The 69,952-nt window shown below is 37.3% G+C and overlaps 8 protein-coding genes and 1 long non-coding RNA gene across 9 annotated transcripts; 5 read left to right on the top strand and 4 right to left on the bottom strand.

Annotated features, from left to right (window-relative positions):
- The first annotated feature begins 14,354 nt into the window (after positions 1-14,354).
- Positions 14,355-16,474, top strand: LOC113288641 (60S ribosomal protein L18a-2-like). Its single transcript, XM_026537736.1, has 4 exons — positions 14,355-14,484; positions 14,586-14,701; positions 14,792-14,855; positions 15,857-16,474. The coding sequence occupies exons 1-4, from the start codon at positions 14,473-14,475 to the stop codon at positions 16,196-16,198; spliced, it is 534 nt and encodes a 177-aa protein (XP_026393521.1). The 5' UTR covers positions 14,355-14,472; the 3' UTR covers positions 16,199-16,474.
- Positions 16,475-30,267: 13,793 nt separating this feature from the next.
- LOC113288630 (60S ribosomal protein L18a-2) lies at positions 30,268-32,341 on the top strand. Its single transcript, XM_026537726.1, has 4 exons — positions 30,268-30,357; positions 30,463-30,578; positions 30,670-30,733; positions 31,799-32,341. The coding sequence occupies exons 1-4, from the start codon at positions 30,346-30,348 to the stop codon at positions 32,138-32,140; spliced, it is 534 nt and encodes a 177-aa protein (XP_026393511.1). The 5' UTR covers positions 30,268-30,345; the 3' UTR covers positions 32,141-32,341.
- A 205-nt stretch (positions 32,342-32,546) lies between these two features.
- On the top strand, positions 32,547-35,873 carry LOC113288615. Its single transcript, XM_026537709.1, has 7 exons — positions 32,547-33,035; positions 33,258-33,400; positions 33,494-33,765; positions 33,870-34,024; positions 34,323-34,585; positions 34,974-35,036; positions 35,372-35,873. Exons 1-7 carry the CDS (start codon positions 32,774-32,776, stop codon positions 35,627-35,629), a joined length of 1,416 nt encoding a protein of 471 aa, XP_026393494.1. The 5' UTR covers positions 32,547-32,773; the 3' UTR covers positions 35,630-35,873.
- A 47-nt stretch (positions 35,874-35,920) lies between these two features.
- LOC113288625 lies at positions 35,921-36,494 on the bottom strand. The gene is made up of 2 exons (XR_003330674.1): positions 36,357-36,494; positions 35,921-36,260 (listed from the first exon to the last, which is right to left on the bottom strand). It is a non-coding gene; the product is annotated as an uncharacterized LOC113288625 (long non-coding RNA).
- Positions 36,495-49,045: 12,551 nt separating this feature from the next.
- Positions 49,046-50,319, bottom strand: LOC113329627 (dehydrin DHN1-like). The gene is made up of 2 exons (XM_026576485.1): positions 49,636-50,319; positions 49,046-49,522 (listed from the first exon to the last, which is right to left on the bottom strand). The coding sequence occupies exons 1-2, from the start codon at positions 50,173-50,175 to the stop codon at positions 49,277-49,279; spliced, it is 786 nt and encodes a 261-aa protein (XP_026432270.1). The 5' UTR covers positions 50,176-50,319; the 3' UTR covers positions 49,046-49,276.
- A 1,214-nt stretch (positions 50,320-51,533) lies between these two features.
- On the bottom strand, positions 51,534-55,366 carry LOC113288606 (chaperone protein dnaJ 10-like). Its single transcript, XM_026537699.1, has 10 exons — positions 55,005-55,366; positions 54,401-54,502; positions 54,129-54,188; positions 53,726-53,808; positions 53,239-53,392; positions 53,009-53,138; positions 52,475-52,633; positions 52,170-52,342; positions 51,987-52,067; positions 51,534-51,827 (listed from the first exon to the last, which is right to left on the bottom strand). The coding sequence occupies exons 2-10, from the start codon at positions 54,485-54,487 to the stop codon at positions 51,738-51,740; spliced, it is 1,017 nt and encodes a 338-aa protein (XP_026393484.1). The 5' UTR covers positions 54,488-54,502; positions 55,005-55,366; the 3' UTR covers positions 51,534-51,737.
- A 181-nt stretch (positions 55,367-55,547) lies between these two features.
- On the bottom strand, positions 55,548-58,146 carry LOC113288597. Its single transcript, XM_026537689.1, has 5 exons — positions 57,617-58,146; positions 57,391-57,472; positions 56,432-57,274; positions 56,028-56,288; positions 55,548-55,923 (listed from the first exon to the last, which is right to left on the bottom strand). The coding sequence occupies exons 1-5, from the start codon at positions 58,026-58,028 to the stop codon at positions 55,764-55,766; spliced, it is 1,758 nt and encodes a 585-aa protein (XP_026393474.1). The 5' UTR covers positions 58,029-58,146; the 3' UTR covers positions 55,548-55,763.
- Positions 58,147-58,726: 580 nt separating this feature from the next.
- On the top strand, positions 58,727-60,628 carry LOC113329619 (protein ALTERED XYLOGLUCAN 4-like). Its single transcript, XM_026576476.1, has 3 exons — positions 58,727-59,107; positions 59,203-59,492; positions 59,679-60,628. The coding sequence occupies exons 1-3, from the start codon at positions 58,837-58,839 to the stop codon at positions 60,429-60,431; spliced, it is 1,314 nt and encodes a 437-aa protein (XP_026432261.1). The 5' UTR covers positions 58,727-58,836; the 3' UTR covers positions 60,432-60,628.
- Positions 60,629-60,713: 85 nt separating this feature from the next.
- Positions 60,714-64,207, top strand: LOC113321502 (protein ALTERED XYLOGLUCAN 4-like). Its single transcript, XM_026569438.1, has 5 exons — positions 60,714-60,972; positions 61,068-61,360; positions 61,485-62,266; positions 63,680-63,783; positions 63,972-64,207. The coding sequence occupies exons 1-5, from the start codon at positions 60,714-60,716 to the stop codon at positions 64,205-64,207; spliced, it is 1,674 nt and encodes a 557-aa protein (XP_026425223.1).
- The last annotated feature ends 5,745 nt before the right edge of the window (positions 64,208-69,952 follow it).

Raw genomic sequence — 69,952 nt, 5'->3', positions numbered from 1 at the left:
AGTATTGTTGAACCAACAAATGTTAATGTTTGGGAACGGTTCGTAAACCCAAAATTGGACATTTCATTTGTGTGTAACAAGCTAAGTTTTCGATCCAACGGTTGAGAAATATTAGCTTGAATCTAATCAGGTTTTCATCTAACGGTGAATATTGAATGCTTTGTTACCAAGCTAACATTGATTGCAAACCCTGATTTGAAAACTATATAAGGGAGAACTCTAGCAACTGGGAAACCTAATCCCCACACCTTACGTGTGATACTAGTTGCATAGCTAGAGTCGATTCTCCTTTAACCTTTGGTTTCTTCATCTAAACCAGGTTAACGACTTAAAGACTTCATTGGGATTGTGAAGCCAGACCGATACTACTTTTCTTGTAGTTGTGTGATCTGATCTTGCATCTTCTATCTTTACGAGTACGATTGTAATAATTGGCTCGATATTTTATATCTCCGATAGGAAAGATAGAAAAGTAATCACAAACACTTCGTCTCATCGTTTGTGATTCCACAATATCTTTTTTCGCTGCGTCGATTAAGATTATTGTGAGGTGATCAATAATACTAGGCTGTTCTTCGGGAATATAGGACAGGTTTATTGATTGGTTCATGTTCACCTTGATTTATCAAAAGACGGAAGAAAACTCGTAGGTATACTCGTGGGAGATGGATTTATCTATTACCGTAGACTTTTCTGTGTGATACAGATTTGTTTATTAAAGTCTTCGACTTTAGATCGTAGCAACTCTTAGTTGTGGGTGAGATCAGCTAAGGGAATCAAGTACGTAGCATCATGCTGGTATCAGAGGCGCAAGAGCATAATTGTACCTTGGATCAGTGTGAGATTGATTGGAGTTCAACTATAGTCCAGACCGAAGTTAATTTGGAGTAGGCTAGTGTTTGTAGATGATTAATACAGCGTGTGTTCAATCTGGACTAGGTCCCGGGGTTTTTCTGCATTTGCGGTTTCCTCGTTAACAAAATTCTGGTATCTGTGTTATTTCTATTCTGCATTATATTTGTTTATATAATTGAAACATCACAGGTTGTGCGTTTTTCAATCAATTAGAATATCCGACCTTTTGGTTGTTGATTTAAATTGATTGACACTTGGATATTGGTCTTTGGTACCATCCAAGTTATCTCTCTTTGATAAAGACTCACAAATTTCTATTTGTTTGAGTAAAGATCAAATCGAGAGATTGAGATATAAACTCTTTGATATACTTTTATCTAGATTGAGTCTGACTGTCTAGTTGATTCTCTAGAAAGTATATTGGAGTTTGTCCATACAGATTGCTAATCGAATTGTTGGGTGTGGTTGTTGTACCCCCGCTTTTTTCACATGGTAATATCATCCACACTCCTTGTCTCCCATTGAATTATGTGAATAGTCCATGGCCTTTTCTATAGTTGGGGACTGGATATCATCGGGAAGATCAATCCATCATCTTCGAAGCAGCATGAATACATCATCACTGCAACTGAGTATTTTACCAAATGGGTTGAAGCTATTCTTCTCCGAAGCACCACTGGAGTCACGATTGCATCGTTCATCAAAGAATACATAATATGTAGATTCGGTGTTCCTAAACACATTGTCACCGATAACGGAACTCCTTTTGTCAACAAGTACGTGACAGAACTGCTCGAGGAATATGGCATCAAACAAGTTTTCTCCACACCATATTATCCCCAAGGAAATGGACAAGCAGAAAGTACCAACAAAACTTTGATCCGAATTCTCAGCCGAACAATTCATGATAATCCGTGAACGTGGCATGAGAAATTGCCTATGGCTTTATGGGCCTATCGGACCGCATCAAGGAGCTCGATCGGAACTTCACCATACTCTCTCGTCTTTGGAGCCGACGCCATTCTCCCAGCAGAAATCAAAATTCTTTCAGCAAGGATTGCAACAACCAGTGGAGTACAGTGGGATGAAGCCGAAGTGTCCAACTCAAGAATTGACGAACTGGACATGCTTGAGTCGAGGAGGGCTAAGGTAGAAAAATACGTAGAAGCATACAAACAAAGGATCTCCAGAGCTTACAACAAAATGGTAAGACCTCGAACATTCCAAGTAGGAGATTTGGTATTAAAGACAGCAAAACACATTCAACAAGATTTGTCCAAGTTCTCTCCGAAATGGGAATGACCATATGTAGTCATCAAGACAGTATCCAGTGGATATTACAAGATCTTAGCTATTGACGGGGGAGTGTAAGGAAATATAATCAACGGTAAATGGATCAAAGCATATCATGCCTGATCCGTATAAGAAACAATTACATTTTCGTCATTTCAAGCATTTTCAAAATGTAATTTATATTCCTCCAAAGAGCGTGTAAAATGATCCTTTGTTCATTAAACATCTCATAAATGAACAAAATTTCCTTCATGACATGATCAATTATTCTTCTAAAGAAAAGCCTAAACCTATTCGAGAAACAACAATCATAAATGTTCATCTAGAGCACACCGTCCAATAACAGATAATTCTTACTGGACATCATCTTCAGCTTCGTTCGCAAGTTTTCATTTCTTATCCTCAGATCCCCAATTGCTTTATCAACTCTCGCTGATTCCAAAGCGAGTGCTCTCTCTTCCTCCATAATAGAAGTCGACGAGGAGATCATGTGGGCAACAACGGAAACCCTATCAATCTTGATAATTTCGATGTGATGACGAAGCCAGACTACATTGAATTTCAAGAGCTCGCAATTCGAAATCATATCATTCCACCTATAAAGTTCTTTATTCTTGACATCTCGCAAGTTCTTCTTGTCCATCTCGTCAATAATAGGCAACAAGCCAGCAACTGTGGTCAAGAGAGTTGGAAGGAAACCCCTCCATGCTTCTGTGGTGGGAATGTGTCCGTATTTTCTCCAGATTTTGGTATACATAGGCGCATGACACTTAGGCACGATGAAGCCGCCAATAAGTTGATTATCCGGGCAAGTATTTTCCATGGGAATGTCAAATGGAAGCCTAGCAGTTGGGTATTCACGAAGAACCCCAACATCAGCGTCTACAATGTTGATCGAGTCGTCGTCAACATGATCGTCATCAATTGCTGCTACTGCCGGTTGTCTTTTTTCTTCTTCCCGTCCTCTACAACATGAATATCAACCTGAAAATACAACATTCAAGTTCAATAGACACTTGGATAAATATTATTCAAGAAGTTCTCTGTCAAGACTTACAGATGTTCCGACACCTGCACGAGCAGGTTTGAAATGGGAAGGAATCTTTATTGTACGCTTGGGTCTTGAACTATGTGGGTAAGAAGAAGAACATTGGTCGCCTTGGTTCATCTGCAACAAACACTTACTTTAATCAACCATTGACTGCACAAAAGAAAGAAACAGAAAAAAGAATACCACATACCAAATCGGATTTCTTGCCTCTCCACTTTAATGGATACACAGGAGGAGATGAACTGTTGTCTGGCATGTTGGTAAAGGTATGATAATCAAGATATCCTCTGTACGATGAAACTAAGTCAGGAGTGGAGGAAATATTTCCGTAAATGATAAACCCTAAGTCCTGAAGATATATACAAGATACGGTGGACACTTATCTTCTGCGAATAGTCAATTCAGTTGCGAGTTTTACTGAAACCCTAAGTTTCAAACAAGATCAATACTGGAGACGCGGAGGAAAATAACGTATTGGGGACTGACAACGACCAAAGCTGGACATGGTCATAAATCCGCACGGATTTGTGTATGTTACATGTTTTCTCAGCCTATGCGACATATACTAGTATTTTTCGCAGATGGAAATCACCAGGGCGAGCCGAAAAGGATCATGATGGATTTTGGCACATGAACATTGGTTCATCTCATTTAATTCAATCAGGAAGAATCAACATTAATAAAAGGGTTTCTCATTCAAAAAGAAAATCCTAATTCTGAAGTGAAGCTGTTCAAATAATCAAAGAGATATATACTACGAAAACTAAGAAAAAATATTCAAATGTTTAAACAAGATCATGAGCAAGACTAATCGTCATAGGCATCCGATTCGTCATCCTCTGAAGATTCCTCTCCAAACTCTTTCTCAGAGTCACTATCCGAACTAGAGAATTCTTCCTCGACGAGATCGTCATTTATTGCATTCCAGTAGTCTTCTTCGTCACATTCAGCTTGAAGATCAGCCTTAACCTGCCGCTCAATTTCCTTGTGAGGTGGATACGGCCTACTTCTGCGTTCCTCCAGCTCCCAGGGTTCTTCCTCATCTGAGGGATCTGAGTCCGAGGCTACACCATAAGGACGAGATTGGAGTCTCTCCTCGGCCTCTTGTGTTTTCCGCTGAATTCTACGTCTCTTCTCCCGATACTCAGCAATTATCTCCTCTCTGGCCTTCCTCTTCAAGAGTTCATCACGAGCAGCTTTCAGCTCATTGAGGGGCATGTTATTTATTATCTTTTAGCATGATACATATTGGCGCGTTCTTTGGCCAAAGGAATCCTGGAATCCTCATCAGAAGAGCTAGAGGAATAATCACTGCTGGAGGTCACCATTATCTGAAACCAAAAACGCGGAATCATGGATATGCCAATATCAATTTCACAACAAAATGGTAATCCTCAACTCTTACCCGTTTATGATTTCGTTAACAATAGTGATTATGATACAAGAGTTAATACTTCAAAACTCACTCGTTTCTTCAAACCTACAAAGCGAGCAAAACTTTAGTTTTCGACCTGATTTTTTCATAAAATCATAAACATAACTTCTACTGTGTAAACATTTACCTTTGAGTTATGAAAAGTTCACATCAAAACAATCATAAATAATTGTTTACTCCTAAAAATATTTCTCAAAGTCAGGCTTTGATTTTCAAAATATATATTTATATATATATATATACAAAAAGAACGTGATTTACTCACGTAAATCTTAAAAAAAATTGACGTGAGCAAAAACTCACGTGAATAAAATTGTGGATATTCCACGGCTCTGTCAACAAAAAAAATATATATTTTTCCTTCGTACGATCATTCATCTTTGAAACGAAGGTTTATTTCGATTTTGTGAAAAACTCACACCTTTTAAGATAAAGTTTTGGTTTCCATGAAAGCTCATAAACAAAATCTTAGCACTAGACACAGGTCTATATGTAAAAAATCTCTCTTTTGAGGGGTTATTACTAATTTCTTAAACTAACGATCGAACGAACATACGGTTTCTAAAAAACAAGGGTTTTCTACAAAACTCACACACATACATGCACATGTATATAACTTCAGCATGAACAACTCATGAAAGCAGCAAAAAAATTTTTTGACTCGTACCTGGTCGGCGCCGGCCGGTGGCGTCGACAGTCGGCGACGTTGAAGCTCCGGTGAAAAATTTTCTCCCTGATGGCGTGAAGGTGATGAAGAGATGAAAGAGGTGGTCGTGTGTAGGTGAAATAAAAAAAAAGGGATTAATCCCTTTTATATCAAATTTTATTTCCAAAACCTAATTTCACAAGGATTTCCTTTTTGGGCTCGGACCCGTGAATCCTAAACCGACCAAGGTTCCATCACCAAATCAGCGGTGCTACACCATTTTATGCTCGTTAGATGACACTCTATCATGCCACTGGGATCTTCGTTCAAGCCGTGGTTTGCTCGTACAATCGAAAATCCGGTAACATCTTATCTTACAACTAAGTTCAATTACTTATACTTTTTGTAACTGGAAAATCACCATTCAGTGCTGACTGAGGAACATGACTGTCCCTCACTAAGCAGGGGAGTTAATGTAGATGGTGGACTTTCGACAAGGGCTAAAATCGTAAAACCATAATTATACATGCTCCTGATCCAGCAATCAGATGAGTATTGAGGCTCATGTCTCTCATTGAAGCATGAAAGCTCGTGCCACAAGAATCTCTGACTGAGAATACTGTCTCTCAGAGTATATGTAGATGTGTAGTCTCTCAGCTGAGGAAACGGCATATCTCATGAATACTGAGAAATTTCAGTAAGTTATTCTATATAGAACCGCAAGATTAGACGGCTCCTAGACAGCTTGCCTGCTAGTATAGAGCAATAACGTCTTCAGGATGTAACAATGTTTTCCCTGACTATATAGAAGAAGTATGAAGCTTCAACAAGCTCGTATCACTCAATTCATGAATAATTAATGCTCCTAGAAGATCCCTCAATTAATTATTCCTAAATCAATAGATTCCTTAACTGCATCCCTGGAAAATATTCTAGTTTTTTTCATAATATTTCGTTACTGCAATTCATGGTTCTTCCCAACAGAATTCCATGGGTTAGTAATAAATATTCAACACACGGGTATCTGATCCACTATCGAGTAAGCCCCTACCAAAATGGTGCAAGTGTACTCGGCAATAATGCACTAGGAGCACCTGAATGCACGAACGAGTATTCCAAAACACAAAGGAACGATGAACCTATGCAAAATAGAAAGAAAATAATAAATAATAAAATATTTATCATGACGCTGGGGGACTGGGCTCACCGGCCGGACGGTCGTGCCGTGGCCGGTCCCATGCCCAATTTTATATTTTATTATATTTTTATTATTTTCCTTGATCTCATGAAAATTTCCTCATTTGAACAAAATTCCTTCGTTTCAAAGACACTCCTCAGTTTTATGGTGTTTCCTTCACATCAAGGAAATAATAATTAATTAGGAAAGGTGTGCGGGACCAAGCCTACTAGCCGGCCGGTCATGCCCTAGTTGTGCCCGGTCCCACACCTTGCATTTCTTATTATTTTATTATGATTGTTAAGCCATCAATCACCAAGGAAAAAGAAAAATCTCCGGTGTCTCCATCCTTAAAAAGAAAAAGAAGGAACGTGAGGAAGCCAAGGGCAGTTCCTTCTAACTCAGAAATTCTTTGATGTTCTTAATGAGTTGAAAGGGACAAGAAAGGAGATTCGACAAATAAAGGCTTGTGTGTTAAGATCTTTGGAAATTCAGAAGGTCCTGGTTCGACATCTTCAGCCAAGACGGTTTGTTGGTATTGACTCCTTCCTCCACGAACCCTATGTTCCAATGGCTGTTGACGACAAGGAGTTCGGGAACAATACAAAATTTCTCAAAGATATCAATGTCTAGAAAGTCTTCTTATGAGAATTTATTTCTTATGTCTTAGGAAGAATAACTAGAGTTTGGAATATCCATTATTGTGAGTACACATATCTATGTCCATCGTTTTTTTACATCTTTATTTTTTTAGGTTTATTCATTTAAATTCTAAAAATTGTTTGGAAGATGATTTATGTAGTATTTAATCTTTATGATTTTATATATTGCAATATGTTATGGGATATGCGTGTTTGCGCCCGTGAACTATTATTTTCCCATATGATGTCAAAAGTTATCTCTTTTATATGTCGATATGCGAGTATTGATACAGGGTCGATGAACTTTTAACAAACAAAAGTTAAGCCTATTATGTCAATTATTGATGGAAGATAGGTTAAAATCTTTTGTTTACAAGGATTATGTCTATTGTATGTCATTGTGCAAATAGTGATGGAAAATAGAATGAATCCTTGTATATGCCGCAATATTGATCTTCCCTGATCCATATTTTATGTGTATACTGCAATGCTCCATAGTTTTTTTTTTGTGTTGAGCATAAGACGATTGAGTTAATCATTCTTTTGTGGTGAACTTAGCCGTAGCTCCGTAAGCTCTCTTATGTCGAGCATTTCCAACTAGATTAATCATATATTCGTTTGTGGTTATTTTGGTTGTGTATTCCGATTAAATTAATCATGGGTTCTCTTGTGTTTAGTTTAATTGAGAATTTTGGATATCGAAAATCATTTCTTTATAGTTTTTGGTGTCCAATAAAATCCTTATTTTCTTGTAAAAGTAAGGTCGCTCTTGTTGTTCTCTTGGGAATGACATCAAATGGGGGAGAGTTCTTTTGAACTTGCGCTTAATTTCCATATCTTTGTGGGGAGTGCGGCTGTGGAATTATTTAGGGGTTATCTTGTATCTTTATAAACTCCTTGATGAATGCATTTAGCCTCGGCTTTATGATTGCATCTAAACAAGTTGATATGTACTTTTCTTTGGTCTTGAAGCGTCTTCGTGGAAATTTCATTAGGATCCCGTTTTCGTACCTTTGCCAATTTTATTGACAAAAAGGGGGAGAATTAATGTGTAGTTCACACTAAAAATACATATGATTTACGTGCTTTACGGGTCATTATGTAATGGGGAGTGGTTTTCATGTTGAGACGAAAGTATTGACTAATGGGAGTGATACATATCACCATCGTATTGTTGTCGAAGTTGTGACATGAGAACTTTGATGTTGTGTAATAATACTATGACACTGTATAACAATGATCGAGAGCTTTTGTTTTCTCATTGTTATGGATACGGAACTTCAACAACTATGATGCTGAATTGAACATCTATGGAATCATAGGAGTACTTGGAAAAGACGAAGTTTTCAAGTAACGTTGAAGCACCAAGGATAAGTTTTATTTATTTTATAATCCATATGTATTGATAGTTTTGTCACTAAAATTGACAAATGGGGAGATTATTAGAGCATTGCTCGGTCGAACTCGCATGCGTTGCTATCTCAAGCATGTTTGTCAATATTAGTGATCAAAACTATACATCTTGATTTCTAGTATACTTAGAGCAAGTCTTATGGTGGAATCCAACCTATTCCAAGTGTGGAAAAACCATGGAATGTCAAGTCTAGTGGTTTCCAAGTTGGGGCTTTCCACAAAAATCCAAGGAGGGTTCCATGGTTTGGTGAAAGGGTTCTTGGAATCCATCTAAACGCCAATAACAATAGCGCTAAACGCAAATAAGATTGGCGCTAAAAAAACGCCATTAAGAATTGCGTTTCTTTTTATCCGTAGATTTAAAATGAGTTGTTGAAATCTAACGGCTGAAAAAAAGCTCCATTCTTAATTGCGTTTTTTTAGCTCCATTAAGAATAGCGTTTCTACTATTCCACCATTACACTTGTGCTTCCATCCACAGTTCCAAGTGCTGAGGTGGTGTGGAAGATGGAAGATGGATGGATTCCACCATAAGACTTGCTCTTATGACTACTCAAGGACGAAGAACTACTCAAGGAACCAGTGGAACTTCATACGACCAAAAGTTATGTGGAGACTTGAACTCATCTTGTCACTCAAAAGTCTATCTACTCTATCTCCTACTCTTGAGACAAAAGTCATACAAGTATGATAGTTTTCATACATACACATTTGCTATTTCGAGCCGAGTTTACTCGCTTATCTTTTCTCGAAATACGTGTTGGTAAGCGTTTGCTTTAACCATATTCATATTTACCTGTGACGAAAGTCATGATGACGTTTCAATCTTGAAAATAGCTTTGATGACGATAGTCGATTCTTTATGTCTAACGACTGTTATAACATTATAGAAGAATTTTTCAACGATTGAAATGTAGAGTTGAGAATATGTAACCACCTATGGATGTAAGCATATAGTGTGTTCGCACATTAGTGTATAAATCCATGTGTTGGAAACCAAGTGCGTGCATATGTGTGCATGCGGTATTGGTGAAGGAGACAGGTTGGGTACGCGTACCCGTACTGGCGGAAATTCACTTCCGTGAAATTCTGCTGAGTTTGAAGTTTACGCACTCAAAAACCATTCACCTTAGGTACGCGTACCCATACGCGTACTGGCGGAACTTTTTCACCCGAAAAAGTCTGCTGAGTTTGGGAACTAAACCAACTCAAAATCTGGTAGCTAAGGTACGCATACCCGTACGCATACCCAATCTAGTTATTTCTCAAATCGGTAGTTCATGGACTTAAAACAATAATTATAAGGAATGCAATCTTTGCAAACCGTGGGTATATTGTTCATGAATTGATTCAAATGAATCAAACCGATTTTGTTTCAATTGTGTCTATGTATAAAGACCTAAGCAATTGAACAACTCTTGAACTAGTTCTTATGAGTCATTTGAACTAGTTATGAGAAAGATAAATACGGTTAATATGAAAGCACTCATATGGATAACCATTGATCAACCATTTGTGAACCAACCAATGTACACGTTTAGGTACAGTTACTCAAACCTAAATGAATACATTTCATTTGTATGTGACGAGCTAAGTTTCGATCTAACGGTTGAAAGATATTAGCTTGGATAAATAAAGTTTTTCATCTAACGGTGATTGTTGAATGCTTTGTTACCAAGGTAACTTAGATTGCAAACCCTGATTTGAAAACTATATAAGGATACGTCTAGCAACTGTGCAAAACTAATCCCCACACCTCATGTGTGATACTAGTTGGTTTGCTAGAGTCGATTCTCCTTTAATCGTAGGTTTCTTCTCGAGACCTTGTCGATTGACGACTGAAAGACTTCATTTTGATTGTTAAGCCAGACGAAACTATTTCTCTTGTAGTTGAGCAATCTGATCTAGCCATTTTCTATCGTACGATTTCAATTGAATAATTGACTTGAGATTATATCTCCGATAGGGCAAGATAAAAAGAAATCACAAACATCTTCATATCATCGTTTGTGATTCCACAATATCTAGTTTCGCTATCATACGATTTAGATTATTATGAAGTGATTGATAATACTAGGTTGTTCTTCGGGAACATAAGTCCGGTTTATCAATTGGTTCTTGTTCACCTTGGCTTTTATCAAAATACAGAACAAAACTTTTAGGTTTATCTGTGGGAGACAGATTTATCTATCCTTGTAGACTTTTCCGTGTGACACAGATTTGTTTACCAAAATCATCGACTTTGGGTCGTAGCAACTCTTGGTTGTGGGTGAGATCAGCTAAGGGAATCAAGTGCGTAGTATCCTACTGGGATCAAAGACGTAAGGAGCGCAACTGTACCTTGAATAATTGTGAGATTGATTAGGGTTCAACTACAGTCCAGACCGAAGTTAGTTTGTAGTAGGCTAGTGTCTGTAGCGGCTTAATACAACGTGGTGTTGAATCTGGACTAGGTCCCGGGTTTTTTTTTTGCATTTGCGGTTTCATCGTTAACAAAATTTCTGGTGTCTGTGTTGTTTCTATTCCACATTATATTTTTTTATATAATTGAAATATCACAGGTTGTGCGTTTGTATCGATCAATTGTGAAATCCAACCCTTGGTTGTTGATTGGAAATTGATTGATCCTTGGATATTGGTCTTTGGTACCATCCAAGTTTATTATCCTTATATTTGATAAAGACTAGCAGATTTCTATTTGCTTGAGTAAAATCAAATCAAGAGAGAGATATTTACTCCTCGATATACTTTTCTCTAGATTGAGTCTGACTGTCTAGTTGATTCTCTAGAAAGTATATTAGAGTTAGTCCATACATATTGCTAATCGAAATATTGGGTGAGGTTGTTAGACTCCCGCATTTTCACTTAGTACCCTCGTCATTTTAGAAACAACAATGCAGCAATATTTATTCAATGAATTAGTCAGTACACCAATAAGAACAAGATAAACTAGATGGTGAATTAAAAAAGAATAGACAGGGAACTAATAAGGATATGACTGAAACGAGCAGTGGAATAAATAAAACACACTACAAATAGATAAGAGTAAAACTATAATCGCGTGGGTCTATTACTCGGGGTCAACTAATGGGAAACTACTAAAATCAGTTCTAGTTTTATCGCAAAAAAAAAAGTCAGTAGGAAACACCAAGAAGATGAGGCAAAGTAGATAAAAGAAAATGATTTTGCTGAAAAGCCAAAACAGGGACGAGATAGAGTACAGGTCTTAAGATGCAATGGAAAAGTTAAATCTACCTACGATATGAGACGACTGGGACCTTGTTGCAATGCAGAGTGCAAGATTATGTAGATGATTATTTTTATTAAGTAGACTGGAGTGCCGGAAAAATATGCAATGTGATAACGAGTGTATGCAAATTTAGTTATCCGATGCAGAGACAAGGATAGATGAAAACAAGAGAAGGAGTATTACTACTAGCAGAGATTTATAAACTATAAAAATTAATAGAATACATAAATAAAACTAGTACTTAGGCAGTTCTGCAAGAGAAGAACTATGGTAATATTAGATGCATACAAAATAGACTTACTACGCTGTACATGCATAAATACCACAACTATCCTATGCTAGTAACCTACCAAGAAAATTTTTATATTAAGCTTATAACTAGTTAAGTCTTAAAGCAAAAACACATTAAAACTATAATAAACCGGAAATATCATCAAGAAACGAAATAGTTGGGGTATCCACCGGCCCCTAGATGTATAATTGTGTATTGTGTTTGGGTGTGGCATTGCGTAAGATATTAATCTTGGTTTGTAGATGAACTGAGTTCAGAATACTGGTTCTAAGGATGAGATTGTTGTTGTTGCTGCTGCAGTTGTTGATGATGGTTTTGGTCTGCTTATTGGTCTTGATCTGATGACGCTAAAGGAACTGAGTCTGTTACATCTTCGATTCTAGGCCACTTGGAAGGTTCAAACTGTCCAATCCATTGATCATAATCTTACTGAATTTTTTTTTTATAGTTGTTTGTTGCAGATGACGACCCTTGCTCAATGATTAGTAGGTAAAATGGTTTCTCACGGTTTTGTCTCTTCGAACCAGCTCCATTTAGTGTACTAGTAAGGCTTGATGTAATTGAATCAGAGACCATGTCAGAAGCAAATGGGACCGTTGAGATTTACTTTGCAGTAAGAAAATCATCTTTTGTATCTTCATTTTCAATTACTTCCCATTATCAAAAAGTTCTTTCAGAATATGATGATATGTTAGAATTAAATCCACACTGAAAATAACCTTCACCAGGTCATTGTCCATCAATGTAGGAAACTACAGATTGTTCACGGCTAGTATTGACTGGAGGAGAGTAATTATTTTTAGACTCCAATCACTATCAGGACCATCTATATCCATATTGAATAAAGATTCTTGATCATATGTTGCTTGCTCAAATGGATCTTCCGGGAAAATAATATGCTCAGGGAGATCTTCGAGATGAGAAGATGCTTGCATATTGGGGTGGTTAAGAAGAAAAAGATCCAGACAGTCTTCATTCTTGTGGCCTAACCTGTTGCAGAATTTACAAAATAATCTAGGAAGCTCATGAAATCTAATATCAACTCTATTTACTCCATTACTATTATTTGGTGCAAAATAACCAAACTTGAGTGGCCGATAAACATCAATCCTATAAATCCAACCCCCATTGATCTGAAACCATTTCTATATTGAACTGGGTTATCAAATGCCATTAGGGTTCCAAATCTAAAGGTGTTATCAATAACATTCAGAATATTTGTTTGCTCTAGGAACATATTTTTCAGAGTGATTTCAAAGTCTTCAAAGTTTAAAGAGATATTTTTCTTAGGGTCATGGATGTATTCCACTCTTGTAACAAAAACAGATCACCAAATATTACTATGGTTATATACCTTAACACACTAGCTAATTCATGTGCTAGTTCAAATCTAACAAGCTTTGAAGAGGTTTTGCTCAATCTGGTGAGGAAACCACCGGCAGCAAGACGACTACTCCAATTGATTCGGTTGGATAAGTGGATTCTTGGTGGGGTATTAGTAAAGACATGATGTTTTACAGTGGTATTGAAAACCACATGATTCTTTTCGGATTCAGTGTTTTGAGAAACTTCACCATTCTGTAATCTGTACATAGTGAAATAAAAGGTACTTGAATTTAATAGCTTTGACAGGGAAGTGTAGAGGATGATAAGATAGGCGCACTGAGTTGTGAAGGTTTGATTTCTATCTATAGGTAAATGGGTACCAATAGAAAACATAAAATGAGCATCATCAATGATTTTAAATAAAGGGGTTTTAGGATTTAAACTAGACGTTCACAGAACAAAACATGGAGTTGTCATCGTGTACTATTCTTGAGCTAAATAAAACCGATAGAGAGAAGCAGGTGATCAGTTGTGATAGGGAAATTGAACTAGCTATTGAAATTGAATCTTCAAGGAAAAGAAACGGAATTTTTTTCCTAATTTCGGTAGTGGGAAATGAGATTATTCTGAAAAATAAATAGTATTACTTCGGAAAAGGATTACAGAAAACGACAGGAGAGACATTAATATTACTCTTTGGGTTGGGTTGGGTGGATGTCTTTAGACGTTGCCACCGCGTCCAATCCACCAACTGGTGGATTTTGGCACGCCTATGAACGCCATTTTTCAAAATACGGATCCGGTGTCCATTTGCCGAATACGGATCGGGCAGGGTCTGCTCAGTTCAAGGCCCACTATAATTGGACCAACCTATCGAGTGATACTGTATGGACCTAATTCAATTACAAACCCAAGAAACATTTAAAAAGCCCGATACGCTTTCTTATCATCTAGGGTTTTCGTATATCTCCAGAAGAAAACGATATATAAAGAAGAGAAGACACATTTTAGCCTTTCTTTCTTTCACTACCGAGAGGAGCAGCAGGGAGAACCTAAAGAGAGAGGTAGCTAGGATTTCAAACCAGACGAAAAAATGACATTCAAGGTTAGTTACCTTCTCTCGATTGTTCTTGATATCTCCTACGAATCTCTTTTCAGTTTTGAGCATTTATCGATTTTGATTTTGGTGTTGTTTTTTCTGTGTAGTATCATCAATATCAGGTTGTGGGAAGAGCACTACCCACTGAAAAGGAGGACACTCCTAAGATTTACAGGATGAAGCTTTGGGCAACCAATGAAGTTCGTGCCAAATCTAAGTTTTGGTGAGCAAAAACCCTAATTCCTATGAAACCCTAGTTGTTGTTTCTTGATCTCTTGAGATGATTTTAATGGTCTGTTTGATGTATCTTTAGGTACTTTTTGAGGAAGCTTAAGAAAGTTAAGAAGAGCAATGGACAGATTTTGGCTATCAATGAGGTATGTACAATTTTGATTCCTTCTCCACTTGATTACTTAGATTGAACTCATTCAAGAGTTGCTGTGATTTGATTTTGGCGTTTTTATGTGTTCAGCATGATTAGTAAGTTAGATCTGGTTTCTTTAGGGACTTTATTTTGTAGTGAAGTAATATGTCTAGAGAAAAAACAGTTTTAAGTGTGCAACATGTTGCCCATTTGATAGTTTATTCAAATAATTTGATAATTGTGCGCAATGGTTGCCTAGTTGAATTTACAGTTCTGGCGAACCTTGTCACCTCTTCATTATACAACGGTTTTGAGTATTAGCTTCTCTAACAGTATGTGGATGAAAGATTTACTTTATGATTGTGCCAGTGAAATGGTCAAGCTGTTATAGTCCTAGTGAACTGATAATGGATAGTTGATACCTTGGGTTTATGTTATCCGCAGGTCCTTTATGTACATCTTTAACTCTGATTTTCATTTCTCCCCAGGGTATCTGAGTTGTTGCGTTTAAATATTTTTGTTGCTTATTTCTGAACCTTTGAAAGAGCCATGCTGCTTTCTTGTCATCTGGAGATGAAACAATGATTTATTTATACTGCAATTTCCAGATTAAGAATTTGGCTTTACATTGTTTGTATAACATTTTGGATATTGAATTTGGTTGATTAGTTGGTCCAGAGATACCCTAGGTGGTGTCATGCTTACCCTGTTTGTCAGCAGTGCCTCTGAAGGAGGCTTATGTCGTACAGACAACAGACTCTTGGTGTTTGTCTGATGCTACCAAGTAAAACAGAGGCCATAGAACGTCCAGTTCAAGGAATTGTGGCCTGTAGGAATATTTAGAGAGCTAGTTATGTACAATACTTAGTTAATTTTGTAGTGTTTTCTAATTTTGTTATGTCTCCGCTTGTTTGTTGAATACTTGTTTTGTTTTAGTTTTTATAACATTATGTTATTTCTCACCTCCCTGGGGAGTCTTTTAGTGGCCTTTGCTAATTTAGCATTCACTTGCAGATTTATGAGAAGAGCCCAACCAAGATCAAGAACTATGGTATCTGGTTGCGTTACCAAAGCAGAACCGGTTACCACAACATGTACAAGGAGTACCGTGACACTACTCTTAATGGAGGTGTAGAACAGATGTACACCGAGATGGCTTCCCGTCACAGAGTTAGGTCTCCATGCATCCAGATCATCAAAACTGCCACCATCCCTGCCAAGCTTTGCAAGAGAGAGAGCACAAAGCAATTCCACAAGAAGGACATCAAGTTCCCATTGGTATTCCAGAAGGTCAGACCACCAACCAGGAGATTGAAGACCACATACAAGGCAACCAGACCCAACTTGTTCAAGTAAGCACTTTGTTAGGCCTTGCGAGTGCCTGAAGTAGTAGATTGTTAGACTCAGCTGGTGAACTTGCAAGAGAGAGTTAGTTTGGGCTAAGAACATCTTTTTGTGAGTAAAACCTTGTTTACTTTTGTTTCAATTTTGTTGAAGGCTTGGAATTCAGTGGATGATTAAAGTTCTTACATGGATGTTTCTTTTGACAACAAGACTTCAGTTCCATTAGATATCTCACTAGTATTCTGTTATAGATGGTATTTTATAGATTTCATATTTGCTGTTTGTTTATTCATGCCGTGTTATTAAAATTCTAGTTGGCGTATTTTATACCTTCTTTGAAGTTCAGTAGTCGACATGAATGTGGATAACTTCATGTAGTTTACGCCTGCTAGAAATTTTGAAGGGGAAGCTATACTAGTTCAAAACAATATGATCCTTCGCCGCAATTTTGAAGGGTGTCTAACTTTGCTGAAACTACTAATTTATCCTCTATTAAATATTATATTACCAATTTATCTCCATTAAATCCTAATAATAAAATCCAAAATTTTATTCTTTTTATTCTTTTCATTTCCGTTTCATCTTTACTCTTTTATGAAAGGATTCATCTTCTCCATCTTTTATTCATTTTCAAATGAAAATGTCGTCGAGTAATCGTTTTTTTTACTTTTTAATATATAATGTTGATACCAATAAGATTCAAGTGTTCCACTGGAGGTACTTATCCAAGTGAGAGTAATCCCGGATTTGTTCAAGCGATTCGAAACAAACCGAAGAAGAAAACGGTTGTGGAAAATGATAGTGTACAAATTTTGAGAAAGGGTAAATTTTTTTCCTTCTTATAAGTCATTCACTAATTTTTGGAGTAGTTTTTATGTGTTACATTAGCGATTCCAAATATTATCATCTTGCATGTTTAAAGTTTATTAATTAAATTTTATTTTTGAAGATGATTTGCAATACCTAATTTTCATAGATTATATATCTGTATTGGTTATTTTGTGAGATTTGTTCTTTGCTATCATTCTTTGATGATTAGAACATATATCTCATATTTTCTCATAGGTTAAGCTCTTTCACTCTTGCAAAAAAGGAGTAAACTATTTTGAGAATTGCAGTTTCTGATCTCTCCACGATTACACTTTTGTGAATAAACTGCTATAGGATTTCGTAAGATGTTCTTTAGCGATCGACTTACTTTCTTGATTGTGTCGCCACCAGGAAATAAGTGGTGAACTTTAATCTCTACATTCGTACATGACTAGAGAAGTTATAATTCTTATGTTGAGTCATATCGCACCGATTGTTCTCTTGTTCGTAACTGGCATAGATAATAATTTGTGTTGATGATTTTTCTCATGAAAATCTGTATCTTAGTGCATCTAACATTAAGATCGTTATTTTTTACTTCTTTGTTCGTAACTGGATAAAAGAGAGAAAAATATTGGATACAAATTTATTTTGTTCGTAATTGGCGAATAAATTTAAAATCCAAGAAAATCATTCTCTTGTGATTAGGGTAAAGGTCGCTCATGCTGTTCTTCCGGAAATGACATTTAATTGGGGAAATTTCTTTTGAACTTGTGCTTAATGGTAACATCTTTCTAGGGAGAATGGATATGGAATTGTAGTCTAAACTAAAGGTTGGTACGTGTTCTCTAGTCTTGAAACTCTTTTGTTTAATCCATGAATATCCCGATTTTTCACCTATACCAATTTTGTTGATAAATAAGGGGAGAATTGATAAGTAGTATCTTACTACATTACATATGGCTTTACGGAGCATCATGTAAGGGGAGTGAATTATTATCTATAGGTTTTACCTATTTTGCAAATGTAGTATGTATTGACTAAGGGGGAGAACATATCACCATAGTATTGTTTCAAAATTGTGGTGCAATTGAATTTTGAGGAAGGTAACAATACTATATTTTTGTATAACGACCAATGAGTAGAGTGTGTTTACCTCATTCTATAAAAGCTCTTTATGAGTATTCTCACAAGTTTTTATCGCTACAGATCTTCAATAACAAAGTGTTGAACGAACACATGCAGAACATTATAATAACTTGAAGTACGAAGAATTCAAGACGTATGTTGAAGAACCAAGAAAATCAAGCATAGTGGATTGAGCTAAAAAAATTATTTATTGTATCCACACGTATTGAATAGTTTTGTCACTAAAATTGACAAAGGGGAGATTGTTAGAGCATTGGTCGGTTGAACCCACAAATTTTGCTATCTCAGACTTGTTGTCAATGTTAGATAATAAAAACTATATCTTGATTTCTAGTCTATTAAGTGAAGTATCGGTCTAGGTTAGAATTGTAGTTGAGTATTAGAGATCACCCTTGAAGACTGAAGATCGACGGACACATTTGGAAAACTTCTGTATCAGGTATGTGAATACTGAACCATTCTATTTTACTCATTATACCATCATTCTATCTGTTGAGACAATTTCGTATGACTTCTAGCAGAATTACAAAGAAGAAGTTTTGAGTCAAGTTTTGTCTTGTGAAAAATCTCGAAATATGATTTAGCAAATAAGATGTTCAACGGTCTTTAACAATATTAGATATTAGTTCTATGAATTAATTTGTGGATCAATTGAAATTTTCCTATCCAAATGATTGTATCACTTGGGAATGTTTCAAACACCATAAGTTGTCGAACCAGTTCGCAAAAATATATGAGTTATAGAAATACAGGAGGGTTGACGAACCAGTTCGCAAACTGAAAGCTCAATTGGGTACAATCCACGAACCGGTTGGCGAACCCCGGTGAACTGGATTTTAAAGTTGGATAAATAGGATAGCAGTTGGAGAATACAGTTCACAAACTGTGGTCAACTGAGTTCGGTAGTCTAATAGGGTTGGCGAACCCGGTTCACGAACTGTAGCACCCTGACTCGTGAACAAGCCCTGCGGTTCACGTACCATTATACCAACTGTCCCGATAATGTTCAACAGATGCTTGAAGACTTATTATTTTAATATGTTTAGCATTGCTAGAACTTTCTTGAACACTTCTAAGACTTCATTGATCACTTAAACACTTATGTGTGTGAACTATGATTAATTTCTTAGGTGTTTAAATGAACATCAAATCTCTTATATTTCTTTGGCTAAGTGTCCAAACCGAACATTCATTATACACGGTTCAATAACCGAATCTATGTGTATAATCTTTCATTGTAGTTTCAATACCTATTTTATTTTCTTGATTCTCAAGTTATCTTAGCTTAAATTCTAAGCTAACCTTGGTTTTTGAAAACAATAAATAGAGCATCTTTGTTAACTGAGAAAATTAATTTCTGACACTTTATGTCCTAGTTGATTCTAGAGTCGCCTCTATTGACCTTTTAGATCTACGACTAAAAGACTTCGCTTTGGGGATTCATGAAGCCATGTATGACTATCTTTACCATGATAGTTCGTGAATCCTGATATTTCTTTTATGTTATCGAGGTCTTCGTAATTTCTTTCAGGCAAGATATATAGTAATCGCAAATTTTTCTCCATATCAGACTTTGTGATTCCTCAAGATATCTCTAAATACTGATCTTAGTTGATCTTTCGAAGATTGTTCTTGAGAGGGGTTAAGAATCTAGGCTGCCCTTCGGGAGTCGTAAGTTCCGGATCTATGAGGTTTGCTAGCTTTGTGTATTGCAAACAAATTTCCGCACCTTGATCTTTGATCTAAACGGAAATAAAATAGGCTTATCTGTTAGAGAAAGATTGGTATAAAACATCTTCACTTCGACTGAAGCAACTCTTAGGCTATAAAGGAAGTCAACTAAAGGAATCAAGTGCGTAGAACCTTACGAGGTTCAAGAGATGTAAGGAGCGCGACTGTAAATGAATCGCTTGGAGGGTGAGTTCGGTCTCAACTACATTCCAATCCGTAGTCTGATAGTAGTCTAGTGTATGTAGCATCTTAATACAATGTGGTGTTCAATCTGGACGAGGTCCCGGAGTTTTCTGTTATTGCAGTTTCCTCTTTAAAAAATCTCTGGTGTCTTGTGTTTTTCCTTTCCGCGTTATATTGTTTATCTATATGATTGGATTTACACAGGTTTGTAAGTATTCAATCTAAGTAGATATGTACGCTTAATTTTAATCGATTACGAGACTTGTTTCTTGTTGAGTTCGAGTTTAACCACTTGGCAGAATTCCGATTAGATTATTTGGATACGACTAGATTGATCTTGGATATTGATTTTTGAGATCGTCCAAGTAATCTGCTTAACAATCAGGTTAATGTACCTTGTGTCTATACATATACTGATTGAGTGGAGGTTGATATTTAAACTCTATATAGATATTTTCAAGGATCATTCAGTTGATCTACTTGCTATTGTATAAAGTTTTCTCTATACAGGTTACCGAACAAAAAAGTTGGGTGTATTTGGTATCCCTTGCGTTTTCATCCTAGCTTGTTAAGTAATACTTAATTCTTCAAATAAATTTTTCAAGAATTAGGTTCTTTCCTTAAGGTCACTTGTTGTTGTGACCGATTTCTGGTAATTGGTGTGACCGATCATAAGTGCTGTGTGACCGATCCTTGTAATTGGTGTAACCGATCCTAGTGACTGGTGTGGCCGATCACAAGTGGATACCATGTTTAGGTAAAACAGATCCTAGTGATTGGTATAACCTATCCAAACCCATGTATGTGACTTGGTAGGACCGATCACAACTAACCATTGTGATTTAGTATGACCAATCACATAGTAGTCTTGGAATACTGGTAAACCAATTCTAAACTTGTTTGGAAGTGTAATAGAGACGATTCCGTTCCAAGAAGAAAATCCATGTAAATATGAAATAAGGATTTGCAGTGAAAAGATGTCAACATACTTTGAACATGAGCATCAACTCTTATCACTTATTGTTCAAAGATATTCCTTGGTACTCAAGGTGATCCTGTGCCGAAATAAATTAAGAATCTTTTAATTAAGGCTTTTGGTTTTATATGCTTTAATTACCAGCAATTAATGCATAGATTTAGAGAATAAAAATTAATAATGTGCATTCACTAATTGGAGATTTTCTATTGAGAGATTTTGGAAATATTGGACCAGCATTTATTGGAATTAGGAAAACCGAATTTGGGCATTCATTGCATATCTTGAGAATATTTTTGGTTTTGGAAATTCCTTGGTGTCCAAACATCCTTAGTCAATAAATACTTAAGTTTGCATTTCTATCAAACTATCCTAAGAGCCATGCAAGCTTCATTTCTTATTGTTTATGGTAGAGCCGTCTATTCGGAGAGGAAAGTAACCTAATTAGGTGAAATCTCTTACGACTTCTCGTTTAAAGACTTCTATGGGATGAAGAAGCACTACGAGTACGTTGGTGGGAAATAGATAATTTCGGTGTTATTAGTTTTTCGATTTGATTTGATTGATTAACGGTTGTTGAAACTTTTATTGCACCTAGTTTGTTTATTCTTGAGAATCTTCTCTTCTGATATAAGATTTACTTAGACTGGGTGAAAGTATCGACGGGATCTTTAGAACTGTTATTATATCTAAAGATATCTTGTGATAATCCATTGTTAACAGACTCCATTCTGTGCATGATTGATCATAAGAGATTCAAGTGGTGTTGCGCAGGTATTTGAAGGCAATAAAAGATTTGAAGAGGAAGAATCATTCTTATTAGTTTTTGTATCTTGTGGATTTAGTGCACAAACCTTGATCGGATGGGATCCAACTAGAATCGATATATCTTTGATAGATCTGATTGATTAGTTACGTCAGATCGACATTCTCTATATTTCTCTTTGAGATCTATATTGATTGAGTGCAAATATAGACTTGACTATTTCAGTAGTTATAGTTAGATTGATCTAACCAGATAAAGGAGTTTATTAGATTAAACATAAGAGCCTTTGTCAACGACTCATCTATATCTTGTAGCAAGATTGATTAAAGTGGTTACTAAACATATTATTCCTTTGTTGTTTGGAATACGATCCAAAGGACTTGTTATTCACGTGCGTGACTTTAGAAGTAGAAGGCGCAAGGATACTGAGGGAACTAAGTAGCTAGGGGTAGTCTGCTTGGTCTCAACTATACAGAGTTGTTATTAGATTTTGTATATCGGCTTAAATCTGAGAGTATTCAAAACTGGACTAGGTCCCGGGGGTTTTCTGCATTCGCGGTTTCCTCGTTAACAAAATCTTGATGTTCCATTTACTTTAGTTTTCTGCATTGTAATTGTTTTATTATAATTAAAGTAAATTCACTTTACATTAACTCCGTAATACTTGATAGTGATCCTATAGATTTTGGTTATTACTGAACCTATTATCAAGTACACATGTGACCTTCTTGTTGTACTGTCTCAGTCTCGTATCCATAGACGATCACACGAAGTGTGAACCGAATTGTCGTATTGTCTCGACTTTTTCCATAGATGATCATATTCGGAAGAGGACTTATAGGTTGAAATCAAAAGATTGTGGTGTATTTGGGTACCCTCGTCTTTTCAGAAGCTTTTGGAGAACTTCATCAACAAAAGATAAGTGAAGACTGAACCACCTATTTCTCAAGTTATATTCACCTTTCTATCCTTGAGACGATTGTCGCATAACTAATTAGACTAGCTTGCATAAACAAGAATTTTGAGTCGAGAACTAATTATTTATTTTACAAATTTCTCGAAATATAATGACTAAGCTCAATGAATATTTGTTCATACTTGATCAAATTTTGGTGGAGAACAATTTATTGTTAGGAACCAAATCATGATTCAAGTTTATCATTCGAAAATAGCTTGGAACAGTGATATGTGTCATTGATGTTATTCAGGAATATTTCGAATTGATTTAGAGAAATATAGACAATATTCGGAAATAAGACAGTGTTGTCAGTCTTACAAACTGAGAAGACTATTATATGTTTGAATCCATATTACATGTACTTGTACACGTAGCGGAGTAGATATATATTGACTTTCATATTTGTGTTATATGCATATTCGTATGTACATCATGAGAAAATCTGTTTGTTTCGTGATTCTGATAGGTATGCATCTTCGTATGCTAATCATTTTGGAACTGTGGTAAGGGAACCGGGTCAAAGTAATCAAAATGGTATGCGAGACAATACAATTCTATGATCTAGAACTAGTTTAGTACCCAAACTGGTACGTGAACTGAAAAAGTTTCGTGAACTCCGGAATCGGTAAAAGTCCTAAGTTTTCAAACCGGTACGTTAACTGAAAAATTTCTGTCAACTCCGGAACTTTGAGTTGCACCTAAGTTTGCAAATCAGTACGTGAACTGAAAAAGTTATGTCAACTCCAGAACTCGGTAAGTTTGAAAACCGGTCCGGTACTGTGACTCAGCCGACTCACGAACGATTCAAGTAATTGTACCTTGTACATTGTACAATTACCAATATGTCGATTATGACTCAATTCCAATTAAATTATTTCTATAAAATGATTTGCATTTGATCAATTCTTCAATTAACACTAGACTCATTTGATCACATGATTGTGATTCAATATTAAAGTCTTAATGAATATGAAAGTTTCGGCTAACCATGTTGGACATAGTCTTTATACACGGTTCGGTTACGGTTTACCTAACCAGAGTGTATATCTTGTATATGTGAATAAGATTCAAAGCTTTCATATAACGATGGATATTGTTTGCTTGGTTCCAAAGCTATCTTAGCTTAAACCTAAAGCAACCTAGGATTTGAAGTCTATATAAGGGGAACTCTTGGCAACTGGGATCTTTGAATCCTGACACTAATTTTTGGTGTGTTCTAGCTGTATCTTCATCTCCAGAAACCCTTTTAGGGTTCAACGACTACAAATACTTCACTGGAATTCGTGAAGTCAGGTCCAGTTATCTTTTATCTTGATAACTCGAGTATCCCGATCTTGATTGTTTGTAGAGCTTGTTCAAACGATCAAGATAGATAACAATCATCAAAGTTCTTATCGTCTCAAACTTGTTGATTCCGCAAGTTTTATCTTGTGAGGTGAATAATAATCTAGGATGCACTTAGGGTTGCATAAGTCCGAATTTTGAGGATAGCCAGACTTTTGTCAAGTTGCTATCGATTTCCATCACCTGGATATTTCGTTTGATCTGATCATCCGTTTAGATCGTAAATATGGAAGTCAATTATAGGCTTACTCTGTGGGAGGCAGATTTGGTTTAAAGTCTTCAATTAAGTTGAAGAAACTCTTAGTTGGTGTGAGACCGTCTAAGGGAATCAATTGCGTAGAGTCCTGCTGGGATTCAAGAGGCATAAGGAGCGCGACTGTACCTGAATCAGTGGGAGACTGAGTTCGGGTTCAACTACATTCCATACCGAAGTCAATTAGTACTAGGCTAGTGTCTGTAGCATCTTAATACAATTTGGTGTTCAATCTGGACAAGGTCCCAGGGTTTTTCTACATTTGTGGTTTCCTTGTTAACAAAATTTCTGGTATCTGTGTTATTTCTTTTTTCGCATTATATTGTTTATCTTTATAATTGAAATATCACAGGTTGTGCGTTGATCAATCACAGTAGATATGTCCGACCTTGTTTGTTGGATAAGACTTGATTGATCCTTGGATGTTGGTCTTTGGTACTGTCCAAGAACTCTCTTTGTAGTTAGGTTCACGGATTCAGTTCTGTAAACGTTCTAACAACAAGAAAAAGATAAATATAACTCTAGACACTTTCCTTGATTGAGTTTTTACTCTCGAAGTTGTGTTGAGTTGGTCCATATAGATTTCCTATGAAAAATTTGGTGATGTATTTTGGTACCTCCAGTGTTTTCACTTGTTTTTTTTCTTTTTGTTTTTTAAATGTTACTGGTACAAATTTCTGCATTACTTGATTATTTTGATTATTTTTTTGCTTAAAACCAGTACAATGCCACCTACTATAGAATTAGACCACACGATTCCTCCCAAACCAAACTCATTCCATACTTCTCAGAGACCTTATAGATGACCATATATTCATAAGTCATTGTACGTATAATAACTAGTTTAAGAAATGTATTTTGATGGTGTAATAAAAACAAGCCATATTGTTTTTGCTTCACCTGCACTTCTTGTTAAATAAAAAAAGATAACTCACGGAGATTCTGTGTTGATTACAGAAAGCTGAATGAGTGAACTGTTAAAGATAAGTTTCCAATACCTGTAACTGGTGAGTTATTTGATGCATTATATGATGGATTTTTTTTCTTTCTAAGATAAAGATATCACCAAATCAATGTACAAACCTGACATTCCAAAAATAACCTTTAGGACTCATCTTGGCTATTATGAATTTAAGGTCACGCCATTTTCCCATACCAATGCTCATGTCACTTTTCAAGCTCTTATGAATAAAGTTATTCAACTCTTTTTTAGAAGTTTCGTTATTATTTTGTTTGATGATATTTGGTGTATAACGCGACTCTTGAAGACCATCTAATTCACCTTGAATATATATACTTTTTCCATTCTCGGGAAACATTCTCTTTATGGCAAAACAACAAAATGCTCATTTTCTTAATTTCAGTTGGAATATTTCCGACATTTTATCACTGCTGAAGAAGTAACTGCAGTTCTTGAGAAGATTTCCGCTATGCAAACTTGGCTCAGGCATGGCAACATATTTCGATGGATTTCATTGAAAGTCGTCATTTATCTTGTATGAATAATGTCATACTTATAGTATTAAATAAACTAACCAAATATAACTGTTTTATCTACTTAAGGACACCCCTTCACAACCATTTCAGTTGCTAAAGAGTTCTTATCTCATTATATTCAACCTGCATAATCTGCCAAGCTCCATAATTTCTGATGAGACAAAAATTTTCTTTGTCATCTTTTTCAAGTATTGTTCAAATCATTGAGTAGAAGATCAACACTTTCTACCATCCCCAAACATATGGGAAGACTGAAAGAAAAATTCTTGCTTGGAGTAATATCTCAGATGTATGATTAACTCTCAACCAAATGTGGGTTCAGTGGTTGGCACTGGCAGAATGGTGATTCAACACAAATTATCATACTAGTTTAAAGATTTCTCTATTTAGGAATTCCATGGTTATCAACCACCTCAATTGATCTTTTCTTCTTCTCACAATATACTTTTGTAACTACAATGAAGTCTACTTATAAGAGAGGGATACTATACTTCAATTTCTTAAGAATGATTTATCTAAAGAACATGATCGTATGAAGTTTTTTGTTGACAAAAAGAGGTCCAACAGAAATTTGAAGCGGGTGGTATGGTTTTTATGACACTGCATCCATTTATACAGACTTCTGTAGTTATCAGAAGAAATTCCAAGATTTTCTTAAAATATTTGAGACCCTATGAAGTATTACAAAAAATCGGTGTTGTAGCCTATAATTGAAACTTCTAGCAGGGTCTAGAATCCATCATGTTTTTCATGTGTCCTAATTGAAGAAAAAAATTGGTTTGAAGGCCTCCACGACAACTCAGATACCAATTGTGGACCATAATTGTCAATAAGTATATAGTGGAGCCTGTTGTAGTTTTGGGGTACGTGCAATAGTCTTCGAGCTGACTTATCTTTACCACATATTTTGATACAATAGTCTAATTCAGGGTCTGAAGATACAATGTAGGAGGATACTACACACAATCAGCCACATTTTTCTTTTTTTTTATCCTTGACGAAAATGATTTTTTATTTTTTTTTGGATCGATAAAGAATATGGTGTTAACGAGTTTCGAACTAAGGTCACTAGTATCATCACCCATTGACTTTACTACAGTGACATCAGCGAGCCATGTGGTTAGTTTTTGATTTTATGCTTTGTTGAGGGTAGTTTATGGAAAGTCAAAGAATAAATAGTTACCGGGTAGTTTCTCAAGTTTCCTATTTAGTGAACGATGTAAATAGAACTGTTGATTAATAGTTTTGGGCAGAACTATTTAAGTCAAATGATTGTAAGCTTCAAGCATAAAAAAATATCTATTTGGTAATAGTAATTTAAGCTCTTGTTTTTCAGAGAAAAATCATCTTGTTTTCATATGAATATTTAACTATGTTCTTGAATATGACACAAGCATCACAAATGATAGATCAATTTTTCTTGGGAAATCTTTACTTCCTTATCAATATTCTGGAACTCAGGCAAATTTTCATGTGTGAAATTGTATAATAGCGCTGGTGATCATTCTCTCATCGTCTGAATTTTCATCCATTTGATCCAACTGCTGCATAAGAGCTTGTTGTTGGAGAAGGATTTGTCCATTAAAAGAAAAGAAAAAGTCCATCAATAAAAAAATTAGTCCATCAAAGCGTTTCCTCATTTTCCACATTAGGATCCATAAAAGAAAAAAAATCCTGATTAAAAGGACCGAAAACAAGTAACATGTATGCAAAATTAAATGATTTTTTGTGAAATAAGGAAACAAATAGTTACGTGTGTTATTATTGGATGGAGGTGATTTATATAGGTGCAAGGAGATATAACCATTGAATCAGCAGTTAAAAATATAGATGTTGTCGACCAACTCTAGTTGAACCAGCGCGCAACTCAAGTTAAACCGAGCCTCGACTCAACTTGAGTTCGAGAAATTGATACAACCTTCTATAAATTCGACACAACTTGGGTTAGGGAGATTGATACAACCTTCTGTAAATTTGACTCAACTTGAGTTTGGGAGATTGATACAAACCTTCTTATCTGTTCCTTATGGTGGTGGAAATTCTCTCTAAACTGATCAACGATGCAGTTGTAAGGGCTCAACTTCCTGGCTTTCAAGTGGTGGATCATGGTACTATGATATCTCATTTACAGTTTGATGATGATACCCTTATTTTTATTGATGCTAGTGTTGAGGAAGTTAGAAGATTGTTCATTATTTTAACAGTCTTTGAAACTCTAACTGGTTTGAAGTTGAACATGGAGAAAAGTACTATGATAAGTATAGGCGCTGAAGAGGTTATTAATGTTTTAGCAATGAAACTTGGATGCAAAACAGAAAAGCTGTCTTTCACTTATCTTGGAATGCCTATTGGTGCACATTGGAGAAGTACATTTGTTTGGGAACATGTCTTACTTAGAATGCAACAAAAACTAGCTACTTGGAAGAAGAAGACGCTGAACAAAGCCGGGAGATTAGTACTTATTAAGAGCTGCTTAGCTAGCCTTCCCATTTATTGTTTCACCTGCCAGTAAGTATTGAAAAAAGAATGATCAGGCTAATGCGAAATTTCTTGTGGGGGGATGTGGATGGGAAGAAGAAGCTGGTATGGGTTGGATGGCCTAAGATTTGTCAACCAAAGATTACCAGTGATTTGGGTGTGAGATGCCTAAGAAAAACTAACCAAGCTTTATCAATAAAGTGGATATGGAGGTACACATCAAACAAAAACAGCTTATGGAGAAAGATAGTTTACCAGAAGTTCAAGAAGAGTGGAGATGTTCTAATGCCAGATGTAGACAACAACCCCCAATGCAGAATTTTGTGGAACAACGTCGTGAGAATGGTTCCTGCTGTTCAAGAGTTTGCCCAGTTCGCGGTGAGGAATGACAGGGGGATACGCTTTTGGAAAGACAAGTGGTTAGATAGAGGGTGTTTGAAAGATTTGTTTCCTGTGATTTTTAAGGCGACCAAAGATAAGGATGCGACTATAGCTGAAGTTTTGGGACCTAATGGGTGGAATTGTACTTTTAAGAACCAGTTGAACGCAATGAACAACTGGAATATGACCTTTTAAGAAGAGATATTGCAGTTCATCCGAACCTGGTGGAAGAAGATGATGAGATGAAGATTATGGATAAATTCAGTTCTCACAGATGTTATGAGCTTCTTGCCGGTGAGTTTGAATTCTGCAGTTCTGAGAAACATCTGTGGAAGACTTATATTCCCCACAAAGTCAGTTTTATTCTTTGGGCAACCTTCCATAATTCCCTACCAACTAGGGATGTGCTGAGCCACAAAGGTGTTGAGATTGAATCTGAACTTTGTGTTCTTTGTTCTGACGAGAGAGAAACAACAGATCACCTTTTCATGCATTGTTCTTTCTCTTTCGAGGTTTGGGATTATTTTTTGAAAGCTTTTAAGATTTCCTGGCTATTACCGAGCTCTTTGTTACAACTGTATGATGCTTGGAGGACTAACGTTTTGCAAGGAAGGGGAAGAGAAGTTTGGAAGATATTACATTACGGTATTTGTTGGAATCTTTGGGCTGAAAGGAATGATCGAGTCTTTGGTGGGAGGAAGAAAAGTGTTGCAGAAGTGATAGACCATGTTAAGTATCTGGTGGTTTTATGGTCGTGTGATACTGAAACATTCAAGTTCATTGATCTCAGCCTAATATGGAGTAATTGGGAGCTTCTCATGTCTGTGCATTGAACTGTGTTAGGTTCTGCAGGAAAATCATTGAACTGTGTTAGGTTCTGCAGGAAAATCATTCACCTGACTGACGTTGTTTGATGGCGTCAGGTTAAGTTTACTGGCATCTGGGAAGGAAGAATTCGAGCTTTTGGTGACATGCATCAGAGTTTTAGTTTGATATGGAGCAGTTGGGATTTGTTTCTTTCCTTCTGTGTCTTTTTTGTAAGCTTTACTAGTCTCTGGCTACAACTGGTGACTGCAGCTCTTAGTGTTTGCAGGTTTGGAATCACTGTATCTGTAGCCTTTACTTAATCTGCAGTTTTATTTGGTGTCTGTAATGGCATGTCTGCAGCCTGTTTTAGCTTGCAGTCATGTGTTGGGTCTTTTTGTTTTGATGCAATCGGCTGGGCTAAAGCCCAAACGGATTTATCCACGTCGGATTCAAGGGGCAGCTAACCCCCTTCCAGCACTACACTACAGAGCCTGTACGAGTAGGTCGATTAAAAGTGAGAGAAGAGACTTGAACCTTGACCAGCCACTTGCATGAGTTGGGTCTGTTTCTTACTCATTGCTGTTGCATGAGTTTTTCTTTTCTTAATATAACCTTCACTTTCGAAAATAAAATAAAATGCAATTTTGCGAGTCTCCACTGGACTCAGCTCTAAGGTCTAACTCCCAAGGCCCAATAATTTGGCCAACCCAAAAAATACCCGATTTACATAAAAAGAGAACCCGGATTTTGCCTTTCTTCCTTCAGGAGCAGCTGCACAGAAGAACCTTGAGAAAGAGGTAGCTAGGGTTTCAAACCAGACGAAGAAATGACATTCAAGGTTAGTTACCTCCTCTCTACTGTTGTTTATATCTCTTACAATCTCTTTTCAGTTTGATCCTTTATCTATTTGGATTTTGATTTTGTTGTTGTTTTTTCTGTGTAGTATCATCAATATCAGGTTGTGGGAAGAGCACTACCCACTGAAAAGGAGGATAATCCTAAGATTTATAGGATGAAGCTTTGGGCAACCAATGAAGTTCGTGCCAAATCTAAGTTTTGGTGAGCAAAAACCCTAATTCTTGATGAAACCCTAGTTGTTGTTTCTTGATGTCTTTGAAATGATTTTAATAATGTGTTTGATGTATCTTAGGTACTTTTTGAGGAAGCTTAAGAAAGTGAAGAAAAGCAATGGACAGGTTTTGGCTATCAATGAGGTATATGTGAATTTAATTCCTTGATTACTTAGATTTAACTGATGTGTGTCTCTGTTCGAGTTTAGATCAGGTTTGGCTGGACTTTAGTCTGTGTCCCCCTTAACAGTAATGATTTCTCCCAGGCATAATGTCGGCTAATATTCAATGCTAATGTTTGATAGTTTACTCGTGTAGTTTGACTTGTATGCTTCTGCACACCTCAATAGGGCTTATGCATGGATTCTTTGATGGGCGTGCTTCACTGGTTGAATAGTAGAACTTCCACTTCTGGCATACCTCATGGTTTAACTAATGAAGTTTAGAGTATTCGCTTCTCTTTGTGGCTTATAGGATTTGTAAGAGTGCTCTACATTATTATTGTATTAGTGCAATGGTCAAGCTTATAAATTGTTAGTGAACTGATAATGGATAGTTGATATTGATGAGTTGAGAACTTGGATTTGATCACCTACCTACTAGCTACTAATACATTATTTTTTTACTATGTAAAATTGTCTTGTGTTTTATGCCATATCATGTCCCTTATGTACAACTGCAAAATTTTGATTCTATTTGCCTCATAGGATATCCGAGTAGTCTCCCTTAAATCATATTGTTGCTTATTTCTGAGCCTTTAACAGGGACATGCTTTATTTTGTCATCCGGAGAAGAAGTGATGCTTAGTACACCGTCATCTCTAGTTTCAAGAATTCGATTTTGCATGTTTTGTGTGGCATTTGATTAGTTAGTCTAGGAATACCCTAGTAGATGTCATGTGTAGTGTACCCTGTTTGTCAAGCATCACAACTAAGTAGCCCTCATGTTATAAGGAGGTGAGACTCCTCTGGTTGTTTGTCTAATGGAACCAAGAAACAGAAACCATGTTACTTTCAGATCAATAAAGTGGCGTGTAGGAGTGTATAGATTGCTAGTTATGTACAATAGTTATTTAAGCTCTCTATGCCTTCTCGTTACTTATTTTTCATGTTCTCTGAATGTTTTTTTTTTGGTTGTTGTGTATGGAACAATATGACCTCCTAACCTAAGTCTTTTAGTGGCATGTTCTAATTTAGATTTCACCTGCAGATTTATGAGAAGAGCCCAACCAAGATCAAGAACTATGGTATCTGGTTGCGTTACCAAAGCAGAACCGGTTACCACAACATGTACAAGGAGTACCGTGACACTACTCTTAATGGAGGTGTAGAACAGATGTACACCGAGATGGCTTCTCGTCACAGAGTTAGGTCTCCATGCATCCAGATCATCAAAACTGCCACCATCCCTGCCAAGCTTTGCAAGAGAGAGAGCACAAAGCAATTCCACAAGAAGGACATCAAGTTCCCATTGGTATTCCAGAAGGTCAGACCACCAACCAGGAGATTGAAGACCACATACAAGGCAACAAGACCCAACTTGTTCAAGTAAGCACCACTCGCGAGTGCCTGCAGAAGTAGATTATTAGACTCAGCTGGTGAGCTGGTAAAAGTTGGCAAACTATTTATTTTGGGTTAAAAACATCTTATTTTTGTCTGTAGAACCTTATATTGTTTCAATTTTGTCGGAGACTTGAAATTCAGTGGATGATCTAAGTTCTTAAATGGATGTTCTTTTGATAGTGTGACTTCAGTTCTATGGAATTTCACTAGTAGTCTGTTATAGATGTATTTTCTTGATTGCATTTCTGCTTATTGTTTTCTCTGTCGGTCTATATGACACACTAGAGATGGGAAAACCTATGTCAACTGTGCTTTTTTTTTTTTTTTTTTTTTTTTTTTTTTTTTTTTTTTTTTTTTTTTATCATACCATATATCTTCATCATCGAAAATCCTTTTAAAAAAAATCAGCGATTGGGTTTCAACCTTAACTCGAACTCAAATTTCAATTTTTCTCTGGTCAACTGGTCTTTTTTCTGGATTAAAGAAATGAAACCCGAGAAACAGAAAACAAATTCCTCGAATTCATTAAACCTCTGAAACTTAAATCAAAAGAAAAAAAATCCTCTACTACTTCACATCTGCACCAAGTTCATTGATTTGATTTTATTTAGGGTTTCAAAGTATGGCTAGACAGTCCATGGGGTGGAACCCGTTTAATCAGAAGAGATGGGTATTGATGTTTCTCGTCCTCCTCGTATTCTCAATCTCCACTGTAATAGTATTCAGGCCGGCGTTCAATTGTGGTTGGCAAAAGCAGTATTACCAGGGAACTGATGATACTCCGATTCATTTAACTTCACCAACTGCTGGAAGTAATCAAAATCCACTGCAATTCATGAATTCGAAGTTCGTTTTATTGGTTTCTCATGAGCTCTCTCTTTCAGGTACCTTTATCTTCTCCCCATCCCATTCTGAAATCTCAGATCAAAATTGTAATTTTTATAGGTCATTTCGTTTGCTATATAACCATTTAATTAGATGATCTAGGACAATAGACAATTCACATCAATTTTGGATTAGTTATCTGTAATAATTCAGATCAAATTTCTTTAGAAATCTGATGCTGGTACTCGAGAATTCATTTAAAAATTAACATTTTGATATAGGTGGACCATTGTTATTGATGGAGCTAGCATTTTTGTTGAGAAGTGCTGGTGCCAAAGTTGTATGGATCACCAACAGAATTCAAACAGAAGAAGATGATGTAGTACATAGTTTGGAACATAAAATGCTGGACCGAGGAGTGCAGGTAATATGAGAGGAACTTTATCGGATCAAATGGATATATAGATTTGGTTGTTCTTTTATAGCGTTTTGGTTATTAATTTGCTTGCATAGTTAGGTCCTTCCAGCAAATGGCCGTGAAGCTGTGGAGACAGCTATAAAGGCTGATTTGGTTGTTCTAAACACCGCTGTTGCTGGGAAGTGGCTTGATGCTGAACTTAAAGAACATGTGCCTCTCGTTCTTCCAAAGGTTTTATGGTGGATACATGAAATGCGAGGGCATTATTTTAAACTAGAGTACGTTAAGCACCTCCCTTTTGTTGCAGGTGCTATGATTGATTCACATACAACGGCAGAATACTGGAAGAATAGGACCCGGGAGCGTTTAGGGTATTAGTGATATTCTTTAAATTTTCCCCATGGGGTGTTCTGTGTAAATTTGTAGTACTGCTTATCTAAACTATGGTCATTGGTTTCTATCATATGCGCTGCAGGATTAAGATGCCCCACACTTATGTTGTTCATCTTGGGAATAGCAAAGAACTAATGGATGTAGCTGAAGATAGTGTGGCTAAAAGGGTTTTACGAGAGCATGTTCGGGAGACTCTTGGTGTGCAGAATGAAGACATACTTATTGCTATTATTAACAGTAAGCCACTACGGAGATTATATAGTACATAAATATCCTTATGTTATTAGTGCAATTCAAAGTAGGATAATATTAAAAGTTTTCCCTCTTAATAATAAATTTGGATGGAAAACCATTTAAAGAGAAATGTTAGTCAGCATGGTGCACCCGTGATCTTATCTGTTGATTGTAAAACCCGCTCGCTGCCATACTTATCCTAACTCTCTTTGTTAATTTTAAACTCATCTTGTTTCACTGTTAAAATAACAATATAGACTGCATGTATTCCTTCCACACGTTGATCGTTAGATAATTGTAGGTGTTTCACGTGGGAAAGGTCAGGATTTATTTCTCCGCTCCTTCCATGAATGTTTGCAAATGATCCAGGAGAAGAAGTTACATGTGCCGATGATGCATGCTGCAGTAATTGGGAGTGATATGAATGCCCATACTAAATTAGAAATGGATCTTAGGAAGTTCGTAATAGAAAAGGGAATTCAGGGCCGTGTTCATTTTGTCAATAAAACCCTGACTGTTGCTCCTTACTTATCTGCGATTGATGTGCTTGTTCAGAACACTCAGGTACTTGCTAGCACTAGTTTTAACTGTTATAATGAATTCGTTGACTATATCTCTTGATTCGCTACTGCTGTTTTTTGGATCTTTGATGACATGTAAAGCTTATAGTCTGTCTTGGTAGAGTTTTTTTTTTTTCACTTCCATTACAACATCTTCCAATATGGCCGTCAAAATTGTATTCTGTTTCAAAAATAATCTGAATTTATAACAGAAGTGCTTTTGGGTTCCAGAGGCTGTATAATTTCCAGTTGCTCTAGTTACTAGTTTTTCCTTTCCATTTTTTTGAGCCATTTCCTTGTCCCTGGACCTGGATTACATCCTTGTAATTGTCTGCTGTTCATGCAGCATTGAAGTTTGATTTCAGAACTAAACCTTCACTTTTTTGTTCTAGGGCAGGGGTGAATGCTTTGGCAGGATAACTATTGAAGCTATGGCATTTCAGCTGCCAGTATTGGTATATTATTTTCAGCTTGCATACTTCCTTTATCTCCCTTGTTTAGTTATTTTATCCAGAGTTTACTGTATCTTACTGAACCAACTACTGCGTATTTAGATCCAATCATGCTTCATTTTCATTCGAATCTGTCAATTCATTTCAGGACATACATTTATCTATCCAGAGAATGAGATCCAGAATCATTCAATCTGGGACCTAAAACTGCATTATGTTCCTAGCCCTTTAAACCTTTTGTCAACTGCATTCTGATATCTCTATATCTACTTTCTAGGTCTTCTATCCATGAAATTTTCTTAAGCTGCCATGAAAATAATAAAATGTTTTCTTCACAGGGAACTGCGGCTGGTGGCACCACCGAAATTGTGGTAGATGGGTCAACAGGTTTGCTGCATGGTGTTGGGAAAGAAGGCGTCACACCTCTTGCAAACAACATTATAAAACTTGCGACCAATCCCGAGAAGAGGCTGACTCTGGGAAAGAACGGTTACGAGAGGGTCAAAAGTAGGTTTATGGAAAGACACATGACAGAAAGAATTGCTTCAGTTCTTAAAGAAGTACTGCAGAAAGCGAAGAAGGATCAACCTTCTTGATACAAGATCACTGAAGTAAAATTACCCGGGAACTGATCTGCTCCATAATCCGATTAAATTTGTACATCTACTTAGGATTGCTCTGAGTTAGATCAATCAGTGTCAGATGACGCAATCTATGTACCAGCGGGATGGTCATTTGAAATGTGTAGATTAGTTTGAGTCAGCTGAAAAATTTGTGCTGTGATTATATTAGAATGTGCAATTTTTTCCAGGTTATATATGAAGGAAGAGCTTGTTATCATTTTTCGGGGTTTCTAGTTTTTGTTGGTAGAGTCGAATACAGAACCGTAGAAAATTAAACTGCGATGTGTAATCAAAATCACTCATAAATAACATCACTGCAAGCAAATTAAAAACAGAAAACAATCGCTCCACCATGATGCTAATTGAGGAAAGAGTTAACACTGTTGTTGTCATTTTTCTATCTCTTCATGATCCCCAGAGATGGCCGCCGACTCGTGATTTTTATCATGGTGGAGGACAACAGACGCAAGTATGACCAGCCTTAAATCTATCTCCGCAATCGTAAATCACAGCTCCTTCTCCGTATATTTCTGTACATAAGGCATCGCAATGCTCGCAAGAGCTAACGTTGTCCCAAAGTTCTTGACATTGGCCATTCACTCCGCTGAACCGTAGAAAAAAAGAAGAAGATGAAAACGTTACGATCATAAAACAAATACTCAGAAAGAAACAGGAAAAACTGATGGATTACACAGCTTACCTAGAACTCAGAACAATCAGAACGAAAAGGAATCCAAGGAAACATAGAGAACTTGTTTTCGCCATGGTTTCACTTGCTTTATGTTGATAAGTTACAGTGGTTTCATTAGGAAACAGCAACTGTATTTATAGAATATAAAACTATAGTTCCATCATCCCACATTTTCTGCTCACATGCTCACATGGGGTTTACATCTCCAGCCAGTAACAGTTGAAGAGCGGAAGCCTCGCTGAAACTTGCCACCGACTGGCACTAGAAGCAATATTACTAATTTTAAGCGGCTCTGTGCGTATTATGATAACATCAAGTCAACTGCTGACAATCATGTGCTGAATTCATATAAAACTGCATTATTACAGTGCAAGTGACCGACCTGCAGTTTAAATACTGAAAATGACACGAGATAGGGTCGAGGGTCAAGATGCATTACCTGGTCAAAACCAGACACGACACATAAAATATACCTAGGCCTGTCAATGGAAATCCGTTAACCGTTAGCCGTATCCGATTACCCGGTTGCCGTTACGTTTAGTTCCATTATATCCGTTATCCGTTACCGATAATGTAGCGGTTAATTTTATCCGACGGTGACGGCAACGAAAGACCTATTTCCGTTAGCCTTAGTTCCGTTAACCGCTAACGTGTGCCTAGCACGTGTAACATTCATCTATACCTAGGTTACTATACTCGAATGAACATCATTTTCATCTTCTTCTGTTCTTCAACTCACAAACGAGAGAAGAAAAACTCACCCCTCAGTCGATTAGAAAACTAGGGTCATCTCCTTCCTTTCAATTCGAGCAAAATCATCATCTTCATTCGATTAGAAAACTAGGGTTATCTTGTACTTTTTATTTCGAGTTTAATTTCAATCCTAAAAACTAAATTTTCAATTTAGGGTTTCTGAAAATTGAAATTAGGGTTTTCAATTCGTGAAATTAATCATGACCCAAAGCGAAAGAGGAGCATCCAATTGCGTTGGTTCATCAAAAAGAAGTCATCCCTCTCAATCACTTTCAGTTGCATCTGAATTACCTTCTGCATCTCAAGTTCAACAATCAGGAATTCAATCAACACCTGCTGCTGTTGCAACAGAAGAAGCAGTAGAAGAAATAGAAGTAGATGAAGATCCAATTATAGCTGAAGCAAAGAAGAAACTGCGTGCAGTAAGGTCTAATGTTTGGGATGATTTTGAAAGGTTAACTGAAAAGAAGATGGTAAAAGGTAAGGAGATTGGGATACTTGTAGCTAAATGCAAACATTGTAATAAGAGAATGACTTCACCCAGTAGCCAAGGAACCAGCAAATTGCATTACCATGCCAAAACTTGCCAAAAAAAGCCTGCAAACAAGAAAGGACAAACAAAGATTACTACAGTCAGAACAGGTAATGCACAAACTAAGCTTGCTAATTGGAAGTATGATGCTGATGCTACTAGGATACTAGTTGCCAAAATGATTGCTAAACATGGTTATCCAATCACTATAGTTGAGCATCCATATTTTGTTGAGTTTGTGAAGTCTTTAAATCCTGCTGCTAAACTTTACACTAGGAATACAGTTAGGGAAGATATCATGAAACTAAGAACTGAGTTCAAAAAAGAATTACAAGACCAATTTGAGACAATTACATCTAAGTGTAGTTTAACAACAGATATGTGGTCATGTAAGCATACAAAGGATGGTTATTGCTGTGTGACAATGCATTACATAGATGATGATTGGAAACTGATTAAGAAAACACTTGCATATACTTTAGTGCCATCACCACATTCTGGAGAAGTTCTAGCATCTGTAGTGAAATCAGTATGTCTAGATTGGAACATAGATACTAAGCTTTTTGCTGTTGCTGCTGACAATGCTAGCTCCAACAATGTTATGATGGACCATCTGAAGAAATGGCTTGATAGCAAAGACTGTTTAGTTCTTAATGGGGATATGTTCCAAATGAGGTGTAGTAATCATGTATTACACTTGATTGTAGGGTGTGGAATGAGAGTGGCTGCTCCATTTATAGATGCAGTTAGAGAGTGTGTAAAATATGTCAAAGCAAGTCAGGCTAGAAAAGAGAGATTTGAATTTTCTATTGCTCAAGTTAAGCTTCCTTCTTCAAGGTCTGTGGGTTTAGATGTGGATACCAGGGGGAACTCCACCTATAAGATGCTAAAGGATGCAATCTTTCTGAGACAAGATTTTGTTAGGCTAGCTGATTTAGATAATGACTTCAAGATACTACCAACCTCTAAGGAGTGGGAACAAGGAGTACACATATGTGAATGTTTGGAATTTTTTGATGTCATTTCAACCAAATTTGCTGGGATTAAGTATCCCACAACAAATTTATATTATAATGGGGTGCAAGAAGTTAATAGATGCATTAAGATATGGGAATCAAGTCAGCATGAGTACATCAGAGACATGGCCAATAATATGAGGATGAAATTTGATAGCTACTGGAAAGAAAGTAACACTTTGATGGGCATTGGGGTTGTTTTAGATCCTAGGTACAAAGCTAAATGGGTGGAGTTTGTTATGAAGAGAGTATATGGTGTGGATCACTATAAAAGTCACTATAACAAATTTGAGCTTGCACTCAATGCTCTTTTCTGTGCTTATGAAACAAACACTACAGCTCCAGATTATTTTGATACTGCAATGCATTCAACTGCATTTGAGAGCTGTGCAGGTACAAGTACAACAACATCATATGGATTTGGTTATGATGATTTCATTATGGAAAACAATATGTTTGAGGTTGAGAAGTCAGAATTGGAGACATACTTAGCAGAACCAGTTCTTCCTAAAGGCACAGCTGCTGAAGAAATGAGGTTTGATATCTTAAGTTGGTGGAAGAATCATTCTGCTAAGTACCCAATTCTCTCAAGGATTGCAAGAGATGTATTGGCTGTTCCAGTGACAAGTGTAGCATCAGAATCCATGTTTAGTATTGGTGGCAGAGTTCTCACATCTCACAGGAGTTCATTAGCTCCAGATCTTGTTGAAGCTTTGATTTGTATAGGTGATTGGCTGCCAGATCTCACTCTCTGTGAGAGCAATAGTTGTGTTACTGGTAAGTTTCCTTATATCTTAATATTTTACTATCTTTTACTGATAGTTGTGACTGCACTGACATTGCCACTTTTATTGGCTTATTGCACTGACATTGCCACTTTTATTGGCTTATTGCACTGACATTGCCACTTTGCCAACTTAAGTTGCTTCACTGACATCACTGTCTAACACTTTTCATTTTCCTTTCAAAATGCAGAAGTTGAAGACTAAGGAGGAATGCAGTTGGCATTGGCAGTGGAGAATTTGGAGATGGAGGAATGCATTTGCAGTTGCAGATGCAGTTGGCATCCCTTTGTCTTTTCTTTTGCAAAAACTTGGTTTTTTTCTTTTGATAGAACATGTGATGATCTGAACATGTAATTTGGTTTAGAACATGAACATCTGTATGTTTTTTTTTTCTGTGTGTCATGGATTTAGAACTTGTTTGCTTGGATTAAAACTATTCTATGTAATTGGTTTGTGTTTTAAATATGCTTTTGTGTTGTCCTGTGACATACCGGTTAATACCGGAAAATTAACCGTTAGCCGATAAGTCCGACGTAACGGCAATGGTTTTGGATTTTACAATTCCGTCGGCATTTAACGGATAACGGTTAACCTCTAATTTAAACGGCAAAGGTAGCGGCAGAGCCATTATTTGTTACGTTAAGTGCCGTTGACAGGCCTAAATATACCCAAATATCATTTAATGGAAAATCTTTCTTCGTTTCTATATTGTGAACATTTCTGCCAATGAGATAGTTAGCATCCATAAATTGGTACTAGAGAGAATCCTTGTGTCCAACCAATTTTTGTTATCATGGAGCTATTGAATAACTCCATATTCATGAATTCCAAACCTCTCAAATCCTTGGGTTTGCAGACAGCTGGCCAGGCTTTTGGATAATAACCTTTTGGATTTTCTTTAATTTTGTCCCAGAAAAAATCTCTTTGCAATTTGCTGAGATCTTGACAAGTTTGTTTGGGAAATTTGAAACAGTTCATCTGGTAAATACTGGTAGAAGAAGTGACAGAGCTTATGAGGACATGTCTGCCAGCAGGATTCAAAGGGCTATACCAATCTTTGCTTCAGTTTGTCCACTCCAGGTCTGAAGGATATAATCTTGCTTCTATGAGTAAAAAGAGGAGAACCAAGGTATTTTTCAGGAAGTTGAAGAACTTTGACTCCCATATTTTGCTGATGATGATACTTAGAGTAGGATCAATGTTGTTGCTGAAGAGGACACCAGGTTTGCTGAAATTTATTAGTTGGCTAGAGGTTTCACCGAATATTCGAAAGATATCCATCGGATTCCGGCTTTCAGTCTTGTTGGCTTTTCAGAAAACCATGCAGTCATCAGCAAACAAGAGGTGGTTGATGGATGGAGCATTCTTGCAGTTTTTGATGTCAGTGATTATCCCCATAAATATCCCCAGCTTGGGATAGAGTTCTGGATAGGGCTTCCATGCAAAAGAGGAAAAGATAAGGTGATAGGGGGTCACCTTGTCTCAAGCCTCCAGAGGGGTTGAAAAACTTATCTGGTGAGCCATTGACAAGGACTGCAGAGGTGGTAGTAGAGATACATTGGTAACCTATTCCACAACAGTGATTATTAAAACCAATTTTCTTCATTATGGCTATAAGAAAGTCCCAATCCACCCTGTCAAAAGCTTTTGCCATATCAATTTTGATACCCATACTACCATTTTCTCCTTTCTTGCCTCTTTTAGATCTCATGGAATGGATTATCTCATGAGCTATAACAATATTGTCAGAAATTTGCCTACCAGGTATAAAAGCAGATTGGTAAGGGGAAATGATCCTGTTTAGGTAAGGTTTCATTCTCTGGGCAATAAGTTTAGGTATGATCTTATAGGTTGTATTGCAAAGACTAATGGGTCTGAAACGGCTAGGGGAAGAAGGGATATCAGTTTTGGGTATGAGAGAGATGAAAGTGAAATCCATTTATTTGAGCATATGACCAGAGGTGAAAAAATTTTGAACCATTTTGATGATGTCAGTACACAAAATATCCCAATTTTCTTGGAAGAAATTTGCTGAGAAGCCATCAGAAACATAGTTCCTGGAGAATTGCTAATGACAAAAAAGTTAGAATCTAGAGGACGTTTGGATTCCTTCAATCTTTTTTTTTTTTTTTTGAAGCATAAGATTTATTTAGATTAGGACGAAATTACACAGGGGTACGTTGTACCTATAGAGTCTGCCATTACAATATGACTAATACACAAAGGTGTTATATGATCCCAGATGGTTGTCGATAGGTTTGCTAGCGCGCTATCGTCCGCCTCTTTGTTTGCTAGTCCGTCCGCCGCCTGATTCCTTTCCCTGTAATTGTGCTTTACGGTGCAGTGTGGAATTTGGTCCATTCTTGATTTGATTTCCACTATCATATTGATTAGGTACCAAGGTGGATCGGTTGTTGAGTTTAAAAAATGCAGGAGGTTTTCTGAATCCGTCTCGAATTGTACCTTTGGCCATTCACGATCTATAGCCGATCTTGTCGCGATAAGCATGATCCAAGTTTGGCGGTGAGTGCGGTCGTTATCCCTAGAGGTTGTGAAATGGATAAGATTGTTCTAGCTTCCTCATTTCTGCAGATGATACCTGCTCCTGCAAGACCCGGATGACCTCTAGCTTTTCTATCCGTGTTGATTTTGATCTAATTTGCGTGAGGTTTTCTCCAACCCACTAAAATTGTGGTTGAGTGCGGGGTTCTGTGCGCAGGGTTGGTAGATAATTCCATGTTTGGTAGCACCGGTGGGAGGTTGTGTTGAGCCCATGTATATTATTGTTGAAGTTTGATAGTCGTTTGCATTATGGTTGTTGGGTTTGGTTGCTTTTGGTTATATACTACATCATTTCTGGCTAACCAGAGGGACCAGAAAAGAAAACAGAATGTTGTGGTGGCTTCATTTCGAGTTTGTGTTTGAATGAGTTGGGATATAGTTGTTTGATGGTTCACGGATAAAGGTATGCCATGAAGGGTGTTTTGTGGAGTAGATATTCGGGGGAGAAGGAGGTTCCACGAATCTGTAGCAATCGAGCAATGTAGTAGGATGTGTGTTGCTGTTTCAGGAGCAGACTTGCATTGGGACATAAGTTTGAGTTGGTAAGGTGAATTCGGTTAAGGATGTGGAGGGTTGGTGGTCCGTCGTTAATTTCTTCCCACAAAAAAAAAGTTGTACTTACGGTGGACAAGGTAATATCCATAGGTAGTTGGATGGTGGTAGTGGTTGGTGTTGCTGCAGATTCGAAGTGTCTGTTAGGCTTTTGTATCCTGAAGCCGTTGTGTGTTTCCCTGATTTTATGAGAGGCCAAATTAATTATTTTATCTGGCAGGTTCTCTTGTAGGAGGTGAAGGTTGACGATTCTATGTAGTATGGGTGGGGGAAGTATATTCAGTTTTTCATGGTTCCAAGACCTGGTTGAAGAGTCAATCATATCAGTGACTGATTGTATGGGGTATCATTGAGAAGGGTCAATGTTATTTTCAATATGTGGGATCCAGTTTGCTTGGATCAGGGTGTTTGAGCCGTTTCCTATTTGGTGGAAGACGTGTTTTTTCAAGGTAGGTATGAGGGAAGCCATTTGTATCCATTGGGGGCTTATGGAAGAGGGTGGATGCGAGATATTTTGAAGGATGGGTTGGTGCTTAAGGTATTTCTCGTTGTAAAGAAAGGCCACTACCGAGTTTGGATTCTCATGGATGTTCCACATTCTCTTCATAAGGAGGGCCTTGTTATGATTTTTGCTGCTGCGAATTCCCAATCCTCCTTTGGATTTAGGATGGATGAGCTTGTCAAATCCTATTGGATGTAGCTTCCTGACGGTTGATTCGTGTCCCCAGAAGAAATCTCTTGTGATACGATCTATTTTGTAGTGGATATGTACCGGAAGCATCTGTGATTGCATGAGATGGTTGGCTGTGGGTGTAAGTGAATGTTTTATGAGTACCAGTCTTCCTACCTGTGTTAAACATTTGATCAATCCTTTTGCCTTGCAGGCATGTCGCTGAATAAGGGGGGCAAAAGTATGTTGAGATATTCTCCCTTGTTTAAATTGAACTCCTAGGTAGGTGGGTGGGGTTGAAGTTGTTGACATGCCAAAAATTTGTTGCAGATCGTTTACTTGTTGTTGGTCTAGCTTCGGGCGGTGAATTATCGTTGATTTTGAAGTGTTGATATGTTGACCTACTGATGTGCTATAAGCCTGGAGCAGTAGCTTGAGATGGTTTGTGCCCTCTGCAGTTGCTTTATAGGTTATTAGAAGGTCGTCCGCGTACACGAGATGCAGGATTGAGGAGGGGGGGCTCTATCTTTTTTTTTGCATTTCTAGTTTTTTCAAGTTAGTTGACAGGATTTCGGCGCAGATGATGAAAATATATGAAGAGAGGGGATCCCCTTGCCTTATTCCTCTAGTGGGGGTAATGTATCCATGCGGTGTTCCGTTGATGTTGACTGAATAGGTTACTGTGGATATGCATATCATGATGTAGTGCACGAATATTTTCGGGAAGCCTAGTGTGGTGAAAGCTCGTTTGATAAAATCCAGTCTAAAGAATCGTAAGATTTTTGTATATCAAGATTGAGCGCTACTTTTGGGTCTTTGGTTTGGCCTGAAGATTTGATGTGGTGGAAGAGCTCTCTGGAAATTTCTATGTTGTCATAGATTGATCTTTGGGGAACAAATGCACTTTGATAACGACTAACTAGGAAAGGGAGGATAGGTCTTATGCGATTAACTAGTATCTTTGAAATTATTTTGTACGAGACATTGCATAGTTCTATTGGTCTATATTGTGATGGCTTAGAAGGGTGTTCCACTTTTGGGATTAGGGTGAGGTTGGTGTGGTTCATGAGTGGGTGAATCTCTAGGGAGTTGAAAAAACAATGCACCATATCTGTAATTTGTGGACGGGTTGTTTCCAAAAAGACTTTGAAAAACCTACTTGTATAGCCGTCAGGCCCTAGGGCGCGCTCCGAACCAATGGAGAAAAGCGCCTGCTTGATCTCCTCGGGGGTTACCTCTATAGTAAGGACAAATCATTGTTGGGGGTTAGCCTTGGGGTGATGTCTTCAAATAACCTTTCATCGATCGTGGTACTTGGTGCCGTATATTGATCAGTGAAATGATCAAGCATAAGATTGATGATGGCGCTTTTATCATGGATCCAATTATTTTGTTGGTCCTGAAGTTGTTGAATGTTGTTGCAGCTTCGATGAATTTTTATTTTGGTGTGAAACGAAGTTGTGTTGTGATCTCCCGTTTGCAGCCATTGTATTCTGGATCTTTGTTGCCAGTAGGTTGCGTGGCAGTCTAGTAGGGTGAGATGATTTATACGAAGCTGCTTTTCTACAAAAAGCCAATGGTCTAGAGCTGGTCCTATTTGCGTAGCACATTGATGCCGCGCCTTCTTGATTTTGGCCGTTGATTCTTTGATGAGAGTGGGTAGATGGCCGAAGTTGATTTTACTCCACTCCATCAGGGTTTCACTGGTTGAGATTAACTTCAGTTGGAGGTTTAAGTGAGGTTCTGAATCATATAAACTTTTCCAAGCTGAGTTTACCACTTGATGCAATTGAGGGTGAGATAGCCATAGATGCTCAAATTTGTAGTTCTTGTTTCCTTGCGAGTCCAAAGCTTTTGTTTGTAGCAGAATCAGAGAATGATCTAAAGCAATCGTGGTAGATGCGTGATTGCTGCATGTGGGTTGGCTGTTCTCCAGTATTGATTGGATATAGCTCTATCGAGGCGTTCCTGGATATTGTCTTGGCCTTGCTGGTTTATTGTCCATGTGTAAGGGTCTCCTCGAAATTCTAAGTCTAAAAAACCCATTTGGTCGATTGGATTTAGGAAAGGTTGAGTCTGAGCATAGGTGATTTGTCTACCACCATTTTTTTCCGATTGATCCATGACTTCATTGAAGTCGCCAATTAGAATCCAAGGTGTGGTGGTGCTGGGAAGAAAGTTGGGAAGTCTTGCCAAAAATATTTCCTGGCGGGTGGTTGTGGTGGTCCATATATACCGGTGCATATCCAAGGTTGGCCTGGTGCCGGGGTGGGGGGGTGACGATGGCGTGAATATAGCTTTGGGATATCTGGAGGATTCATATATTTACATCATTATTCCACATGAGGCAAAGCCCGCCTTTCCTACCAATTTTAGGGACAGAGCAATGATTTTGGAATTGCATAGTTTGAGCGATGCGCATGATTTGGTTGTCGTACGCTAGAGTTTCAGATATGAATAGTATGGTTGGTTTATACATTGTGATTAGTCCTCGCAAGTGTTGTGTCAGAGTCGGATGGTTAATGCCTTGGCAGTTCCATGCCAGGATAGACATGGATAGGGGTTGGGGAACTAGCAGGTGAGGGTGGTTGCGTTTAGCGAGATTAGCAGTGGTAGTAGGTTTTGGTTAGGTGTGAGATTTTATTGATCAATGCAGTTAGCTAAGATAAATGAGATTTATGTGTCTGAAGGTAAAATGGCATTAGTGAGAAAAAAGAAGGATGTAGGTGCAGCTAGGGAATTGGGGGAAAGACGACCCAGTGCTCTATAGTAACAGACGAAGCTTGAGAATTACAAGTTAGAGCATTTCAGCAAAGCAAAGAAAGAAACACAGTTCAAAATGCACGAATATGAATTGGAAAAGTTAAAGAGTAGCCGTAAGACTATAAGCGAGTAGTAGGATAAACAAGATAATTCGCATGAAAATCACCCCAGGCAAACTGTAATCGAATTCAGAAGCAAAGATACCACAGTGAAGTAAACAAATGAAAGAGATGCAAAGGTTTAGAAACCAGAGATGAAGGGGGATCCTACTAGAAGGCTGCTTAATAACAGCTTCCACATAGGAGTTAGAGAGGATTAGGGTGAAAGCAGACGCAGGTCAGAAGAGTTGAAGAGTAGAAGGCACAAAATAAAATAAAAATCAAAGAAGCAAAAGGGAGTATAAAAAAGTACAGAGCAATAAACAGATTATAACTTGAAGTTAAAAAGAAATACAACATAGAGACGAGGGGAAAGGAAAACAGAACAAAATTGACAACAATTACTAACAGGGTTTGAGTACTACTGACAGGCAAAGAAGTAAATCAGAGGTTTGAGTCTTACAAAACCTCCAGTGCTTAAAGGAAACCACTAACAGGAAAAGCATAACTGGAGGTTGGGATAATTAGCAAGCAAATATGGAAGTACAAGTAATTAATATAAGAAGACCAACGATCATACAAGACGGCTAAATTAAAAGCACATACAAAATTTACTACTACTCAAGCACATAACATGACAACTATTCTATATATGAAACACATTAACCCTACTACGGCATATACACATACATTGCAGCTAGTATAGATATGATTACAAAGCGACTTACTATGGCATACTCACAGAAAATATAGCTAGTCTATACTAAAAACCTACCAAGAAATATGGCTAATATGCTTTTAATCTGGATTAATCTACAAAAAGAAACAAACTAAAGCTCTACTAAACAAAGATAACCAAGGAAAGCAAGAAATAGTAGGAAGCAAAGGAGATGGGGTATCCACCATCCCCTGGATGTGTCATTGCGAGTTGTTTTTGAGTTGACGCTACATTGGAGTTCAAACCTGGTCTGTTGAGGGGCTGAGTTGTGACTGATGGTTTAGAGGATGGGAGAGCTGCTGCTGTTGAAGATGAAGGACTTGATCAGCTGAGATTTCTGGAGGATGTTAAGCTGGTAAAGGAACTTACTCATCCATGTCTTCAATTCTAGGCAATTTGGCAGGTTCAAGCTGTTCCATCCATTGATTATAGTCATCCTGATAGACTCCTCTAAAGCTGTTTGCTGCCGATGATGTGCCTTGGTCGATGCTCATAAGGAAGTATTGTTGCTCCGGGTTTTGTCTTTTTGAGCCTACCCCATTAAGAGTGCTAGTAGGACTTGATGTAGCTGAAGCAAAGTCCAAATCAGATAATAAATCGTATTCAATATCCGAAGTGATGAAAGGAACATGGCTTGCATTTGCTACTGCTGGTACAATTATTAAATCTAGAGCATTGAGCTGCCGAGATTCTGTTGCTTCCGTTGGTTTATATTCTATTATTTCCCATTCTGAGATAGTTCTTTCAGAGGCTGATGACATGTCAGAGTGAAAGCCTTCTTGTAAATAGCCTTCACCAGGGATCTTTTTTTTCTAGTTACTAAACCCGTTGCTTTCCCTGATGAGATCATTATGGTTGAGCACCTTCTTCTACCATCTGGTGAATGGAACACCAACCTCAACACTACTTGGTTGAATACTGACATTGTTGAAGCCATCCACAAAATTGTCACTCATCCTGATGATGAAGATACAATTGTGTGGAATCTCATAGACTCTGGGAATTTCGCAGTAAAATCCCTATACAAAGCTAAGATGGATCATCTTTACAGAAATAATATCCAGACTAGCAACTGAAAGACTTTGTGGAAAATGGACATGCCCCAGTTATCCATTTTTTTTGTTGGAAATGTGCTCATAGGATTCTTCCTACTAATGCTAAAACTGCAAGCATTTTGCACTATATTGACCCCATATGCAATTTGTGCAATAGTAGGAAGGAAATTATGACATATATGTTTCTTAATTGTCCTGCTGCTACTTCTATATGGCAATTACTTCTTGAACCTTCACATGAAATGTTTGGTTGCAGCACAAACTTCATGGAATGGTTAAGCACTTGATTTAGTTCCGAAACAACTAGTAAGAGTAGCAGAATCTATGCTACTACTTGCTGGTTCATTTGGAAGGCAAATACTAACATCAACATCCAGTAACATTTGTGTAATTATAATAGTGTGCACAATCTGAAAAATCATACTCTCAGTCAGAATTATCACTCTGACAATAGTAGTATTGATATATCTGAAGACGCCAACTACTCCTTTGATTCTGATCAAAGAGGAGATTATGGAATCCAAATACAAATCTTACTTCACTGCATTTACTGTTATGAATTTTACAGGAAACATCATTGGAATTAAAGGATATCCAAAATACAATGGAGAACGACAGGAGGAACAGATCTAACGACAGGAGGAACAGATCTAATTTTAAATTGGGTCAAAGAAATGCAACACATGTAGAAATCCAAGCTGAGTCCATGAAAATTCTTGATCGTTTCAAGATGCTCTGATTATGCTGTTCAATCAAGATATCATCTAAGTTACATGAAAATCTTAAAAGACAAATGAATGCTAAAATAAATATTAAAAAACAACTTATTTCTTTTGTTTTTGTTTTAGTCGGTCTTACTCCTATCCAACTTAGGTTCCTTTCATCTAACATTTATAGCTATGAATTCGATAAGTTCATAAGTTCCTTTCGTCTTACTCCTATCCAACATTTATATACTTTCATTTATATACTTTCATTTATAGCTATGCATCGGAAGAACTCGATATTTAGGAGTGCTGGTATTATTACTCTGGCCACCTGGTATTACTCGGGCCACCAGATCAACTGTGTACTCTCCGTAGGCTTTCTGCCTAAGTTTTTCGATAAAAAAAATAGGAAAATCTCCATTCGCACATTTACTCCGGTGTCGGTCTTTCCAAGGAGAAACCAAAACGTTTCGGATGCAAATTAAGAAACTCGAAACTCTTTTGAAGTATTTTAACGTTGGACAAAGCAACATGCTAGACATCACATATTTTTATAGACACGAACGCAACACAATAAAACAGTACACACAACACGAGAAGCTTCTTATTTACTTCGGCCTAACCTAAGGCCACATTTGACTCCAACAACAGAACTAAACCCAATCACACCAGCCTAGCAAATAGACACAAACAAAAGAGAAATACAGCCAAGTAAGATCTAGTGATGTCCGGGCATCTTCTCCTTGATCTTCTCCATTATAGTCTTCTTCTCGTGATGCTGTACGGTCTGACCAGTATGCCCAGTAGTGCCCGGAGTGGTGGTAGTAGTACCTCCATACCCAGTGGTCCCAGTGGTGGCGGTGGTTGTTTGTTCATCAGTCCTTTTATGACCAGGCAATTTTTCCTTGATTTTTTCCTTCAATCCCTTCTTCTTCCTCCTACCTCCTTGCCCATCATCCTCCGACTGCATTACAAATCAATATAAATGTTAAAAAAAAAAAAGCAAAAAGAAAAACAATTTCCAACGGCCATACTGATTTTATTTATTGCCTACAGATGCACTTGTGTCAAACTTACAGTGCTAGAACTGGAGCTTCCAGAGCGATGAAGCACGCCACCACCTTGACCTTGGTGTTGCTCATCATGATGACCAGTGATACCAAGTTTATCCCCAAGCTTCCCAGTAACTCCACGCTGCTCATCGTGATGAGTCCCTACACCAGTCCCGTGAGTACCTCCGAGACCCGACCCTGTGGTATCATAAGCACCGGTAGTGCCCAAAGCAGATCCAGTTGTGGTATCATAAGCACCAGTAGTGCCCATACCCGAAGCAGTTGTGGTGTCATAACCACCATGAGTACCTCCTCCAACACCAGTACCAGTTGTTGTGCTATCATAAGCACCGGTCCCAGTACTTCCATAGCCACCAGTCCCGGTTGTCGAATCATAAGTACCACCAGTGGTAGAACCTAGACCCGTCCCAGTTGTGGATCCATAACCAGCACCAGTAGTATGAGAAATGGGATTTCCATATTCGTCTGTCGTCCGAATTGGGTTGCCGTATTCGTCAGTAGGCTGAATTGGGTTACCAAACTCGTCTCTGTAGTAATCAGACATTATTTATGGTAAACTAAGTTCTTCCTCGGGTAAGAAAACAACTCTAGTTGCTTCTATGTGAAAATGAAAGCACTGAAACGCAAAAACTAGTTTTCTTTCAGAATTTGCAGAAGATTGTATTGAAACGTGTATAGGAATGTAGATTATGATGTGTAGTGATTTACTAGAAGTGTGAAGAATTGTGTTTATATAAACGAAAGAGAAGTGAGCTGCTAAGTGCGATACTAACACGTGTACAATATGAAATCACTTGGCTTAGGTGTACTGCCACGTTGAGGTTTGATGTCAACGTGGCAAACAGTTAGAGTGACACGTTTAGATGGTAGAGGAAGTCGGCAAGTTAATTTAATGATAATGTTTTGAGATAAATATCCCATAAATAATTATTGCTTTAGGTGAAATGGATATAGCAGATTAAAGTTTTTGGACAGCTAGCCGCATATGTGGCAAAATAGTCAGGCTTATGGATTTGCTCAGGTGGTGTGTTTGGTTGTTGATACGAGTGATGCATAACTTGTTGGTACCTCTAAGTGGCCCCGTGGTGCAGTGCTGTTCGCATAATATGTCGTCCGCGGCACTCGCAGTGAATCGTCTAGGTTGGTGTGGGGTGGTCTTGTGAGAAAACCAAAACTTGATAGGCCCTCAATAACTCTGCATCTTTCATTTTTGTTTTGCGAGTACCAACTTGAGTAGAACTTCAAAAAATTGATCGGGAGATTAAAATGCTCTATCATCTACGGTGTTTTTTTGTTTTTTTTTTTTTGTTTTTTTTTTGATGGAAAGATAAATTTCATTAATCAAATAACCAAGTACAGGAGATTTATAATCTCATTTTTTACAAAAACATTGGAAATAACACTAGATTTTGAAACTCTTTGTTGAATATTGGTAGACATTTTTCCTTTGGTATATTTCTTTCTTTGTTCTTCATCTACAGTGTATAGACTTGGATTCTAATAATTATGAGATTATAACAATTGTGTATCTTCTGTTAACCCATCATGCATCAGCCACATAGAAATGACATTGCCGACCTAAAGCAAGTGCAGTAAAAATTATGGTTCCTACTTTTCCAATTGATTGGCTGTTTCTCTTCTGCTTCTAAACAAATTAAAAATGTGGATTCTAGAGTGTAAAAGTCGTAATATGAACTATCCAAAGTGAGATATCCATGCTGCAAAACAAAGGTTTAAAGGATCCATGACTCTGTACAGTCGAGTTGATATAGTACCTGCAGGCATGTATATTTAGGACGTTGCTGATTTCATTTTTATGCAGCCTGGTAAGAGTTCTCCATTGATCTAAAAGATTATTACTCCTTAGATTTAACCATATTATAGCGAATTCAACAGTACGGGGAAAAATAAACAAGCAACAAATGATCATAAACTTATGTGAGTGAAGGGTCCATCTGTTGAATAGCTACAATGGATAACACCAAGTATAGTTGATTCCCTAGGTACCATACAGTATAAAGGGTTCACCGAAAAGCTGAGCAAACACAATATCAAGAATGAACTCATATCCACAATGATAATACAGACCCAGGTTACTAAACTTTATCATGATGTTTCTGCTGGTGATGCAGAATTTGCCTTCACAGCATCCTCATAGCGGAGGCTGTTTTCTCTTCTATAAAGAACCTTTGCACCCTGAGAATAGTTGAAAGCAGTTAAGCGAACTTAGTTTACATCCACATGAGCAAAAGTAACAGAAAGAAAGTAGAAACTAGCTATAGTAAGAATGGTTGTAACATGTGAGAAAAACAAATGACACAATTGCGTAAACAAGAGAATACAACAAACACTTGCCTGAAAAATTGCACCAAGCTTTTTCAATCCTTTAGCTCGCAGCCTGAGCATGTCTTTTGAGACACTAGGATCCTTCAAAACCTGAAACAGAAGGATACCACCTAACAGTCATGACCTCAAATCCTCGGTATGAATATTTAGCACAACAGTGTATTCCAAGAATCAGGAGAATGATAAACTTACCGTTTGGCAAACACGTGAGAGAGTTGACTCGATGTCAACCACATTGATCTTCCAGAGAGAATTAACCATTTCATCCTTTTTACCTTCAAGATGTTTGATCAAGCTCTCTTCTCTGTTCTCAGTCTGATCCAACTTCTTCATGCCTTCCTGGATCTGAATTAATGCCACAGCACCTATACAAAAATATTACAAAATAATAATAAAAATATTACAAAATAATAATAAAAGTATTAGCAACTTGGTCCTATAAGCTAACAAAAACAGACTAGGAAGGATCTATTGCTCTTCTGTTGGTGTAATCTCACCTGAAGCTGCTGTTACTTGAGATTTTATATTGTGACCTTTGTCTCGTACCCACTCTGCTATAAATGGTACCCCCATAAGACGTCTCTTCTTTCCAAGTTCTCTTGCACCCTGCCTTGTATAAATATATCCAATGGTATGCAGCATAGCCTCACCAAAAGCTGAAAGTTTAGGAAAAGATGAAATCCTTAGGAAGTTCAGTCAGAGAAAAGATCACAAACAGAATAGTGCAGGGTTTATCAGCAACATGAGCACATCAGAGTCACAGAGAGTTCTCCTTATGGATTCAATGTGCAGAAGTCAGCACATTAAAAGTGACGGAACAAGATTAACTTATCATTTCCAGATAGCCCCCTAAATTGGTCCACACGGGTAAAAACCTTTTTCTACAGTGAAAGAGATACTGGTTCTGATACCAGCAGGATATCGATTTGGTGGGCATCTGTGGGAGTTAATATTGTTGTTAAGTGTTTGGGCAGGAAACTTCTTTGTACAAGTTAAGTTTGAATAAGAAACAAGATAATGGAGAAAATTACCAGCTTGTGACAGTCGGCGGGCTTCTGAGTTTCCCCAACTTACAAATTCTTCCTTTCGACCTTCGACAAATGGTTGAAGACGATCTATCAGAAGTTTTATTAATTTTTCTTCTCTCTCTTTCTGAATCTCCTGAGACTCAGAAATGATGACACTTAATACAAAAGATATGAGAGTAGAAAAGTGTTAAACTATCTAAAAAACTCTACTGAGCCGGTATTCTCATTCTGACCTGAATTCTCTGCCTACGGAATTCTGGAATTTGGGAATCTTCTTCAAGTTCCACGGATGCTACAGTAGCCAAGGCAAGTTGACCTACATAATCATCAAAAAACTCACTCCCGAAAAGCATACCGAATAGTGTAGCAGGATCCATCATCGAATCACTGAAATTAGAATAGAAAGGACGACAATCAGAAGTTAACTCTTTCTCTTCCCCCAAACGATGTGAAGTTAAGGAAATGAGAGAAAATTGAAAATAGGAAGACAAGAAGATAGTGACAGAGATAAATGAGTATTCTTTCAAGGTTATGACTTGTACAGACGACTACACCCCTAATTTACTAAACTAGTTTCTGAAAACAATGTTATAGTAAAAAAATTAAGATATTCTTATAAAACAAATGTTCTCACATCACAGTGAATAGTTTAAAGCATAGTTTTCTTACAATGAACCCCATATACTTTCTGAAACATCAACAGTTTGGGTTAGAACTTACTGAGATAGACCTGCCTTTCCATTCTGATCATAGTCTTTACGCTTCGCAGGGTCACTTAGTACTTGATAAGCCTCACCAAGTACCTTCATACATATATTAAACAGCATAATGGCAATGTCAGAGCTAGAAAGGAGAGAGGGGAGCTTGTGAAAAGAGACGTTGGAATTTGCTGATTATATGAATTGCCTGAGTAACTTATTCAGTAGGCACGATTTGAATCTTTGAATCTTTGAAGTCAAGACAGGGAGAGAATGACATGAAGCTTATTCGGGCATACGAACTACAAAGACTTAAACTACCATTAGGACGTACAATCTTATGAACTGCAAAGGATGATATGTCCCAAATAGAAGGTATTGGTCTTACTACTGCAAGTACATTTTGGTTTTAACCAAGAACCAACCTGAAAATTTTGAGCTGCTTTAGGATCTCCAGGGTTTTTATCTGGGTGCACCAGCCTTGCCTGCACAAGAAATACATTAAATTACAAAGTATGAGTTCTTCTCTTTACATACAAATACTCAAACACGAAAACGTGAATTTGATCTGTCTTTTCTTTTCTGTTCACATTATTGCTAGTAAGGGTTGGCGGAGTAATGACATTCCATGCTTGTGAGTGCAAATAAGATCTGTGCTTAAGGTAACAATACAAGTTTGAGATAGGGTAGCTTTTACCTTAACATAGTAAGCCTTCTTGATTTCAGCTGGAGTTGCATCCACATTGACGCCCAAGATTTCATAATACTCAGTCTCTTTCACCATGGCTAGAAAATCGAGCTACAAGATATAAACAGGAGGTTCATTAAAAGGACTACAGCATAAATGAACATGTTGATGCCTAGCAAACAAACCCAACAGCTCTAATATTCACTGTAAACAGTGTAAAAATCAGCTTCACTATCATCAAATTCACAAGTAAATTCAGACTTATAAATCCAAATTGAAGAATCCACAGAAAGCAACATTCCCATTGTAAAATTAAAATGTCATAATATCCAATAACCATTCTATTCTAGCATAATTAATCATCCAACAATCCAACCTAGTGAGACCAGCGTTAAACTCAATTCAATTTTGAACGAAGGTTTTAGATTTGACAGAACACAATCACTAGAGATAGAACAAAAACAAAAATTGAATTCAAAACAAGGAAGTAAAACTACTCATTAAATCTATAAAGGATAAAATTAAAAGGAAAGGAAACCCATCATTCTATACTCAACAAATTAACCCAAAACATGACGAGATTCTGAGAGAAAGGGAGTGAAGGGGGGCTTACAGTTCAAGCAGTCTCGGGGTAATGTCCCAGCCAGATGAGATTACACGAAAAAGAAAGATCTATTTGATGGGGGTGCTCCGGAGTAAAAACCAATGTTGCGCCAATATTTCTACTAAAATATCAATATTAATCAAGCTAGAGAGAATGGGAAAAAGTAGCCCTAGAAGGAAAAGCAAAGCATTTGGGATTCCCGACCAATAGTTATCTCACATCTCACGTCGTCCCCACGGTGGCCCCACGTTGAGTTAACTTAGTGGTGGATTTAAGGTAATAAATATGTTGATGATCATTTATGAGAATAATGGTCTAGACGATTGATTGATTGATTAAAGGGAAATTCGAAGATCTGGTTTCAAATTTCATTGAGCATCCAGGCAGGTTGGAAACTGCAAAGACACTACTAATATTTACCCATCAGCTCGGGTAAGGTATATGGGCTACCCAACGACCCGTCCGTTCATTAAGAATTGAGAGTATGAGACTAGTCGCATTCAACATGGTAATGAGACATTGATTATGCTTAAATTTGGTGATTCAGGAAAGAACGTAAACAAGTTTTGTCAACATGTAAATTGGAGAAACAACAACCTTGTATGGCTTCAAACAAGAAAAAAAAAAAATCTTCAGATGGTACCATTACATTCTGTAACATTAGTTTTTCTATCTTCTAAAATGCAAGTCATAGCCCTGAACTCATTGATCAGAGCTTCGTTTAGAAGTATGGGTATAGCCACACTTCTCTGAATGTACAGATAAATATCACCTCTCCAGTGATGAGAGAGTCAACCCTGGCATAAAAGAACATGAAAAGGGAATTTTGCCCTGTGCTGATCTTAAGGATTCACTTAATTCTTCTATCTGATGAGCCAACATGTAAACCTCATGGGCTTGTTTCTTGGTTACCCACTCCTCTAGCATCCTGCAACGTAATAATGCAGCATTAGCCAGAACCAAGAAAACAAAGAAAAAGATAAGAATTTTCTAAAAGAACTTCCACATGGTGCAATTCAAGTTAAAGTTTACCTTGATTGAGCTTCAGTGGTGTTGCGTCCATCTGAAAATAGCACCTTAACGACAGCCTGCAAATTTGTCTTTGAAATAGGTCCAGTAGCACCCCCTGTTTCCACACAAAAACCACTACAACACCAGGCATTTGTATTTAGGAGAACAATTTGGAGCATAGGAGAGTTGGTTTTAAGATCCCTCACTACAGTTCGGAATGATAATTCCTCATTTGCACTTTCTATCAATTGATTTGCGAACATTCTTTCTAGGGAATGCTTCCTGTTTAGAAGACAAACCAATTTGTAGGTCAGCTTAAGAAAATACAACAGTGTGAGCTATAAAGTTAAAGTAAATGCTTCAGAAGGTTATCCGTTGCAAAAGAAAACAAGTTAGAATACAAAAGGTAATCAGTTCAATCCTACCTGAATACATCTCCTACTCCACCGGCAGGTAAATTTGAGGAAATGTAACACTTGAAAAACCGAATACCGCCATCCAGTGGTGCATGTCCATTATGCATTGAAGGATATGCTCCAACAATGTGAGAACACTGACTGCAAGGGAATTCTATCCATTCAACATTTTTCGAAAGGTTAGAGGTTCTAACCATGAAACCATTTCCAAGAGACCCATTAAGGACAGATCTTTGATCTTTTAGGAGCTTAAAATTATTCGTAAGTTCTTGATTCTCAGAACTTGTCTTCTCCATACAATCTTCTAGGCTTTGAATGAAACTTGTCTTCTCCATACAACAATGGCTATGGTCATTTGAAGAAGATCCATCTTCTTTCACCATATTTTCAGATAAATCTAAACCTGACAGAGATGTGCAAAGTGAGGCATGCGGGAAACTATGTCTTCCATTAACTTCATCATCTAGGATGGAAACAGCAGGTATGCAGCTAGGTTTGTCATCACCATTAGCTGTTCTATCTCTTTCATCAGTCCCACAACATAAGCCTTCTGAACGGCCGTTCTGCGGATCTATCCCGGACTCCGTCACACATTCTTCACTGGCAAGACCAGATTCTTGGACATACTTTTCGTTTCCCTCCAAGGAATCAGGAAATACATATCCAGAAATGTCATCCTTGCTGACAACCACACAAGTTGCGTCATATAAGCATATACCCTTTACAGATGAATAAGAGTTGGCATACTTTTTAACCAGTATCTCACTTATACCTCCAAATGAACAACAACAGGTCCCAAACCAATTATCAGCTACCTCACGCCAATCAAATGATGGCATTTCCACAAAAGATCTGAACAAAAAAAAAAATACAAACTGCCGTGAACACATGCAATCAAGTATAACTAAGAGAAGCACGTAGTAATCAACTTAAGGATTATTTCGGAAAAATCGAAAACATCTTACTACCTGAGAGGTGTTTTTGTCAGTTTATATGAGCAATTCTTGCAATAAAAATCCATGGCATTCCCAGACAATAGGTGTTTTATATCTGTACCAATGCATCACAAATTCAACACTTAAGTAAGATTACACCCAAACATTGACAAACTCAATACGGAAATAACAAAACAAATTCAAGCTAAACATACAATTAATGAAGAGTATTAGAGAAAATTTGGAATTTTTAACTTACCAGAATCAATTGAAAGGGGCTGAAAAGAATCCGAAACCTCAGCAGAACCCTCATCAGACAAATTCAGAACCGAATTAAAATTTGCAACAAGAGGGTGATCAACAGGAAGAACCAATACCAGTTTAACCTCAATATGATCCTCAGTTGCTTTAAAATCCAGTGGAGAATCGACTTGGATTAAAACCTTAGGTATAGGAACCCTAAGTGAGTTACCAACAAAACCCTCAACTAGAATTTCCTCCTCCCAAGTAACAAGAAGCAAAGATTCTTCAAATCTGAGATCAACTTTTAGGGTTCTACATTGAGTTGCAGGCTTAACATCAGGATTGAAGAGAAATAATTTCAGAGTTGAGAGATGAGATAGGGTTTCCCATGTGTATCTCCATTTTCTAGGGTTTTGGAGTTGAGACATCTTCCTATCTTTTGGTCTCTCCCGCGTAATTGCTACCAGGGTTTAGGAGTTAAAAGAGAGTTGGGCAAGAAAGAAACCTAATATTTACGGACACTTTATTTGGGGAACCTGCACAAAACTTGCCCGGCTGCGACATATACCACATCATGCACGGTCACGGCATACTTATTTTCGCATCTTTTGGGTACTGCTCGGCCACTACTAAGCTGCCCAGCAGCCTTCCGACCGTGATGCTCAAATATCCTAACTTTTGAGTATTTGCTCATCCAGTTTGCCAATTTAGCCAACTCTTGGTGGCACATAATGGACAAATTTTTTTTTGTCAACTCCATTGAAATTTAAGAGATAAGTGCCAGTCCACGGAGTGATGCTAAGCAAATAAGAGTAATATGGTCACTAAAATAATACCATGTGATTTTTGAAGAAAAATTTGTACTCAAGAATTACAGATTCGGAATGTAATGGCTCAGAGTCTTCTGGTCTTGTCCTTTGTCCATAGAATTCATGCATCTCAATAAATATATTTCCTTTTTGAACATATTTTGCTGAAAATCATAGAGGCTATTCTCATTAATGCATAAAATATCCTTCTTTATGTATCATGAAATAAGGTGAGATCTTGCACTTAAATGTATCCATTCCCTTTAGATACTCCTCCTTGTATAGACGATGACTAATGTATCCATTTCATCATCTCCATTAATTCTTAATGTTCATGCCTTATATTCTATGCTCTAGAACTGCTATATGTGAAGCCTAAAAGTTGTTTTCTTTCTTTCTCATCTTTCTCTGAACTTTTGAAACAAAAATGAAGAAGTCTGCAACTTTTGAAAATCTTCCTCATTATAGTAATAAGAACGGAACAAGTAGTGTTGTGAATATAGGAAGATTAGTGTTGTTTTTGGTTTGTGTAATTGGTCTTACCTGGCTTTTAACCATTTTCGTTCTCGATTCACCAAATCCTTTTCATAAATTCATGTCTAAACGGAGTTATCCAAGGATCAAGAGCGATGAATTGAATTTAGAGAAATACTACAGTTCCATTGATCAAATTACTCCAGTCATCCATCCTCAAAACGGTATGCATATCAATTAGTTTTTGTTTAATAATTTCTCGTGTTTGTTCTACTTAGTTTTTGTTTATATTTGATTGTTTTTTTTTTGTATGGTGTAGAGAATGTTGAAAACAAGTGTGACTTGTTTAAAGGCCGATGGGTTCCGGACCTTAACGGACCATCGTATACGAATTGGAGTTGTCCGACTATACCAGACTATAGGAATTGTATCAAATTTGGAAGGAAAGATACAGATTATATGAATTGGAGATGGAAACCGGATGAATGTGAGCTCCCAAGATTTAACTCCAAAACATTCTTAAAGATAGTTCAAGGGAAAAAGCTAGCGCTCATTGGCGATTCCCTTGCTAGAAACCAATTTGATTCACTCCTTTGTCTCCTATCTCAAGTAAGTAGCATCTCATTTTCATCTCAGTTTCTGTAAAAAAAAAAAAGTCAATTGCGTTGCTATTGTCCGCACTGCTGGTTTAATTTGCAAAATGCTTGAATTTTATAGCAAACTCTGCTTTTCAATGCATATGTAGAATATTGGTGCCTCATTTCCCTTAAGAGACATGAACAACGAATTTTGCAGGGCGAAACTCCAACGGAGATCAAGGACGTTGAAGAACCTTTTAGGACGTTTTACTTTCCTTCTCATAATTTCACCCTCATGGTCTTCTGGACAAAGTTCTTGGTTGCTAGCGAAGAGCGAGGAAATTCAACTATATCACCCGTGTTTAATATACACCTCGACAAGATTGACGTTAACTGGGCTGACAAACTGCCTGATCTAGATTATGCTATCATTTCTGCTTCTCACTGGTACATCCGAGAAAATTACTTATATGAAGGAGGTAAGCTGATAGGATGTATCTACTGCAAAGATCCAGGCGTTCATGATTATGGACTTCCTTTTGCCCTTCAAAAGGCTTTTGGAACGACACTTAAGTACATTAGTGAGTGTAAGGAGTGTCGCAAGGACTTGCTTACACTAGTACGAACATTTTCACCAGCACATTTTGAGTATGGGACTTGGAGTACCGGAGGAAAATGCAATAGAACAAGTCCTATCACTGAAGAACAGGTGGATATTGAAGGTACCAAATATGAAAGGGAAATAAGGGATGTTCAAATAAAAGAGTTCGATAATATTAAGAAAACAACAAATGGAATAATGTTTAAGAGTTTAGATATAACCAAGGCTATGATAATGAGACCGGATGGACATCCAGGGAATAGTTGGAAAGATCGATGGACGGATGGTAAAAACAGAACCGATTGTGTCCATTGGTGTTTGCCCGGGCCAATCGATGCGTGGAATGACTTTTTGATGGCTGTGTTGTAGAAGAATGGCTCTTCTAGGCTTTAAGAAAAATTTAGAGGCTTCATTTATCATTTGGTGATTTTTTTTTAATGGAATTTGTCTACTGTCGGTAGTAGACAAAAGCAATATGTAACGTACTGTTCAGTTTCCAAAGCCAAATGTATGTTATTCATTAAAAATTAGTTTCCATGCTCAGCGGTATCACTGGACTACTGTTGTACTTTTTTGATGAACACCCAACCAAAGGAATAATCAACTTAGATTAGATCTCTAACTCTAGCCTCTGATCCGTAACCAAAGACCATGAAGTCTGCAACTTTTGAAATTCTTCCAAACAGTAATGAGAAAAGAGAAATGTGTGATACTGCAAAAGCATGGAGATTAGTGTTATTTTTATCGTGGGTAATAGGTATTTCTTGCCTTTTCGCTGTCTTCGTTCTCGATTCTCCAAACCCCTTTAGTCAGTTCAGCTCTAAGCAGAAGCTCCCTTTCGTTAATAACAATGTTGCTCCTCAGAATGCTCTCAATCAAACTCCTGCCATGAATATCAACCCCAAAAAGGGTATGTATACAGTACTATACATGTTAATTTTATTAGTATTTGTTTTGTAGTCTAACTTTTGTTCTGATTAAGTTTTTGGTTTGATTATGGAGTAGAGGATGATGGTGTGAAGTACTGTGACTTGTTTAAGGGTCAATGGGTACCAGAACATAATGGATCATTGTACACAGAATGGAGCTGTCCGACGATACCGGATACGAAGAACTGTGGAAAATTTGGAAGGAAAGATGTAGATTTTGTAAATTGGAGATGGAAACCAGATGAATGTGAGCTCCCAAGATTTAATCCAAAGACATTTTTATCTTTAGTTCGTGGTAAAAAGTTAGCGTTTATTGGCGATTCCCTTGCTAGGAATCAAATGGAGTCACTCCTTTGTCTCCTATCTCAAGTAAGTTATACTTCATTTGCATATTCATCTACCTGTCTTTGCCATTGTTGTGATTCAAATGCTTAATTTTGGTGTCCTATTTGCTTAATTAGACTTACCTATGAGACGACACGAAATTTTGTAGGGAGAAACTCCGAAAGATATCTATAAGGACTCGGAAGACCGGTTCCGAACGTTTTACTTTCCATCTCATGATTTCACTCTCATGGTCTACTGGACAAAGTTCTTGGTTGCTGCAGAAGATAAAGGAATTGTGAATGGTTCAAGGACAAATGTGTTCGATTTGCACCTCGATAAGCTTGATGTTAACTGGGCTGATAAATTGCCCACTCTAGATTACGCTATCATTTCTATTGCTCACTGGTTCTTCCGAATGAATAATTTATATGAAGGCGGTAGACTGATAGGATGTACCGAGTGCAACAACCCAAACATCCCTGATCTAGGAACTCAATTCACTATTGCAAAAGCCATCAGAACTGCGCTTGGATACGTTAGTGAATGCAAGGAGTGTAACAGGGGCTTAGTTACTGTATTTCGTACATTTTCTCCTGTGCATTTTGAGTATGGGTCTTGGAATAGTGGAGGGAAATGTAATCGAACGCGTCCATACACTGAAGAACAGGGTAATTCATATAATGCAGATTGGGAGCGGGAAATAAACAAACGTCAAGTGAGCGAATTTGAGAAAATTAAGAACACAACAAAAGGGAAGATGTTTGAGATTTTGGATATAACTAGTGCGATGATAATGAGACCAGATGGACATCCTGGGCATCACTGGAAAGATCAATATTCCAATGGCAAGTCTTTCACCGATTGTGTTCATTGGTGCTTGCCGGGACCTATTGACTTATGGAATGATTTGCTGATGGCTGTGTTGCAAAGAAGGAAGGGTTCATCCGTGTAACATGGGTTTTATAGATTTCACTTTTGTAATGACATAGGAATATAGGATCGCTTTGGTCTTTATTTATTTCTTTTCCTTTTCCTGATCGATGGGCAAAGTCTTTTTTCTTTTAAAAAAAGATTCACGGACCGCCAAAAAAACCGTGACTGGAAAAACCGAGCAAAAAGCTCTCACATTAACCGTCCCCTGCTGTCCTCTGCGAGGCCCACCGGAACCACATCACAACAATTGTGAGTACACGTTTTTTTTGTGGTTTTTTTGGCGGTCTACCCCTAGAGGCTTAACCAGTCAATGAAATAGTAAAATGACATAGTCCCTTGACCAGTCAATGGAAAACCCAACATCCGTTATTTATTTGAAATTATTGGAACAAATAACGTGTAAGGACCCTCAAGATCGTCAACGCTATTAGACCAGTCAAGAGACGATTTAACCGCTATTTTGACTCGATAAATTAGAGATGAACTTTAATTGAAAGAAACTATCTAACAACGATTTAGATACGAAATTAGTACTGCTGGATAGATTTTGAAAAGTTATGCGCAATGGACTACTCGAACGTGTCAATCGGATACCAGATGAAGAAGATTTCATCAAATTTGTAAGAAGGGTAAAATTGTATTTTCTCTTAGTAACCTCCTGGCTGCCCTTATCAAATCTTATGGGTGTCCTAGTAAAATCCCTTGGCCTTATCTACACCAAAACCCGGAAGAAAATTCATTCTTTTCTTTTTTCATCTTTCATCTTCTTCTTCTTCTTCTTCTCTTCTGTTTTTTCTTCTTTCTTTCTTTCGATTTTAAATCGAAGAAGCAATCTTGAGTTGACATGAGCGTTTCGTTGAAGCTGTTTAGATGATCAAGGAGATGTTGCTTTTGTTAATTGTGAAGAAGAAGTTGGTGTTGATGAAGAATCGATGAAAGGTAATTTAGGGTTTCTGTTTTGATTGATTTCTTTATGAAATTGATATTGATTTTTGGTGTTTTAATTCTTGGGTTTGTTGTTAATTGAAGTTTAGATGGATGTATTAGGTTTAATTTGGTTTCTATAGGAAATTGTGATTCGGGTTAGGGTTTAGATGAATTGAAGATTAAGGTTCTTGAGATTGGGGAAGCCGCAGATAAAGAAAATGGATTGAATCCAGGTGATTGAGGTTGGGATTCTAATTCAGGGTTTTGCAGAGAAGAATCAGAAGTTAGGGTTTATTTTAGAAGATAGTTTTGTGTAGAATTGAGATGTCAATCGAATTATGGTTAGATGATATGAAGATGGGTCTGTTGTTGTTTCAATGGGGTTGATGATTGTAGGTTGAATTACAGAGAACTGATTACAGGGAATGAAATGAGTTAGAATGGATTTGATTTCAGTTGTTGAGTTTGTTTAACTGATAATGATGATTTTACTTATTGAAGTTTAAGTGTGCCTGAGTTGAAGTATGAAGTGAATGGTGTTGATACCAAATCAGTTGCCGGTGCAGGACAAGGCAGACAAGTTGAGTTGAGTATAGTAGGGAGATGTAATTGTTTGTTAGGAGTGTGTTAGATCACAGGGAGGAAGGAAATATGAAATGATGTTGAGTCATGAGATAGGATGTTGAGTCATGAGATAGACATGTTGGTGGAAATTGAGTAGGGTGTTGTTATCAAGTACAAGGAGAAGAACTGAGCTGAATTTAGATGTATGAATTAGGAATATGTTAGCTAGTGCAAGTGAAAGAAGATGGTCAGGAGTTATGTTTGAATCGTTTTGTGGGATGGTGTTGCAATGGAAGTCCAGTGGCAGTGGGAGTTGGTACTAGAGATGGTGTTGTTTATGTATCTGTGATTGCAGCTGTTGGGAGTGAAATTGCAGTTGAACTGTTAGTGCAGAAAGGTTTGGAGTGGCCTGTGTGGAGAGAAGTTGATATACTGTGTTGTTTTGAGGCTAAAAGGATATGGTAGAAGTTTATTTGAATGTGAGGGAGTTATGGCTTGGAATATATTTGTAATGGTTGAGTCTAGACTGTAGTTGAATTGCATAGTTGTAGTGTTAGAGCACTGCTCGGTTGAACTCGCATGTGTTGCTATCTCAAGCATGTTTGTCAATGTTAGTGATCAAAACTATAAGTCTTGATTTCTAGCCTGTTTATAGATGTCTCGGACTAGGACATAGATTTTGTGGTTGAGTATTAGACTTCACGGCGTTCATCATTTGAAGACGAAGAACTACTAAGGGGACCTTGTGGAACCTCATCAACAAAAGGTATGTGGAGACTGAAACTCATCTATCACTTGGAAAGTCTATTTCTACTCTATCTCCTATATTGAGACATAACTCGTATTACGATATAGTTTTCTATTATGCACATTTGAGATTTCGAGCTGAGTTTATCTCCCTTACATATTTCTCGAAATATGTGTTGGCAAGATTTCGCTTCGACCAAGTTCATCTTATATCATGTGAAAATTGCCGAGTAACATCTTACATGGTTTGTGTGATACAATCATTTGGTGTAGACTTGGAATGTTTCATTATTATTATTTCAATATCTTGAAAATTGCTTTGATAATAATAGTGTGTGAAAACGGCTATTGTCATCCTCTAAGAAAGTTTCAATGATTTAAATAAATAGTTTAGAATCATGTAACCATGTTTGGATATAAACATAGTGTGTTATCACATTTGTGTATAAGTCCAAAACCGGGAACCTGAAGTATGATTACCCGTACGCGTACTGGCGGATGTTGGATTTCTGGGAAAGTATGCGTACCCGTACGCATACTGGCGGCAGCCTCACGTCCGTGAATTTCTGCTGGAGTTTGGAATGTAAATTGGTATGTGCACCCGTACGCGTACTGGCGTAACCAAACTCGGTCCGGCTACTTAAGTATGCGTACCCGTTTGCATACTTGAGTTGGTTACTTTCTAAAATCGGTTGTGTACATGAACTTAAACATTTACAAAATAAGAAATGCAATCTTTACAAACCGTGGATATAATGTTCATGTACTGATTCGAGTGAATCAAACCGATTTTGCTTCAGTTGTGTTCTTGTATACTTCTATGAGAATATAGCAATTGAACGCTCTTTAACTAGTTTCATGTGAGTCATTTGAACTAGTTATGGTTAAGATGAATAAGGTTGATATGAGAGTAATCATATGGATAACTTCGGGTAAATTGTTGATCCAACATAGTATACACGTTTGGGTACGGTTACATAAACCTAAATGAGGGTACATTTCATTTGTGTGTAACAAGCTAAGTTCGATCTAACTGTTGAAAGATATTAGCTTGGTTGAATCAGGTTTTTCATCTAACGGTGAATATTGAATGCTTTGTTACCAAGGTAACTTGGATTGCAAACCCTGATTTGAAAACTATATAAGGGAGAACTCTAGAAACTGGGAAACCTAATCCCCACACCTCCTGTGTGTTACTAGTTGCATCAGCTAGAGTCGATTCTCCTTTAAACTTAGGTTTCTATCGAGACCCTGTAGGTTAACGACTTCAAAGACTTCATTTGGATTGTGAAGCCAGACCCAACTGTTTTCTTTGTAGTTGCGTGTTCTGATCTTTCCCGATTCTATCGTGTTGAGTACAATTGAAATAATTGACTCGAGAATAATTTCTCCGATAGGCAAAATAAAAGTAATCACAAACATCTTTGTCTCATCGTTTGTGATTCCACAATATCTTGTTTCGCTAGTCGATTAAGATTATTGTGAGGTGATTGATAATATTAGGATGTTCTTCGGGAATATAAGTCCGGGTTATCAATTGGTTCATGTTCACCTTTATTTATCAAAAACGGAACAAAAACTCTTGGGTATTTCTGTGGGAGACAGATTTATTCAATCTATAGACTTTTCTGTGTGAGACAGATTTGTTTATCAAGTCCTCGACTTTGGGTCGTAGCAACTCTTAGTTGTGGGTGAGATCAGCTAAGGGAATCAAGTGCGTAGTATCCTGTTGGAATCAGAGACGTAAGGAACGCAACTGTACCTTGAATCAGTGTGAGATTGATTAGGGTTCAACTACAGTCCAGTCCGAAGTTCATTGGTAGTAGGCTAGTGTCTGTAGCGGCTTAATATAGTTTGGTGTTCAAACTGGGTTAGGTCCCGATATTTTTTTGCATTTGCGGTTTTCCTCGTTAACAAAATTCTGGTGTCTGTGTTATTTCTTTTCCGCATTATATTTTGTTATATAATTGAAATATCACAGGTTGTGCGTTAAGATAAATCAATTAGATAATCCAACATTTGGTTGTTGATATAAATTGATTGACACTTGAACATTGGTTTTTGGTACTGTTCAAGTTGTTTCACATAATAATCAGGCTCGCGGATCTCCAGCTGTTTGATTTGTTGATTACATTGTGAAACAGAGATATTAAACTCTTTGATATACTTTTCCCTTGATTGAGTCTGACTGTCTAGTTGATTCTCTAGAAAGTATATTGGAGTAAGTCCTCTCTGATTGCCAAACGAATTGTTGGGTGTGGTTATTAGAACCCCGCATTTTCAATTGGTATCAGAGCAGGCAAACACATTAAAGACCTTATAAGTCTGTGTTTATATCGATCTTATATTGACAGAAGTGTTATCTCTAATAATGTACCAGTTCAAAAATTACCAGATGATTCTGAAAGCTTGGATTCACCTGAGAGACCTGTCACATCTAAGTCAATATCTAAATATTCTTTTGATGTAAAAACTGTTGATTGGGAAACACTCCAAGAAGAACAATTGAATGAACTTTCTGATGAAGGTGATTCATACATCGATAGAGATGTTGATGAGGAAGTCTCAGAGTATGTTAAGTTTTTGGATTCGTTGAAAATGAAGAAGATTACAACTTCTCATGTCACACCTCTTCTGACTCCTCTCTGTTGAGAAAACAAGAAATTGGAAAGGATTTACGGAGGTCTTTATGGTCGGAATCGCTCTTGCGAATCGATCCTCAAAGATACCGAGGAAAACCCGAGTAGAAAGTCACTTGAATTTGATCGTGTTTATCAAAAATACTTCTTGTTAGAAGAGAAACTTACAGAAATTGAAGCAAGGATTAATTCCCAGCAAGCAAGTTTTGATGACAGAGAAGGCGCGTATCTCGCTCGAGAAAAACGCCTTGAGGCTGATTTAGCTGTTGCTCTTGATAAAATCAAGATGTTGGAATATGACTTGAAAAAGTTCAATACTAGTTCAAGCAAATTAACCACTATGCTAGGAGCAAGTAAAAATCATCGTGATACGCGATGATTGGGCTATAAGGGAATAAATGCTCCAAGTACTAGCAAAGAGGTCAAATTTGTCAAGGCTAGTGATTCTTCTCAACAAAAGGTTTCCACTAATGGAAAAAGTGAAATACCTTCACCGACAGTTAAGGTTCAGAAGAGCAAAGTGTATCAACCTCCAAAGTCAGCACACACGGATCAAGGTAAGAACATTCCTTATGTTTGACACTATTGCGGAAATAAAGGTCACCTGGAAAGGAGATGTCGTTTTCGTATAAGGAATGAGAAACTTCATGATGTTCTTGTTTGGCATCACAAGAAGTTGTGAAACCAAGATCATATGTTAAGACTAATCCCCTTAACGTTACAGGTTGTAACTGTCCAACCTTTAGGCAAAGGAATCAGTGCTGTGATAAACCTAGATTTGCCTACAAACGTCATATGAATATTTTTCACAATCGTAATGGTTATCAAAAGGATAACTTCTTAAAGACGAAGACAAGATCCGATGCTCCCAATTGGAGAAAGACTAACTTGCAAAAGAATAGTCAATCCAATTCTCTTCCGAGAATTCTTGAAGAGAGTAATGGGAAGAAGGTACCGGTTGTTCCTAAACGCACTCAGAAGTGGATACCAAAGAAAGTCAATGATGTTTTGAGTGTGAAAAGGAATGATCTCCTAGAAAATTCCATGACTACGGAGAAGGCAGTATCCATGATGTTGGAACTTAAAAATTTCTTTGGAAAGATGGATTTGGATGTGAAAGGTTCTAAAAGCGATCTCTTTCATGATAATCCAAAAGTCACTTGTGGTGAGCAAGACATTGTTAACCTCAACACAACTTGAGCGTATTGTAAGTGCATCCTCACCAAGGAATGCCCTGCTATGTATACGGTGAGGGAAGTATGAGAATTGGGGCACACAGATTATGTTCGGTAAGGCTGTAGAATTCGATTGGACTCTTCTAAAAAGGTATGTCTATAAACTTGAGCAATATTTGTGTTTTTATTTGCTTAGAGTACTTATAATGATCCATGTACCTGGCTTATCGTTCATTTCTACCTAATTTGATTTGTGTTTAAGGTTTTTAAATGTTTAGATTTGAAAATAGTAGTTCGGGATGTTTGAACTTCATGGTACACATACCAGGTATGCATACCATCATTTAAAATCAAAATCCAGAGATTTTAGTACGCATACCCGTTCACATACTGCTCCAGGTCACGAAAATTCGTTTGCAAACCCGTATGCATACTGGCCTGTAGACGTCGATATTCGGTAAACTCGTTTTGGCCGCAACTTCTTCGTTCGAACTTGGAATGACCTCATTCTTTTTGCATTATCCTCCTCTTTGAATTCTCTTCAAAATGGTTATGATAATTCTTGGATTTGGATGAGTTAAGATTGGTGTTTGTCCCGACTCTTGTTTTTGAGTGTTTTGCTCCGTTTCGTCGCACTTGTTCCACTTCTCTTGGACTTGGGCACTTGGATTGTTGGGATATGTTGTTTACGTCCGTGAACCTTGACTGTCCCATACTTGTTCAAAAGTTATCTCTATTATGTCGGTATGAAAGTATTGATAAAAGATAGAATGAACTTTTGCAAACAAAAGTTAAGCCCTTTATGTCATTATTTTGATAGAAGAAAGGATAAAACTTTTGTTTACAAGGATTAAGTCTATTATATGTCATTGTGCAAATAGTGATGAAAAATAGAATGAATCCTTGTTTATTCCGCAGTATTGGTCTTTCTCCGATCCACATTTTTGTGTATATACTGTGTTGCTCCGTAAGTTCTCTTATGTCGAGCATGGCCAATTGAATTGATCATTTTTGTGGTTGGTTCAATTGAGATTTTTGGATTCAAATCCATGTTTTCATGTGATTTGGTTATATCCAAAAAAATCCTTCTTTTCTTGTAAAATCAAGGTCGCCTTTGTTGTTCTTTCGGGAATGACATTTTATGAGGGAAAGTTCTTTTTGAACTTGTGCTTTATTGTCAAATCTTTCTGGGGAGTGTGGCTGTGGAATATTATAGGGATTATCTTGTATCTTTATAAACTCCTTGATGAATGCATTTAGCGGCTTTATGATTGCATCTAAATAAGTTGATATGTTATTCTTTTTTGGTCATGAAGTATCTCTATGAAAATTTCATGAGGATCCCACTAGTTTTCGTATCTTTGCCAATTTATATTGACAAAAAGGGGGAGATTAATATGTAGTTTCATACTACAAATACCTATGGTTTATGGATCATTATGTAAGGGGGGGTGGTTTTCATGTGGAGATGAAGTATTGACTAAGGGGGAGTGATACATATCACCATAGTATTGTTGTCAAAGTTGTGATACAATTGAACTTTGATGCTGTGTAATAATACTATGACACTGCATAACAATGATTGAGAGCAGTTGTTTTCTCATTGTTACGGATCTTCAACAACTATGATGCTGAGTTGAACACGTTTA

This window comes from Papaver somniferum, chromosome 1, assembly GCF_003573695.1.
Source record: "Papaver somniferum cultivar HN1 chromosome 1, ASM357369v1, whole genome shotgun sequence".
Lineage (NCBI taxonomy): Eukaryota > Viridiplantae > Streptophyta > Magnoliopsida > Ranunculales > Papaveraceae > Papaver > Papaver somniferum.
The sequence above is the reverse complement of the archived record's forward strand: the minus strand, read 5'-3'. Positions and strand labels throughout refer to the sequence as shown.

Bases quoted from the DNA above. Each gene is read 5' to 3' on its own strand.
- LOC113288597 (XM_026537689.1), bottom strand. From the start codon at position 58,028: ATGTCTCAACTCCAAAACCCTAGAAAATGGAGATACACATGGGAAACC. The intron at 57,473-57,616 runs GTAAGTTAAAAA...GCATTGGTACAG, and splicing joins GCCCCTTTCAATTGATTCTG to ATATAAAACACCTATTGTCT. The intron at 57,275-57,390 runs GTAGTAAGATGT...TTTTTTGTTCAG, and splicing joins CTGACAAAAACACCTCTCAG to ATCTTTTGTGGAAATGCCAT.
- LOC113288630 (XM_026537726.1), top strand. The intron at 30,579-30,669 runs GTGAGCAAAAAC...GATGTATCTTAG, and splicing joins CGTGCCAAATCTAAGTTTTG to GTACTTTTTGAGGAAGCTTA. The intron at 30,734-31,798 runs GTATATGTGAAT...TTTCACCTGCAG, and splicing joins AGGTTTTGGCTATCAATGAG to ATTTATGAGAAGAGCCCAAC.
- LOC113288615 (XM_026537709.1), top strand. From the start codon at position 32,774: ATGGCTAGACAGTCCATGGGGTGGAACCCGTTTAATCAGAAGAGATGG. The intron at 33,401-33,493 runs GTAATATGAGAG...TTGCATAGTTAG, and splicing joins TGCTGGACCGAGGAGTGCAG to GTCCTTCCAGCAAATGGCCG. The intron at 33,766-33,869 runs GTATTAGTGATA...TATGCGCTGCAG, and splicing joins AGGACCCGGGAGCGTTTAGG to GATTAAGATGCCCCACACTT.
- LOC113321502 (XM_026569438.1), top strand. From the start codon at position 60,714: ATGAAGTCTGCAACTTTTGAAATTCTTCCAAACAGTAATGAGAAAAGA. The intron at 61,361-61,484 runs GTAAGTTATACT...GAAATTTTGTAG, and splicing joins TCCTTTGTCTCCTATCTCAA to GGAGAAACTCCGAAAGATAT. The intron at 62,267-63,679 runs GTAACATGGGTT...TACTTATTGAAG, and splicing joins AGAAGGAAGGGTTCATCCGT to TTTAAGTGTGCCTGAGTTGA.
- LOC113329619 (XM_026576476.1), top strand. From the start codon at position 58,837: ATGAAGAAGTCTGCAACTTTTGAAAATCTTCCTCATTATAGTAATAAG. The intron at 59,108-59,202 runs GTATGCATATCA...TGTATGGTGTAG, and splicing joins AGTCATCCATCCTCAAAACG to AGAATGTTGAAAACAAGTGT. The intron at 59,493-59,678 runs GTAAGTAGCATC...CGAATTTTGCAG, and splicing joins TCCTTTGTCTCCTATCTCAA to GGCGAAACTCCAACGGAGAT.
- LOC113288606 (XM_026537699.1), bottom strand. From the start codon at position 54,487: ATGGTGAAAGAGACTGAGTATTATGAAATCTTGGGCGTCAATGTGGAT. The intron at 54,189-54,400 runs GTAAAAGCTACC...TTTCTTGTGCAG, and splicing joins AGAAGGCTTACTATGTTAAG to GCAAGGCTGGTGCACCCAGA. The intron at 52,343-52,474 runs GTGAGATTACAC...ATTTTTGTATAG, and splicing joins TCAAGTAACAGCAGCTTCAG to GTGCTGTGGCATTAATTCAG.
- LOC113288641 (XM_026537736.1), top strand. The intron at 14,702-14,791 runs GTGAGCAAAAAC...ATGTATCTTTAG, and splicing joins CGTGCCAAATCTAAGTTTTG to GTACTTTTTGAGGAAGCTTA. The intron at 14,856-15,856 runs GTATGTACAATT...ATTCACTTGCAG, and splicing joins AGATTTTGGCTATCAATGAG to ATTTATGAGAAGAGCCCAAC.
- LOC113329627 (XM_026576485.1), bottom strand. From the start codon at position 50,175: ATGTCTGATTACTACAGAGACGAGTTTGGTAACCCAATTCAGCCTACT. The intron at 49,523-49,635 runs GTAAGTTTGACA...TTTGTAATGCAG, and splicing joins GAAGCTCCAGTTCTAGCACT to TCGGAGGATGATGGGCAAGG.